Below are 72,089 nucleotides of genomic sequence, written 5' to 3' on the forward strand. Positions count from 1 at the left end.
CTAAAGATGCTCCCTTCCTTTATGTTAATAATGCCACCTTTTGTATTTGACTTAGCCTTCCAACCCATCCCCTATGTTTTTAGGTTTTCATGAGTGTTGCATCTATCATATATGGTTTCAAAGGTAAAATAATAGTGCTCATGAAAGTCACAATCCATATGCATGTCTTATAGTTTAAATGGATTTGACAGTGGTGTTTTTATATAATTAACTTTACGACAATAATGGCCATGGTAATGGGTTTATGAGGTTTAAGGCATCAAAAGGACCACTTAAAGAAAAATAAAGCTTGAGACCACCATTGCTTATCCATGTCATTTGAATTAAAACAAAGGTCCTATGAGCATGTTGTCTTTTGTGTGGATTCTACTTTCCCAACTAATAATTTGGTGACATAAGTTTATACTCTTTTATTTGTATGTTGCTCCTTAGTTTGAGATTGAGATTAAATGATCAATTCACTATTTTTTAATAGTTTAAATTTTAAGAACAATCATTTACTTATCATTGTATCAAAGCAGGAAGTTCTAAATTCAAACCCTACCTCTACAGCTCTACCTCACTTTCCATTTAATAAAATTTTCATGTGTTAAGCTCTACTTAATAAAGGTAGTTTAGACCCGTGAAGATCAATGTTAAATTAAATGATTAAATATTTTTTTGATAAATTTACTATAAAAAATATTTTTGGATAATGATTTTCATTTGTAAATGTGTCAATCTTTTGTTTGTTGTTATTCAGATTCAGAAATATTGAAGGAGCTACCCGAATGAAATTACTCCCTCTTAAGGAAGAATTAACTTACTATTTTGGGGTTAGATACACCCATTCAAAGAGTAGGTACTATTATGGTCATATCTAAACAAGACCTTCCACATAACTACAAGAAAAATGCCTATTAGCGACCAAGAATTTTTGACGGACCCAAAAAGGCCTCTCAAAAAATCTTATTTGTGATGGCAAAATAAAGGCAAAATAAAGTCCTTGCAAATATTTGATAAAATGTGAAATATTTGTGACCAACAAAAAAGCTGTCGCAATTATGTATTATAGCTGTTACAAATACTAATATTTTGGAGGGAATTTTCCCCTCCATATTATTTGCGAGGGACAATTAAAAATAGCTCACAAAAAGTGTATTATTTGTGACGGTTAAAAAAATGCCGTCACTAATACAAAATTATTTGCGAGAGCTAGGATCAACATTCAAAATAATCATTAAAATTAAAAATTTTGGAGCGAAATGTTCCCACCAAATTATTTCCAAGGGACAATGAAAATTCCTTGCAAAAAGTTTATTTTTTGTGTGAGTTAAAAATATACCTTCACTAATACTAAATTATTTGCGAGGCCACAATTGGCCTTCGTAAATAATCATGAAATTATTAGTTATTCTAAAATTCAAAGAAAAATAAAAAGAAATACATAAACATATAGTACTTTGTATTCTTTAGATGAACTTTTTGTTTACAGCCTAAAAAAATGTCTTTTATATACATCCTATATATGAAAGGCATGTCCTTATTTTCTAATAAATTTTACCCATAAAAAAATGATAGCAATTTCAATTTCAAAATGGTAGCCTGAAATTCAAAAAATAGCAACTTTTGTACTCTCTCTCTTTCTCAAAAGTGAATAAAATTTTCTTCCCATCAAAGAAAGCGAGCTTGTCCAATTGAAATATAAGCCAATCACAATATAAACATTATCAAATAAGTCAAGTCTCTCTTTTTTTTTTTTTTTATGAGCTAAAAAGGATAGAAATGCTTTATTAGAAACAAAGAAGAATTACATTAAATTGTCCTTTTAACACAGAAGCATGAAGAAATTTTTAGCAATTACAAACAAACAACCTGTATTTCCTTCCCATTTTGTGGTCATCCAAACCCTTTTAAAATGGGTTCTATTCCAAAACCCTATTATAACAATAGCTTCAAAATCCAAACCAAACCAACCAGTTATCTGAGAACCGATGCCCAGACTGATCCAATCCAAGAACTAAAACAAGGAAATTAAACTTATGTAAAGAACGAATCAAAACCAGTGAAATAGGTCAAATTGGTGATCCATAACCAACTTTGACCAGTCTTTTTATTAAATTTGTTTTTTTACTATTTCTATAATAAAAAAAACTAACAAACGGAGTAAATCATCCATTTAAGTTAAGAATATTAGACCCAATAAAAGTTAGCCAGTGCATTCAATAGTTCAAGGAATAAGTTTCTCAAAAAAATAAGTTCAAGGAATATGCTATTTACAGAGGAAAAAGTATAAGATCCTCCTTTATTTTTCTGACGTAGGACCCTGTGATACTTCTTGCAAAAACCTCTCCCTTATTTATAGAGCAAGAATAATATATAGCATCTACTTTCAATTTACTATGTGGTACTTGCAATACCTATTTTAAAAACATAATTTAATGAGTCTCGTAATTTTACACACATGGATGGCTTTATGAATGAAAGAGTTTACTTCTTAATTGGTTTGGAAGAAAATTCCTTCAACTAACTACATGGTGATTAATAAATTATTCACTTATACTTTTAATCATATGACGTATTTAATAAGGCATGCGCTTGTTTAAATAATTTAATGGGACATGTGATTTAATAATTGTTTATGGTTTTATGAATTGTCACCTAATGAGTTGGAGGAAATTTCTTCAATTGGATTTGTATGAAACTTTGTCTTTTTATAAATCGTCACATAATGAGTTGAAGGAAACGTTTGTCCTTCTTCATTGTGAGACTTGTACATTTTTTAATTATTTATACCCTATTATTTATTATGCCATCGTAGTTAAACTTCTAGATGAACTTCAGTTCAACCTTAAAAATCTTGAACATCCTTCCTTATTATTATTATTATTTTTAAATGGTTGGCTTTTAAACCATGATTATAACAACAAACGATTTTACTAGCAGAAACTTGGAATTAATTAATTGACTATCCCTCTTCTAAAAAAATTGGCTATTCCCACTTCTATGCACCTTGATCCAAGGAGGAATGAATTTGCATGTATTGCTTAGGCCCATCAAATGTGACACGGACTGCAGATCACATTGCTATATTGCATGCATGGGATGATAGGACCTTTTATTTGCAATGGGCCTCTTACCTAGAAATTGAGGAGTGAGACAAGATGGGGATTTCCTCTCATATATTATGGCCCAATAAATTATTAACATTGAATTAAAACTCTTTATTTTTGTGAGTTCCAATTAATTTAATTGGTAAAAATTTTTATTATTGAATTAGAAATTTGAGGTTTAAATTCTGTCTACATCAAAATAAATTGATGTCTTGCAATGATTGTAAAGAAAAATCATTATAAAGAAGACACTGTAAATTGAAATTTCATCATTTACATCGTAATAATAAAATGCCTATTATCTTTTAGAGAGCGAGACTTCTATGTTAAAATAATATAAAACACTTGAAATAATTTACGGCCCAATATGTGGGTCTCTAAAAGAGTAGTACCCCAGTAGTGAAAAGTAGACTTGCTCGCAAGTTATATGGACCGTAGATAATTTTGGGCTTGTTTGTAATAAGGACAGAGCATAGCTAAAAGCTTAGTCCATATTTGTTAAAAACTACTAGCAAATATTAAACTTAAAGAGAGAAAGAGAGGAAGCCCAATAATTATGAAAGAAATGGTGCTTGAATTTAAGTGGACTTTATAGCCCAATAATATTCTGGAGTGAGTTAGTACAGGCCCGTTCAAATGTGAGCTTGTGTAGCTGGGAATCGGGATGAATGGCTTGTCTTGATATTTATGGCCAGGAATGGGCCTATTGGAACTAAATGGTCTCGAATAAGTTTAATGAAACAACAAAATTATACTCTTTCTTTTTCTTTTCTTTTTTTAAAATTTTTTACACAAATTTTACAATTGTTGAAGTGGTCACTCTGAGGGGGAGAAAAAACAGTGATAGATCTATTAATTGTGTTGATCACTTTGGCACTTGTGAAATTTTTTAGAAATATTTTGTATTTGGAGCAGTACTTTTTTTTTATATTATATTTAATTATTGGGATAATAATTTGTTCTTGTTGTACAATAAAGTAAAAAAATGTGATTTTAGTGGTGTTCCAAAATGAAGGTTATTTGCACTAATTACAATTTATTATCTTAATAATTTCTAAAAAAAAATGTAAAATTTTTTGTATGTAGCATTGTTGAAATTATATTTAGGGAAGTAGTTATTAAGTTAAAAATGCAATTACGAAAAAAAAAAAAAAGAGTGAAAATAATTAACAAGCTCCATAACAAAAGTACTATTAAATCAAAATGGTGTGAAGTTGAGAATATAATGATTGATTAGCTTCTTGGCATGCATGAATTGTTCAAATGTATTAATGGTACGTGCACAGGGTATATTTGTAACATTATTTATATGGATAAAACTTACTTAAAGTTACTTATATATTGTCTAAGTTTCCAATTAACTTTATATATATATGATTGAATTGAATTAAATTTTCTATAAAAAAAATTGCATTTATATTGTATTGCTTAATGCAACTATGTGTTTAAATTTAATTGAGAACATAGGGTATAACACCTTAAAAAAATGGAATAATTTTTTTTTTATATAATTGTAATGTAAGCATCCCTTCTCCCCCCACCATTTAGATTTGCAATTGCAATGCATTGCTTCCCTTCTCTCTTCTCTCTTAGGACCAAAAAATAAAAGAAACGTGGTCAACTAAGACCCGGTTTGGATAGCACAGTTAGTTACTTAATTCAGCGTTCCACGTTTTGCACTGGGGGACCCACGCGCACTAGCTGGAGAGGAAACGCAGGTCTGAAAACGCAAGTTTTTTTTTTTTGTCGGTTTTGTTGACTTTTGAGAGAAAAAATCACTGTGCGTGTACTGTTCATGCACTGTTCATACACTGCTCAAGTAATATTTAATATTAAAAGTGGGTCCCACAATACTATTCACACATTTAAAAATTATTTTGCTACAGTATTTTCAACAACAATCAGTTTTTATCAACTTTCAGCAACAATAAGTGCTATCTAAACGGACCCTAAGTGTGAAGGATTCTTTGAGAGAGAGAGAGAGAGAGATTGATTGATTGATTGATTGATTTATAGTATTCTTGCATATCAATTTGTTTTGGACTCATATTTACAACATGCTTCCATGAATGAAACTTTATCTCCAAGCAATAAATTTAATAAATAGTAAAATTTATAAAATTTTATAGTTCTTTATTTCTAAATAAATATCCGTTGCCCCATTCAAAGAAAAGATATATAAATTAATTTAGCACTCGGGGGAAACTTATCATCTAAAAATGAACATGTACTCACTGCTAGACCTCATTGGACGAATTTACCGTTATGTGATTGCCACAGCAAAAGGAAAAACGCTAATTACACTTAAAGCAAAGCCTTTGCACACTCTAGAACTGTAATTTACAAAAAAATGGCAAGACGTTCATGTCAAAAATCATAATTCCACAGGAAGTTTTTCAAAAGATCATATATATATATAGTGTTACTTGTCATAGAAGGACACTTCCACTCTACTCTCATTTATATAGTAGGGCGTATTGTAGGTTCCATCAGTTGAGTAATGGTGGCATGGAATTGTTGTAGGAAAAATATTTTAAAAAAATTGTCCTAACTTCACGTATATGATTCATTCAAAATCCATGACTATGTAAATAATACAATTCCTTCTAAAAAAAATGTAAATAATACAATCCAGGTTTATTAAAAAAAAAAAAAAATTTAACAACATTGTCCATGTGCATTCATTTTCCTTAACATAGAAGGCATACCATTTTTAAAGATCATTAACTCTATCTTGTACTCACTCGTCTCTCACACACAATACCCACATTAACTACAATACTCACATTTTCTTTGCATATCTATGGCTAGTTTAATCATTACAATATTGAAAAATGCCTTAATCCCTCTCTACTTGGTGTGTATATATATATGGCCATAGGCACCAAGAAAGATACACACACAAAACCAAAACAACTTGTCACACAAATTTAATTCCCTCTCTCTCTCTTACATCTCTCTTTCAAGCTAGCAAAAATGTCTTCAGCTGGAAATAAGAGCCTTTACTGCCCCTCTTGCCAGCGTTATGTCACTATCGTACTTTGCGAATCTTCATGCTCTGCCCCTCATTGCTCTCTTTGCAACTGGTGCTTGTGCGAAAGCCATAGCCATAACCCTATTCCTAAAACCACTACCAAAGAAACGGAAACAAACAAGGCTGAAGGTACTTCCAAAAGCACCAAAAAGAAGAATCCCACTTCCAAGAATAATGTCAAGGAAAATGATAACCAGACAAGTGAGTCACGAGTGAACACTGGTGCAGTTGTGAGGTCACAAGAGAACCCTACCCCACAAGTCTACCATATTTCTTTGGAATCAGTGCTTGAAAGCTTTGGATTGTTATGTACACATGGTAATGATGGTGCAAGTACTAGCACTACTGGTCGAGGCTCGGAGGATGATTATGCTTTCACTGTGGTGTGGGAATATGATCCAAATTTAGGGCAACGAGGGTCTCATAATTCTAAGTCCAAGAAGTAAGGGAGGAAGCTATAGAAGATGGTAATTAATTACTTAATTAATTTGTTCGTAAGCATTTGGTTTGGATTGTTTTATGACATGAGTGTGTGTGTGTGTGTGTGTGTGTGTATATGTGTGTTTTAATTGCATATTAATTTATTCTATTTAGCTATAGGTTTGGGTTTTGATATGTTTTGTCTTTCTTTGCAATTACTAATGTATGCTTTGATTTCGGAGTTGATAGTGATATATTATTATACTGAAAATTATTCAGCTATAAAGGAAATGAAATTAAGTGATAAAGGGCACATCATGTGAATTTACAATGATTAAAAAAAATGTTGATGATAAGCTTTAGAAACATAAACCACAACCTCAATTAAAAATAAGAAATATTGATTTAGCTTGCACGGAATTTTTATTAGAGTATAATAATAAATTAAGGCTCTCTCTCTCTCTCTCTCTCTCTCTCTCTCTCTCTTTTATATATTTATCTAGTTTTTTGAATTAAATTTAGATTGATGTTGATTATAAGTTTTAGAAACATCCACAGCCTTAATTAAAAAAATTAGAAATACTGATTTAGTTTGCACGGAATTTTTATTATATAATAAAGTTCGCTCTCTTTATATATATATATATATATATAATTAATCTAGTTTTTGTGAATTAAAATTAGATTGATGTTGATCAAATATTGTATCAAATTAAGGTTGATAAAAAAAAAGAAAAAAAAAAAAGAAGGTTTCATGGTCTTAATTTTGTCACCTCCTGGACCTGCTTGCATGCATATATTATATTTTACAAATTTAGAGGCTGTGTGAATATATTATATGCATCTTTTACAAATTTTGAAGATACAAAAATTATTTATATTCAAGAAAAAATATCTAGCTGTAATAGATGTAATAAGGGAAGACATGGGTTATACAATGGGATTTTGATTTGGAGAAATGGAGGTGCAGGATTTTCCATTTTTACTTTTTTTTTTTTGGGAATAGAACATAGTTGCTTTAACATTAGACATAAAGCACTATTCTTCTACAAAAAACAAAAAAAAAAAAAACTATTCAAGAGAGAGAGAGAGAGAGAAGGGGAGAGAAAAGACNAGAGAGAGAGAGAGAGAGAGAGAGATAAAGTAAATAAAGGAGTATTAGGTAATGTATAATTGTGAATTGAAGTAATTGGGAAAGTGTAATGAGACTGGTATTCTATTTAGTTCATCATTTATGTAGTCATGCCATCTTATCATTTTTATTAATGAAAATTTTGTATGGCCAACTTAATTGTTTAATTCCTGATGTTGATACATACAAAAGGCAAGTTGATTTATTACGGTGTTCTGCATCATCATCATCATCTTCTTCTTCTTCTTTTGTTTTTAAATTTATTTATTTTAATACAAAAGCCATTTATGTCTGACATTTTAAAGTATGATATTATCTATGCAGCTCAAAATTATTGTAAGAAGATTATATATCATGAGAACTTCGGTGATGGAAGGCCTTAATTTTCAAAAAGTTGGAAACAAGAGGTTGCATTACCATGGATTCTATCTAATACATATTGAAGATTAGTGATCATATGATGGCAAATATTTAAGTTTTTGGTTTTAGTGCTAGCCTCTTTTCTTTTCTTTTCTTTTTTAGCAATTCTTATCGAGTATAAACATCTACTTATACTTTATAGTTTCCTTTATGGATGTTATGTTATTTCTTTTTATAATTAATATTGAATGGAGCATCTTCATTTATTTATACTATTACTGTGTGTGATCTTTCTTTCATTTTCTGTATTTTTTGAGCAAGTATATATGATTGATTGCAATAGAAAATGTGTAAGAACATATTATACAGGGCTATTGAAAATTGGTACCACCCTCCCTAACGAGTTATAAGGGCAAAGACCAAGACTAAAACGACAAATCCATTGTGCACATAAAAGGAACAAGAGGAAAACAACATTAAAATTATTATTTTTCCAGATAATTAAATGATCCTATTTTTTTTAATAATTACAGCTGGAGGGGTAATTTGAACTTTAGATATTTTTAAAACATCAAGAGGTGCCAACAATTTTGAATTACAAAGCTATTAGCCATAATTAAAGGATCCATAACTTCTAGCAAGATTTGCACATAGTGTGCACTAGTTCTTAGGCTTTTGATAGGAGTTATTGCTTTTTCTTTGTCGATCATTGTCAAATGGATTATTTTGAGAGACCCAATTACACGGAGAACAAATTAAATTCATGGCATCATTATCATGAATTAAAAAAATATATTTAAAAAGTTATATATAATTGAGTACGTTATTTGAAAATTGTGTACATTAAAACACATAATTATAATCATTCTTTAAAAAATTATGTACATTAAATATATAAAATTGGTTAAAATCTTTAAAAAATTATATACATTGAATATACAGAATATTATATGTTCTTTGAAAATTGTGCACTTTAAATTTACAGAATTGTGATATTTTTTGAAAAATTGTGTATATTGAATATGCATAATTAATTGTGTATGAATTATATTACTCTTTTATTAATTTTGAAGATATAAATAAATTTATATTTTCTTTTATAAAATTTTAAGATATAAACAAAATTATATTCAAGAGCGATATCAAGTTATTATTACATATCAAAGACGTTATACAAGGGGATTTTGGTTTGGATCGAAAAGGATGAGGCAGGTTTTATGTTTTATTTTATTTTATTTTATTTTATTTTTGAGCAAAAGGCAGGTTTTATGTTTTAGTTCTTGTGTAGGCACAGTTTTGTAATAGAAATGGACCGAAACGGATGAAGTGGTCCAAATCCGACCGAAATGGACTAAAATGGACCGAATGAATCTAACTGGACTGAATGAACTAAAGTAGACTGATCTTGACCGAAATGAACTAAATTAGACTAAATGGACCGAAGTAGACTTAAGCGGACTGAATGAACTGAACTGCACCGATATAGACCAAAGTGGACTGAATGGACTGAAAGGACCGAAAATACCAAAGTAGACCCAATTAGACCGAAGTGGACCAGAGTGAACCAAAATTATTCAGCAATAAAGGAAATGAAATTAAGTGATAGACATGCATGTGGATATACAATGATTAAAAAAATATTGACCATAATTTTTTAGAAACATAAACCACAACCTTAATTAAAAATAAGGAATATTGATTTAGCTTTCACGGAATTTTTATTATATAATAACGGTTCCTTTTTTTAAAAAAAAAAAAATTGTCTATATAAATTAATCTAGCTAGCTTTCGTGAATTAATTTAATTTAGATTGATGTTGATCAAATATTGTATCAAATTAAGCTTGATGAAAAAGTTCCACTGTCTCAATTTTGTCACCTCCTGGCGGACTTGCTTTAAGCATATTTTACAAATTTTAGAAGTTGAGCGAATATATATATATATATATATATTTTATGCGTCTTTTACAAATTTGAAGATATATGCAATTATTTATATTCAAGATAAATATCTAGCTATTTCTCAAAAAAAAAAAAAAAAAAAAANAGAAGATATCTTGCTACTAACAGAGGGCAATTGTGAAGAGAAGACAAAGTGTTCCAAAGAAAACAAAACAGTAAAAATATTGTACAATTCATAGTAAAACAAAAAACACAAATACGATATGAAATCAATGGTTCTTCTTTACAACCAAAATAAAATATTTGAAAGGAAAGCTAATGCCAACTAGGCAACCACAAAACAATATTATGAGTTAAGGTTTGCATCATCCGCCAACATGCTCTCAGTAATACATTCCTAGCTGTTACTCAGGGAGTCAGGGGTATTTCAAAAATAAAAATACACCTCTGAATGTTCAATGTGTCATATTCGTAGGGTGTCATCCCTTCATCCACAATAATTGTTCACTCGAGTACCATTTTCATTCATAACAACAATGCCCGCTTTCATAAATTGCATAGGAGAAATAACCATCCTCTAAAAGATAACCTTGACCTAAAGAACAAACTAAAAGCATTTGTACATTATAAGATGAAATTATTACAGCAATATAAACCACAAAGTAAAAGTTGTTAACTTAGCTTCTTGGTAGTTTTTTTAGGAGGTAAGTTAGGATTTTGGATTGAATACAACCTTCACCGCGTTAGAATGAAGGTAGTACTCAATGTGGGGAAAGTAAAAGAAACTATATTACAAAAAAAAAAAAAAAAAAAAAAAAAAAAAAAAAAAAAAAAAAGAAAAAGAAAAAAGAAAAGAAGAGACTAGTATTCTATTAGTTTAATGTGACTAGTGTTTTGTCATGACTCATTTTAGTCATGCCATCTTATCATTTCTTATCAATGGGGTTTTTTTTTTTTTTTGGCCTCCTTTGTTTAATTTAATGGATGATGGTACATATTAAAGGCAATTTGAGAAAGTTCAATAAAATATGATTTTTTAAGTTTTTTTTCCTAAATTTATAATTTGATCATAAAGGTAGCAGTTGCCAGTTGGTAATAGGTATTTGTTATTATTATTTTTTATATGAAATTATTTATTCTATCATTTAAATAAAATACGATATGACAATTGATGGGGTAATGAAAATGTACAAGTCCTCTTTCGTCCATATGGGTCGTTCGTCAGAGAAGAATTGAGAGATGGGACATGAGAAGCATGGTCGTCCCTAATAACCTCGTCCGTCCTTAATAAAGGACGGACGAATTCATTGGACCATGAGCATATTGATCTTTTGACAAGCATGATTTCCACCAAGCGTAAGAGACGAATTGCACCATAACAAGCCAAGTCCAACTAACCGTTATGGAACACCGGTACAAATGAAATAACTTTCGTGGCAGTTATGGAAGTTACCTCCGAATCTTCTGAATTCCTCGACAATAGGAATGGTTATTAAACAAATAACCGTTCCATGTGCACTATATAAGCATTCCCTTACGAAGAGGTAATTCATTCGGACACTTACACATAAATTGGAATTCCAAGAATACTGAATTTACCAACGGAGGATCCTTGGCCAGTCTTCCCCAGTCTTCTCTGATCTTGTGTTTATCTTTCAGGACATTCCAGTTAACTTTGAAATCAACGCCTAAGATATTCAGCTTACTGATTTCCTTGTGTTCATCAGTTGGCACCGTCTGTGGGGAAAATGAATTTGTTAGATTTCATCTTTGAAGTTCTTCAATTCTTTTCTCTGACAAAAGGCTATAATGGTTCGGACAAGATCAAGGGCTACTAGTCCAGGCCATCAAGAGAGTAGAGATGCCTCTAGTAATCCTCATCGTGATCGTCAATCTGCGCCCGTCATGCAACCATCCTTTGTTCAACATGTGCAATCCATGGTAGCCGCTATGGCAGAGTTAACTCGCCAAAACCAAGAATTGACTAGAGAGATCAATCTTAGGAGGCAGCGACATGAGGCCTATGGAGAAGAGTAAGGCCAAAGTCAAGGAGATGAAAGAAATACAGAGCCTGAAAGCCAATCAAGAGGTACTACATCAAGAAGGATGCCACACTTAGAAAGGGAAATAGACCAGATGAGGAAGGTTATGGATGAGATGAGGAAGAACATTAGAAGAGCAAATCCCGTAGAAGATCTAGTTCATCGAACAGATTTCCCCTTCATGGCTTCCATCAATGGTCACCCCTTACCTCCAAAATTCAAGATGCCTTCCTTGGATTCGTATGATGGAATGCGTGACCCGTTTGATCACATTGCTACTTTCAAGACTACAACTCACCTTTAAGGAGTCCCAGATGAAATTATGTGTAGAGTCTTCCCTACCACCCTTAAAGTTCCGACACGAGTCTGGTTCAGCAAAATACCCCTGAATTCAGTAAGTTCTTTTGAAGAGTTGAGCAAGTTGTTTGTTAATAACTTCATTGGGGGACAGAGATACAAGTGTTCCTCATCCAGCCTGCTAACTATAGAGTAAGGAGAGAATGAAAGCCTGCGGTCCTTCATCACTCGTTTCAACAGGGAAGCCCTGACCGTAGACGAGGTAGATGATAAGCTACTATTGGTGGCCTTCCATAATAGGGTTAATTCTGACTTATTCATACACAAGCTTTATGAGAAAGGCCTCAGTCCATGGCTGAACTCGTCCATTTGGCTTAAAACTTTATGAACATAGAAGATGCTATCATAGCTAAGAAGAGGAAAAGAGCTGAGAGAATAGAAGCAAACTCCACTTGCCACTCCAAGCAAGGTCCTCATCCAAAGAAGGGACGAACGGAAGAAAAGAGGGACCGAGATAATAAGAAGCTAGGCTCTTCAACGCGTAATCAACAATACACCCCCTTGAACGTGCCACTTGAGCAGGTTTTTATGCAAATCAAGGATGATCCTTCCCTGAAATGGCCAGAGAAAATGAAGGGAGACCCTAATAAGTGCAATAGAAATAAGTATTGTCGCTTAGCTTCTTTAAACCTTGCCATTTGTCTACTAGGCCTCTATGATCCTCCTTTTTTCTCTTCCACACAAGTTATTTCGTTAAAGTCTCCTATGACCACCCGCAGAAGTTGGCAGCCATTGCTTATTGACTGAAGAGCACGCCATGATTTTGTCCTCATCAAAGTGATCAGATTTCCATAAAACTCGGTCAAGTGCCACAGCCCCTCTAACCCACCACCTTCAACCCAAGCATCAATATATGTTAAGTTTGCATTTTTCACATGAACAATAACCTTTAACTTCCAAAATAAAGCTAAACCTCCATTGAGTCCATTACTAGGGACAACAAAACTCTTTTAAAATCCACATCTGTCCTGAACACTACGCATCTAGTCTACATTTGATTTCGTTTCCATCAAGAACACAAAAGTGGGATCTTCTATCCTAACTACCTTCTTTAAGGCATTAACTGTCTGGGAGGTCCCAAGCCCTCGACAATTCCAACTTAGGATACTCATTGGGCCGACGTGGTTGCTTAGCCTAGGGGTCTAGGGTCTGGCGATTCCTATTCCTTAATCTGTAGTATCAGTGTCTCTCTCTTCATTGAAGGGAGAAGGTAGGTCCCTATAGTCTTGTACTAGTAGGGTGTTGTTTTTGATTGTGTTTGTGGGGAAGGATGGAGGAAATCACAAGTAGATGTGAGAAACTTTCCCTGACGGCGAGAGAGGGTAGAAAGGTGAGACTGTCGAACTAGCAACGTGCCTTGGAGCATGTTCTAGTAGCGAAATTCCTGACAAGGAGGGCGTTGAACATGGAGGCAGTGGCATGGACTTTCCGGCCACTGTGGAAGACAAAGGAGAATTTTAACATCACAAATGCAGGGAATAATGTTTTGTTATTTGCTTTAGAACTAGAAGTGGATGTAGAGAAAGTGTTACTGAGGGAACCATGGTCTTTTGACTGTCACTTGGTGCTGTTCCAGAGATTTGATGGGAGTAAACCTTCAAAAGATTTAGACTTCAAGTTATGTTCTTTTTGGGTCCAAATCCACGATCTTCCTTATCAGTTCTTGACTCCTAAAGCTGCAGTAGAAATAACGGAGACAATTGGTCCAGTTACTGTCTCTAGAGACACGGCAGAGATGAAGGGAGGTACGTTTATGCGTGTCAGAGTGGTTATTGATATATCGAGGCCGCTGTGTGGAGGGAGGAAAATCATGTACGATGAGGATTCGGAGAGATGGGCATCGTTCCAATATGAACGGCTGCCCAATATTTGTTTTTGGCGCGGTATGCTATCTTGTTGAACATGGAGGCAGTGGCATGGACTTTCCGGCCACTGTGGAAGACAAAGGAGAATTTTAACATCACAAATGCAGGGAATAATGTTTTGTTATTTGCTTTAGAACTAGAAGTGGATGTAGAGAAAGTGTTACTGAGGGAACCATGGTCTTTTGACTGTCACTTGGTGCTGTTCCAGAGATTTGATGGGAGTAAACCTTCAAAAGATTTAGACTTCAAGTTATGTTCTTTTTGGGTCCAAATCCACGATCTTCCTTATCAGTTCTTGACTCCTAAAGCTGCAGTAGAAATAACGGAGACAATTGGTCCAGTTACTGTCTCTAGAGACACGGCAGAGATGAAGGGAGGTACGTTTATGCGTGTCAGAGTGGTTATTGATATATCGAGGCCGCTGTGTGGAGGGAGGAAAATCATGTACGATGAGGATTCGGAGAGATGGGCATCGTTCCAATATGAACGGCTGCCCAATATTTGTTTTTGGCGCGGTATGCTATCTCATGATGATAAGGAGTGTGAACTATGGCTAAGAAGTAAAGGCACGTTATCAGTGGAGAGTCAACAGTTTGGGCACTGGATTTGAGCATCGCAGTTTAGTCCAAGCAGGAAACAAACTCTGGAAGTTAAGGGTTTTGGGGGAAACAATTACCCACAGTCCACACTGTTAAGGGTGACAACGACACCCAATCAAAATCATAGTAGGGAGATTACACTACCTCAAACATGGGTTCAGGATGAAGGGAAAGCAGTGGGTGAGGAGTTTTCCTGATCAGCAACGACAGCGATGGAGAGTAACGTACAGGATTTGGAGGAGACAAATTTGGAAAGTCTGAGATTTGGTGTGACGTCAAATATGTTGGAATCAGGAGCGGATTTTGAGGCGTTGTTGAAGGATATTGACAACGAAATTTTGGGGAACAGGCAATGCACAAACACGGTTGTCAAGGAGATTGCTAGTCATCCAAATGGGGAAGATACGGATATTGCCATGGACTCTCAAGAGAAGATCAAGGAAGATTCAAAAATAGGGGTTGGTGGTGACTTAGAGAAGGGTACGGAATTTAATGGTTTTCAAATGGGGTGGTCAGAGAAAAAAGGCAGGCAATAAAGAAGTAAAAACAGGAAAGAAAGTAGGCCCGAAGAAACATTTGGTTTTAAAGGATAGTATAAGTGGGCCTATTAATAAGCCCAATGGTCCACAAAAGATAACTAAAGGGAGTTGGACTAGGCTTCCTTATAAACCAGTGGAGAGTATGGAAGTGGAGGCCCAAGGATGTGGGATTGGCATGAAACGTAAGACAGAGGACGCAGAGGGCTCTGAGGAAGGGAGAGTGGAGAATGAGAAAAAACAGAAGCTGGGGGAGGAGGCCTTGCACCTCTTGAACTGTATTTTACAAACAAAATGTTAAGAAGTTAGAGTGTTAGACATCAAAAATCATTACTTCATATGTACCCAAAAAGAAAATATAAAATTTCTTTAAAATATCGTAAGTTTTACAACGTGAATAATGGTGGTATGAGATTGTTGCTGTTGCAAAAATATTTTTCATAATTTGTATATGATTAATTATTTCAAAATCATTGACCATGTAAAATTGTAAATAGTACAATCCATGTGACATGTGAGGGAGTTTATTTTTTATTTTTTCATTTACATTGTACTTGGGTTTTTATTTTCCTTAACATGGAAGTCATACCATTTTTAGAGATCATTAATTTTATTGTACCCGTATCTCACACACATGCATTCACACACAAAATCCACATTAATTACAATGATCCTGGATGGTGTAGGATATGTTACCACATTTTCTTTGCACATAGCACAATGTACATTCCGTGTGTGCCTAGAAGTGTTAATCATTACAATGTTGAAAATTGGCTTAATCCCTCTCTACTTGGTGTGTGTATATATATATGGGCATAGGCACCAAGAAAGAAACACACAAAGCCAAAACTACTTATCACACAAATTTAATTCTGTGTGTGTGTGTGTGTCTCTCTCTCTCTCTCTCTCTTACATCTCTTGAAGCTAGCAAAAATGTCTTCTGCTGGAAATAAGAGCTCGTACTGCCCCTCTTGCAAGCGTACTGTCACTATCGCACTTTGTGAATCTTCACACCCTCATTGCTCTCTTTGCAACCTGATATTGTGTACCTGTGAATGCCATAGCCATAACCCTATTCCTAAAACCACTGCCAAAGAAACTGAAACAAACAAGGCTGAAGGTACTTCCAAAAGCACAAAAAAGAAGAGTCCCACTTCCAAGAATAATGTCAAGGAAAATGATAACCAAACAAGCGGGGCACAGGTGAACACTGGTGCAACAGTGAGGTCACAGGAGAACCCTACTCCACAAGTCTACCATATTTCTTTGGAATCAGTTCTTGAAAGCTTTGGATTGTTATGTACGCACGGTCATGATGGTGCAAGTACTAGTTCTAGCGGTCGAGGCTCGGAGGATGATTATGCTTTCACTGTGGTGTGGGAGTATGATCCTAATTTGGGACAACGTGGCTCTAATAATTCTAAGTCCAAGAAGTAGGCAAGGCAAGAAGGTTTGGATAGAAGATGGTAATTACTTAATCAATTTGGTCATAAGCATTTGGTTTGGCTTATTTTTAATTTTCTAAACATTAGTTTTACTTATTGTTTTGTGACATGCGTTTGTTCTATTTGCATATTAGTCTCTTTAGCCACAGGTTTGGGTTTGAAATGTTTTCTGTTGACAGTGTTATCAATTAATATAATATATACTTTCTTTACAAATAAACCACAAAATAATAAAGAATGATGATATAGCATGTACACGAAAATTTTAAAATATTATGAGGAGGCTTCCTCACCTCTCTCTTTCTATCTAAATAACTTAATCTAGTTCTAGACTTTTAGTCAATACATTGATGTTCATCAAAAGTACTATCAAGTGACGTCGAAACCAAAGCTCCATTGGGCTCAATTTTGTCACCTTCGGGGTCCTGCTTGTTCACATATGTTACAAATTTTGAAGTTGTGAATATATTATATTCATCTTTTAGAAAATTTTGAAGATATAAAAAATTATATTCAAGAGAGATATCAAGTTATTATTAGAAAGGGATGAGGCAGGATCTTCAGTTTTAGTCCTAGTGTAGTGTAGGCACAATATCAAAATAAAATATGCTTGCTTTAACAAGAGAGATAAAGTGAGTAAAGGAGTTTTAGGTGATGTATAATTAAAAAAAAAAAATTGTTGCTAGATGTATATTTAATTGAGTTGAAGTAATTGGGAAAGTTTAGTGAAATTGGTTTCTTCTATTCTATTAGTTCCCTTGTTATATCATCCATGCATGTTAGTCAGGCCATCTTATCATTTCTTATTAATGGATTTTTTGGCCAGCTTTGTTTGATTTCATGGATGGTGGTACACGCTAAAGGCAAATTGATTTATTGGGATGTCTGTTTTTTCTTCAATACAAAAGTCATTGAGGTCTCACATTTCAAAATATGCCATTATTTGTGCAGCTAAAAATTTATAAATGATGAAGATAAGAGAAGATTATATACTATGGAACTTCGGTGATGGAAGGTCTTTTCAGAAAGTTGGAAAAGAAGGGGTTGCATTACCATGAATTCCAATATATATATTGAAGATTAGTGATATGATTACAATTAATATTGTATTTGGTTTTAGTACGCTTCTTATTTTTGTTTTTTCAGACCTTATCTACATATATTATATAGTCTCCATTATGAATGTTATATTATTTCCCTATAATCATATATACTATTTCAAAGTTTGATCTTTCTTTGCCCTTTCTATATTTTTTTAAAGTAAGTACGATAAAAATTTCTAACAATAATATTAATTACACAGTGCAATTGAAAACTGGTATAGCAAGGGACCTTTAACTAGACATAAGGGCGAAGCCCAAGGCTAAAACGGCATATTTAGTGTGCAAAAAAGAAAAGAAAAGTGGAACAAGAGGAAAGCAACACTACAATTTTCTGTTGGCTTATAAAAGCAAAAAACCATTACCTGTGGTCGTGTAACAAAATTGGTACATTTTAGGCTCTTGATGATAGGAGGTTTTTTTTTTTTTTTTTTTTTTTTGGGGGTGGCATAGGAGCTATTTGAACTCATTATTTCAAGGATACCAATTGCACTTAGAAAGAATTCATTAGGCTCTTGATGATAGGAGGTTTTTTTTTTTTTTTTTTTTTTTTGGGGGTGGCATAGGAGCTATTTGAACTCATTATTTCAAGGATACCAATTGCACTTAGAAAGAATTCATCATATCATTCAACATGAATTAAAAATTATGTTAACAAAATTATTCATATTAAAATAAGAATACATTAGTTTTCAAATGTGATCACGTGAAAAGTTCGGAGGTGTGTCTGGTTTGAATTTTAAGGCTAGAAACAGGCCTATTAGAACGAAATGGAAAATTTACAGTAGTCCCACTATTTATTTTCTACCTATTTCTTGCTTGTACTTTTGTTTGTTTTAGTCCTTTTAATATTGGTTGGTTCAATTTTAGTCTCATAGATATGATATTGGTTCAATTTTTGATCCTTTAAATATTGGAGTGAATCAGTTTTCTGTTAATCGCGTAATGAAAAGATAGACAAAGGGACTAAATTGTTATATTTAAAAATATTGAAGGACCAAGTAGAACATTTTAAAATTGAGGAAATAAAATCGAACTCTCATATTTATGAGACAAAAAGTGTACTTCATCTTAAATCTATAACAAATATAAAACTGAAATAAGATTGGTAAGTACTGAGGTGTGTAAAAAGAGTGGTGTGTAAAGTCTTGCGTTACACATTCAAGAGTTAAGCCCTTGAGTGTATACTGTATTGTAAAATTTCATATTTAAACAAAAAAAAGAGACAAAAAATAAACAAGAAAAAGAAATCCATATTTTGTTAAGTTAAAGAGAATTGCTATGTCAACATTTTTCACAATACTTTTACAACAAATTTTAGGTAATAATAAATTATTATTGTATTGGTCCTAATTTGAATTATGCCATTGAAATTACTTGTCCAAGTGTAGGTTGTGATTAGTGGAAGATAGAAAGTAATATCACTACAAGATCCATATGAACACAATTGTCCACCACTCACAACATGTTATGGAAAAAAAAAATTTGGGGGTATAAATTGTGTCCGCAACAAACTTGTAAAAATAAGACTCGTTGAAATGCATCAATGGTCTGTACACATGGTATGTTGAACAATATGGCGTTATATATATCATTATACTGTAAGCATCGTCCCCCATCGTGCATCTAAATTTGCAATGCATTGGATCATTAGTGCCCTTCCCTTTTGCCCTTTTGTAGTCTCATCCATCAAACAATAACAATTTTTTTTTTTGTTTTTTAGAATACTAAGTATTTTTAATATACACATAGAAAGAGGGAAGAAATGTGATTCTTCTCTCTTAAGACCAACAAAAGTAACGTGGCCATCCAGGTGTGATCATGTCTGTCTAAGAGAGAGAGAGAGAGAGAGAGAGAGATTTTTACAATGGAAACAAAAATCATTTTTCAAAAAACATTTTTTTAAAAACTACATTATTTTCTTATGCTTGATAGATGGTAGTTGGTAGGGCTTTAAAATGAGTTAGAAAAAAAAATCTATTGACTTTCCTTATTTAGCTTCATATGAAAAATAATTGTTTTCTTTATCTACTTTTGTCGGAGATAAGGTTGTTATCCATAAATTTTAGCGAAAAATAAGTTTATCTCAAGCCAAGCTAAATAAAGGAAATTAAAAGATAGCTTACATCAAACACAAAAAAAAAAAAAAAAAATGCAAAAAATTGTTTTCACATAAGGTTTTTCATTAAAACAAACATGAGGTTCTACAGACAATAAATTTTATAACTTTTTTCATAACAAGTGCACCTTGTGGGTTATACCCTTTTTTTAGGCTCACCTGATTTTGCGAGAAATTATTAAGTCCAATAAAAAGGACAATTGAAATAGTCCTCTCAAGTCTCAACCAATGAAACTCTATCACCTATGCAGGTATGTGAATTAGCTTCCAATCCAGCATTAGGAAAAAAACTATAAAAAACCACCATGTGATGTTATACTTACATACGTGTCAAAGTTTTATTGGTTGACAGACCAAAAAAATCACTTCAGCAGTCATTTTAGTGAATCAACTCAGCAATCCTCCTAATAGACAGTACTTTCGATGAACCTAATAATTTCTGGTGGTTCAGATTCAAAGTCGGTGCAAATCCATTGACATGCAAGTGTATTTAAAGAGAAGATAAGAAAAGAGTTAGTCACCTTGTTATAGGTCCAAGAATCATTTGTTGACTCCATGAAGAAGGTCTACACAGCTAAAGTCCAGAGTTAAGGAGAAAAGGTTAGACACCCTAAACGGTCCCAATCAGCTTTCTTTTTTTCTTTGTTTTTTTAATAGATACACATGAAGATTTTATTTGTCCAAAAAAAAAAAAAAGATTTTATTTGTCAAAAAAAAAAAAAAAAAAAAAAATGTCCAAAAAAAAAAAAAAGATTTTATTTGTAAAAAAAAAAAAAAAAAAAAAAAAGACAAACTTTGATTTGATTTGATTTTTTTCTTTTTCTTTTTTTCTTTTTTTTTGAGTTTTAAGAATTTTCCCAAGTAACGTCTAACGGTCCCACAAACCATGATATAGAGTCCCAGCGTGTCTGTAACATCAATAGTCAACCTCCAAATTCTCAGCAATGGCGAGGAATCGAAGCTCAAGAAACAGAACCACTTTCTTCTTCTGCACCTTCTTCGCTATCATTGCCTTGTGTGCCTTCGTCCCTGTCTTTGCTCCTCTACCTTCTCTTTCCTCTCACTTACCCCATGACCATTCTCACTCTCGACACAAGAAAGTAAGTCTCTTTCTCTCTCTCTCTTTTTGTGCTCATTTGTCTTAGTAAATGCAATTATATGTTATATTATTTCTGGGTTTTTGATTTATGGATTAGTTTGATTAATTTCATATCAAATGTTTGAGTATGCAGTGTGTTTTGCTTTGATGAGAAAGTGTAGGAAAGTAAACGAATTTAGATCTTGGATGTTGATAATATTGTCTTTGTATACGCAATTATATGTGATATTGCTTCTGGATTAGTTTGACTCATATCGTATGGAGCTTTGAGTTTGATGCTGAACAAGTAGCACAGTGTGGTTGGTTGATGGGAAAGTGTAGGAAACTAAAAGAATTTAGATTTTGGGTGTTGATAAGGTTTGTCTTTGTAAATGTTATACTGGGTTGTATTGTTTCTGGGGTTTTGAGTTCTGGGTTAGTTTGTTTCGTTGGAAGGAATTATTAGTACTTAGGTCAAGAGGAGCGTTTGAAATGAAAAACAACTTCAAGTTTTGGATATTAATGAGAAGTGTGTCAAAATTTAACTAATCTAGAAAACAATACTGTAGTCAAAATTAAAGCTTAATAATTTACTTTATCTGTTGCTTTTCTTTCTTCCTTAGCTAACAACTTGATCATGCTAAAATATTCTAGCTTGATGATTTGCACTTAAATCTTGGAACTGTACTGCCTGTTTTTTGCTGAGGAATTGGGTGGAATGATCTTTTGGCTGTCAATCATAGACTTATAGCTGATTTTCATGCTATATGCATTCAATTGTTGTATTGATTTTGACAATTATTCTCTTGATTTTGAAAGAGCCTGTGAGTTTAAGGGGTGAGGCTTTTATTCTCTTGTTTTCAGGTCACTGCTCAAAAATTCGAGATTGCCAATGACATGTTTTGGAAAGATGGACAACCATTCCAAATTATTGGTGGCGACTTGCATTATTTCCGGGTTCTTCCAGAGGTGTTCTTATAGTAAACTTTTCAGAAATTAGTACCTTATCAATTTATTTGTAAGAGAAGGGTACCTCTAGTAGTCAATGCTACCTAATAAGATGCAAAAGATTTATAAAAATGCATTAATATTGACCAACAGAGACAACAATAAGATATTGCTGATTTGTTGAAAAACAAAATTATAATTTAATATGATATGACAGAGAAAGATAAACTTTAATGAGCTTTTGTAATCTTTTACTTGACATTGAAAATATATAGATATCCAATATTTAACATGCGGATTAAAAACCTGTGGAGCTCCTCAAGCTTCACATATGTGCAACTATTCCCTTAATATGCTTTACTAAACTGATTATGCTTTGTGTAGTTTTTGTCTCATGGAAGTCTTCGTGGAACACAAATATTTCTCTGTTTAAGTTAACTCTTGCTTGTTGTGATGTGCTGTTTGTCTTTCATCACTGCAGTATTGGGAAGATAGACTGTTGAAAGCAAAGGCTTTGGGCTTGAATACTATCCAAACTTATGTTCCTTGGAATTTGCATGAACCAAAACCTGGAAAGCTAGTTTTTGAGCGGATTGCAGATATAGTATCTTTTCTCAAACTCTGCCACAAACTTGATTTCCTTGTTATGCTTCGGCCTGGGCCTTATATATGTGCAGGTCAGGCATTACTGTCAAATCTAGGTGCTTTATAATTTGTTATTGGACATTTTGAAATTTACTGCACATGACTAGGTTACTAGATATACATATTCATATTTAATTTCTGATATTAGTGCATACTGAAGCTGGATAATTGCTTTATGATCTATGGTGCACCATTATATGGTTGATTTAAAAAAAAAAAAAAAAGTAGAAAAATAAATTCTTTAAATAAAATAAATATAGGCTGTATTATTCTTGGTGAGAGACTGTGAGTATCAAATAATTTTTTTTTTTAATATTTCCATTTGTGGAAAATGATTTTACTTATTTAATTTTCCAGTAAACGAACAAACAAAACCTTAGTCGCTTCCTGCAAATGATGATTCATATAATTTTTAGGGATCTTTAGGAAATTCTAATTACATAATGATACCAAGTAATTTTCCCAATCCTTGGTCTTTTTTTTTTTTTTTTTTTAAGTTTTACCCAGTGCATAAAACTCCCACTCTTTGCGGGGTTTGGGAGAGATCAAGGTAGGCTTTCTTACCCCCAATTTTGAGAGATTAATTCTCAAACTATAAAACTTGTGATTTGTAAACATGTTTCTTGCTGAGTAAACATTTTCCTGCAAGTCATTGCTGGTTGATTTATAGAAAAGGGTGAAATGGCTTGTATTTCTTGTTTAATGAGTTTCCTCACTTACCTATGGTATTATAATTTAGTTAGCATATAATATATCAAATCCTCATAGATGATTGATAAATGCATAAATTTGTTTCCTATGAGGTGCTGTCATTCTTTTGACCCAAAAAAGTTGGAGGTGCTCCTATTCCATCTATCAATATTGGCTGTTCTTCCAACAAGTCATTTTTGTATTTCTCTTGTTGTTGTTGAACTTGATGATGAGATAATATGTTGTTGACATGACAATTACTGTTCTTCATTTCTATCTCAGAGTGGGATTTGGGGGGTTTCCCTGCTTGGTTACTTGCCATAGAGCCAGCTGTCAGACTAAGATCATCAGATCCTGCTTTCCTCCACTTAGTATGTTTTCTTTTTCATAGCTGTTTTATAAGTTACAAATATCAACACAATCAATTGGTTTTCTTTTTTGGCACATTTTCTTGCTTAGTAACTAGGTCCCATGGATGTCATTTTCATTTAAATTGACGGTAACAGTTTATTCTAAACGAGGAAGCAACCTAGCAATAGTTTCTTAGGTTTCTTTTCTTTCTTTCTCTCTCTCCTTTTGTTGTTGTTGTGAATGGTAATCACCCACATGCCTAATGGTTTTTGAACGCCTGACCTTTCCCTCCACCCATTCTTACGTGGGAGGTAACCTTTGAGCTAAATCTCATAGCCTTTACTAGGTTTCTTCTTAAGTTCTTTATTCAGCTAGATAAGAAAGTAAAGTAATGACTGTATGCCCTTCATATATATATATATATATATAAGTAAGAAAAAATATATTAAAGACACTACAATTTGCAGGAAAAGCACATATTAGTCAAACTGTATGCCTTTCATATTATGTTATGTCTTTTATCGCTCACCTGATTGTTTTATTTTTCTCTTCAGATTTTAAAAGATTGAATATTTAATTCATTGGACTTCCACTACTTGACATTAGTAGTGCTTAAAAAGGACATTTCAATTAAGGGAGTAACAGAGGCTATAACTTTAGATAGAATAGAATAGAGGAAAAGTATACATCTGGTTGATGCTAACTAATCTTGTTGAGGATCGCTGACCCCAAAAAAATTTGGACCAAGGCTTTGTTGTTGTCCATTGCTTGACATATGATAGATCTCTTGAAAAATATAGGGAAAAAAGGTTGAAGCAATTTTTTCTATCTTCATCTGTTTTATTTTACAAGTTAATTGTACCATAACTTTATGTTGTACCCAAAAAAAAATTATATTGCAAATGCTGGGTGTAATATTTTTGTTCTGTCATGAAGGTATAGCCTTATTAGTCCATCTAGAAGGTCCTAAAATGTTTGGGTTCATAATGAGGCTCTCTTTTGCTGACCTAATAATGTTTTGTAGATTCTGTGAAATTAAAATGATTTTAATTTTGATCGAACTATCTTTCCCATTGTAAATCAATTAATTGTGTCTTTATATTCTTTTTTACTATTCAATGTTTACTATGGAATCATATCTATTGTGAACTATTCAAGGTTGAAGGATGGTGGGCAATCCTGCTTCAGAAAGTAGCTCCTCTTCTTTACGAAAATGGAGGCCCTGTTATAATGGTTCAAGTATGTGGATTTATTACTCTTTAACTAGAACTTGTTTTGATGACATTTAACTGATAAAGGATGTAAAAAATTAATTAGAACATAAATAGGGTTAGATTTCCTGTTTGCAAAAATTAAGCACCATCTCATGTTAGAGACTTTAAATTAAAGATAGAAGGTGCTAGTCATTAAGTCTTGAGAATTATGTAAAATAAATTGAAATTCTGGGCTTCGAATGTTATACATAATGAGTGGGAAAACTCTTAAGGATTATAATTGAACAATTAGATTTAAGATGTAGTTATTTTGTCATTTTTTCCCCCTTCAAAAAATGGTATCATGGATCATAAGTAGTTCCTCCTCTATCAACTTTTGGTAATATTCTCTTCATCTTTCAACCATATGACCAAGGGAAACAAATACCATAAAAGGGCTAATAAGAACTTACAAATACCTATGTAGACAATTGGGTTAAAAATATGGACCCATGTATTGTCTTTAAAATGGAAAGGGAATGATAATTACATTCCCCTTCTATATGCTTCCTCTAGGGAATCCAAATAAATCAATTAAAAGGGATAACTGAAAATTTATGATTGCATCTTAATCATTGTTCAGATTTTTTAGGTTGTCAAAGTTGTTAACTTCAAGTTCCACTGAAGTGGGATTGTTTTAGATTTCAATATCAGTAAGATTCCAATAATGTGAGATTAATTTGTCAGATTGAAAATGAATATGGTTCATATGGAAATGACAAAGCTTATCTTCATCAACTTGTCACCTTCGCTCGTAGTCACCTTGGGGATGATATAATTTTGTAAGATGTTTTTTTCTGTCTTTAGACTGATCATCTTGGTTCTATGTAGAAATATATCATGTTAATCTCATATGTTTATGACTACATTTTGTAAAGTTTCATCCTTTACTTAATTTATTGTATAAAACCTTCCATAGAGGTTATTTTTTTTATTTATTATTGTTATTGTTATTGTTTTAATGTGCTGTCTAAAATGGGATTCGAACTAATGTTTCAGGTTATATTATATTGAGTCATTGATTTCTTCTTTAATCATTCATCCTTTCTTGATTGGATTTTAATGGTTTTTAGGTATACTACAGATGGAGGTACTAGGGAAACTCTTGAGAGAGGAACAATATCTGGAGATGCAGTATTTTCAGGTAAATTTCAACATCAAAGTTTAATCTTTTATACTACATTTTCTAAGTTATGAATACTAATCTTTCTCATTTATTTATTTATTTATTTATTTCAGTTATCAATAACTATTTAATTCATTTTTGTATGTTGTGGGCATGTTTTTCTCTGTGTGTATCTGCATATGAATATATGTACATTGACTTTCATCCAAGTAACTCATAACCTACTCTTTAACTAACTCTGGTATGTAGCTGTTGACTTTACTACTGGTGATGAGCCTTGGCCAATATTTCAGTTACAAAAGAAGTTCAACGCCCCTGGAAAGTCACCACCACTTTCAGCGTAAGTGTCTTGCTAGTAATTCATATTTATATAATGGTCAGTGGTTCAATTCTCATGATGCTTGTTGCTTCAGGGAGTTTTACACAGGCTGGCTTACACATTGGGGAGAGAAGCTTGCAGCGACTGATGCTGATTTTACAGCAGCTGCCCTGGAAAAGATTTTGGCTCGAAATGGTTCTGCTGTGCTTTATGTATGCACTCAAATGCCAGTACTTGTTTCTGTTAACTGATCCCTTTCATGGTAATACTTTGATCTTGGCTTTCTAATTTCTAGATGGCACATGGTGGTACAAACTTTGGATTCTATAATGGAGCGAATACTGGTGGAAATGAGTCTGATTACAAGCCTGACCTCACTTCTTATGATTATGTGAGGAAATATTAACTTGTTTGTTGTAACTTCTATATTGACTTCTGGTGCATGATAAACTCACTGAACTGATGCCTCTTTTTCCAGGATGCACCAATTAGGGAAACTGGTGATGTGAACAATGCAAAATTCAAGGGTATATTTAGTACACTTGGAGCCAACTTAAATTAACTCAAATTTTATGTTGCAAGTTATGATCATGAAAAAAGATGTTCTATTTATGAAATTTCTACTGCTTTCAGCAATTCGAAGTGTTATAAAGAAATACAGCGCAAAACCTCTTCCTTCAGTTCCGCCAAATAAGGAAAAGGCAGGATATGGACCTATTGACTTACAGAAAAAAGAATTTTTGTTTGATATACTTAATAGGATAAACTCCATTGGTATTGTTAAATCTGAAAACCCAATTTCAATGGAGTCTGTGGGCCAGGTGAGTAAGCATCATTTCTTGTAGCTTATACATTCCCTTGGATATCAAAAAATGCTGCATGCTCTATGTTGTTGAAATTGAATGTTCTTCATGATCAGATGTTTGGGTTTTTATTATATGTATCCGAATATGCTGCAAAGGCCGATGGAAGCGTTCTATCAATACCAAAGGTGCAGCCTACCCTTAAGTTTATATTTAAGCTGATTAATTTGATGTTTGCTTTGTTGCTATTAATCATTCTGTTTTATTATCCGACGAAAGCAATACTATCATTCTTGGATCTTAGGGATTAGGATCTAAGAAAATTTGGAAAAGAATTTAACTTCTTTAAAATTATTGCAGGTTCATGACAGAGCTCAAGTTTTTATATCATGCTCTTCTGAAGATAATGGTGGCAGACCAATATTTGTTGGTACAATGGAAAGATGGTCAAATCAAACACTTGGCCTTCCTAAAATTAAATGCATCTCCAACATCAGCTTATTTGTTTTGGTGCTTAACTACCCTGTTTTTGTTTTTACTATTATAATTATCATTTGACTTAGGGCTTTAAGCTTATTATATGAGAATGTTGTTATATTTCCTGGCTTGGAGTAATTAGTAAAGCCGTGCTACATAAGAATTTCAATATGCAATGAATTCTTTTGTTACTAGGTTAGTGCTAGGGGGTTCTCTGCAACATATATCTACATATTCTACATATGTATTATTTGTACCCAGAATCACATAAAAAGTGAATATTCTGTATTGATGCTATAAATTATACATTTTTTACTTTAGTCTTTTCTTTTCTTGTAGGTTGAAAATATGGGTCGTGTAAATTACGGGTCATACATATTTGACAGGAAGGTAAAGTATCTTGCAAAATAGAGAATTATATATGTGTGTGTGTGTGTGCATGTGTGTGTGTATGTATGTATGCATGTATTCTCTAAATTATGATTTCTGAGTCATGAAGAATGGAATCTTTTACTTTGTTATCCAAAAGACTGCATTCTGGAGAATTTTTTGACTGAGTTCTAATCCTTCGTACTCAACATATTACTGAAGGTTATAAGAAGAAACCTTGATTCATTATAAGTCCTCTATGTTAAAAAACAATTAACTGAGTTCGTGTGTTCTGTTATTAGTAGTTAAATCCTTCAGAATGTTATTTGTAACTGTGCAGCATGGTTATCTATTCATTCATTGTTTTCTGTAAAGTTGACACTAACTGTATAAGAAAGCAGCTATCAATTTAATAAGTAATGTTAAAAACCTCAAGTTGTTAAAAAATTGGCAGGATATGCAACAAGAAAGAACCTTAATGGCTAATACCAATACTAATGCCAAACAACAAAATATGGAGTCTTTTTTGTCTTTCTTATTTTATTGTTACCACCTATAGTTAATTGTTTTAGTAATTGGTAGAACTGACATTGATTGTTTAAATCAAATTGCGGAATGATTAAAGAATCATAGTCCAGATAGTAAGTAATATGATTTTTGTTCTCATCATCTTTGTTATTATTACTGCGCATTCGTTTACAATTATTAAACAAGGAATTTCCATCAAGTAAGTATCGCATACAATTAATAAAAATCCAGTGATGTAAGGTATATATACACTTGATTTAGTCTCTGTATTATATCTTTCCTATACTTCGTAATTGAAATTTCAATGTTGCACTTTTTTCTCCTCCTGACATCTTTAAAAGACAGTGCTTCCTAGTAACAGATAATATCAACTGGTCTTTCTTTCTTTCTTGTTTTTTTTTTTTTTGGCAGGGTATTTTGTCTTCTGTTTATCTGGACGGGAGAATTCTGCAAGGATGGAAAATGCTCTCATTTCCTTTTAACAATCTGAATGAGGTCCCAAAAACCAATCCTGTCATTGCATATTCTGGTTCCATAGAAAAATCAGCCCGCAGAAAAGCCAAAGGTAAGTCTAGTCCTTTCTCAGATAATGATGAAAACCAAGCATAATGTTCTATTCTACTCTTTGTATTATTTTTCTCTATTAATATCTCTGATCATTCTTTGTTTGATCAAGCACAACTCTTAACCATGTTCCAAACATCAATTAGTGAGGTTATGAATAATGGAGAGAAGAACATTAATGGACAGCCATTGACTTTCATATGCAGAGAATGTTTCAAAAGAACCATCATTCTATGCCGGCCATTTCTCTATTGACAAAGAAAATGATATTAAAGACACCTTCATATCATTCAATGGTTGGGGTAAAGGCATTGCATTTGTCAATGAATTTAATATAGGAAGATATTGGCCTGTAAGCTTCCTGTTTTCCTATTTTACATGGTTCCTTTGTGGTTTGATATTACTTTTATAGTTGTACTCATTTTCTGTGAGAATTGATAAATGGTGCATTTTGCAGATGAGGGGACCACAATGCAGCCTTTATGTCCCTGCTCCAGTTCTTAAGCAAGGTGAAAATGTTGTGGTAGGAAATGTCAAAAGCTATATTTTCATCTTCTAGTTATCAAATTTTCATGTTTGTTTTGGGATTCTTTTAATGTTGTAGTAGGCTAAATTACCGTCTAGATTCATAATTATAGGTTTCTCTGGTGTCCTTCATTTTAACATGTATATTTTATCTCCCATCTTTCAGATTATGATATATTAATGTGGTGTTTTTCCTACTCTTCACTCAATTTTTATGCTTGAACTTTTCAATGGTTTTAATGACAGGTTGTACTTGAGTTAGAATCTCCAAGCCCTAAACTTGTGATACACTCAGTTGATCAGCCAGACTTCACATGTCAGTTGATCAGCCAGACTACAAATGAAGATCAAGTAAATTGAATATGCATTGGCTATAAGATACCGTGTAATACAGAACACCCTGGTTCTTGTTTGTAAACATGGAAAAGGTAGAGCTTAATTGTTGACCTCCTGAAGATCTTTCCCATGCTTCGTTGTTTATAGCAAAGGAGAATGTGTAATTTTTTTGTATCCTCTAGAGGACATATTTAAGTGTAATGGAGAATAGGCAGATGATGGAAAAGGCTTTTGTCGGAACAACAGAGAGTCCGGTAGGGGTGAGACAGGGCAAGTGCAAGTGCAACCCCCACCCCGAAAAGCTTCCTGGAAGAATCTGCCCTCACTGTTGATTGATGTCTTTAACTTTGTGGTTTGCTTTTGTTTTCCCTTTCTTTGGTTGTAACTTGTAAATACCCCTCAAACCAAAGGCAAAGCTAAACATGCCCCAAATTTGTGATTTTTTCTTTTGGCGTGTATAACTTAACTGTAATGTTTAAGATTTTGATCCACAGGCATCCCTTTTCTTGGTGACACATTTGGTTTTGTTATGAATCATCCTTTGCTATTAGTATTGAATAACAAGTCATATTGACGCATTGCTTGAAATTATTATTTAACTAGTAGTCATGCAATGCATCAATAAAGTAGGAAAAAATTTATAATATTAAAATGATACCATAAACTAAGATTGAGCCTTGTTTTAAATTGATCAAGCATATGAATTGCTTGACATGACCAATCGTTATAAATTTGAACAACATTAGTACTCTTTGTTCAATGTAAATCAAAAACGTCTTCTCTTTTATTTTAGTTTGTATTTCAACTTCCTGTCAATCTTAGAATTAAATTTTTTTAAATATTGACATATCAATCTTTCATTTCATATGGTTTGTATATTGTCTTATATAAGGTTTGAAATCCAAAGTAATAACAAGGGTATTACAAAACATTGATATGTTAAACTTAATTTATTTTTTAATAATTCGATAGATTGGGAGGGAGATTTAAACTTTTAACATTTTCATTAACGGGAATTTCAATCAAGTTACAAGCTTCTTAGAATTAGTACGTCAACTTCTAAATACAAAACAAATAAGAAAATGATAAATTTTAGCTACAATATTAGTTATAACTCAATCCTACAACTTCACTCAATAAAATAAATATTACTACATATTTTGAAAATCTAACAATTAAATTGCATATTCTTTACACTTTTAATACACATGTCAAATTTTGTGTCAATCGAATATTATTCACTATATAATCTATAAGCTTATATTTTATGTTTAATTTTAAACTACAAAAACTTGCAATTTAAGAATTTGTTTGGATGAAGAGAGTTTTGAGGAATATCACTCAGTTTTCTGTTTTCATCATCCAAAACATGTGGATCCCACCTGTTTTCAAAACACAGCTCTTGTTTGGATTAATTTTCAGTCACAGTTTTCATCACTCAAAAACTCAATAAAATGAACGTGAGTTTTCAAAGTCAGTAAATTAGATGAAGTTGTGCGTCCCTTCGCCAGTGCATTGTCACGTCCGGAACAGGCTTTGAGTTATTACCGTTGGAGCTCTGTTCCATTTCAGTTCTCCCCAAATTTTTTCCTGAAAATTTTCCCTCACTTCCCTCTCTCAGCCTTCACACATTATTAGTGCCAAACTGCAGCCTGCACTTTGTCTGGTATGCCTCTCTTCCAACAAGAAACCCATAAAGCATAAGCCCTTGAAAAGATTTACAGTAAGTCAGAGGACAAAAATCCAATGCAGAAAGAAATTTGCTGGATCAAAACAATAGCACTAATTAAATAATTCATTAATGAACTTGGAAAAGTTGAATTTTCTTCAAACTTCATAAACAACTCAACCCTTGGCTTAGCAAAAAATCAACTCAAGAAAATTTTTTGTAGCTGTCATTGTGATTAATATTTACAAAATCCCACAAAAGCAAATATCTGCATCACTAAATACAAGTAAATATACGCCATTATTTCACTAGAAAAAGAATAATATCTTCGTCTTTAGCCAAAACAGAACCAAAAAATTGGGAATTAGCAACTATCTATATCTGTATTAGACTGACTACTAACGATAACAATGTGCCTCCTAAAAATTACAACTGAGCACATCGAATCAATTATAACTACACATAGTCACATAATTCTCAAAAACCCTCCCAGCAAAACAGCCAACAAATGTATACAACGGCAATGAAATTTATCAAGAACCTGCAGCTCCTCACTCAATCACTCACCGAAGAACATTCTTTGCTAGCAAGTTGCAATCCCACATATAGTGAAACTTGAAATCTCTTTTACCATTCACAAGTACAGATTACAATGCTTAAGAGTTCAGTAAAGTGAAGGTTTTTGTCGAGTGGAGTCCTATATGATGTAAGCAAAAATATAAAACAGAAAATAAAAAGAAAAAAAAAATCCAAACCTTTTAAAACTGTCATTCCTTTTTCTTTTCCTACGTTTTCTCAACAACCAAACAAAACCCAGATTCCAAAACAAATGGAAGCCCCAGAATCTTCCACATTTAGAAGGATTTCACACAAAATGGTACAGTTAATAGGAACCCAAAACCACATTAAAAAAACAAAACAAAAATAAGACACCCATTTAGAAAAACAGAACAAAAAATGAAGAAAATACGACATACCCAGGTCAGCATTCAGTTCAAAAACCAATAAAATGGAGAAGATTTGAGAAAAGAAATGAGGCACTCACACACAAAAAAAAAGTGAAGCAACTAAGAGAGAAAACGGAGCAAGGGGCAGGGGCAAAATGGGGGAAAAGAGGGAACTTTAGAGGCAACAGAGCATTAGATAAGAAAAAGTCACAAACCTGAAGGTGGAGAAGGAGAAACAGACTTCAGTAGCTTCTGAAATGGTGACGGTACTAACGAGGCGAGGGAGCTTCTGAAATTTTTAATGGGTTCGCGTTTGGGTTTTGGGAGAGGCACTCTGTTGAAGGGGCGAAGGGGAAATGAGAAATGAGAAGGGAAGGAAATGAATAGTGGGTTCTGCGGGTAGACTAACAGAAGGTCTGGCTTGGTGATCAGTAATGCGTCCTACCAAAAGTTGAAATATTTGAGTAATGTGTAGTGAAAACGTTGTCCAAACGGTGGGCAGTGAAAATTGAGATATTTTGAGTGATGATTGATAAATGACGAAGGATGAAAATTAAGTGATGAAAATAATCTAACCAAATAAGCTCTGAATAATTTACTAATAACATAGTTATTGATCTTTAGGCTTCATTTGAATTCATAAAGGAAGGAAATAGAATGATCATAACAGAATGAAATGTACTTAAGTAAGGGAAATGAATGGAAAAAAAAGGAATAGAATGAAATTAAGTTACCTTGTTTAAATGTTTCAAAATAAAGGAATTGAAATAAATGGAATATAAGTAACTTTGTTTAGGAGTAACATAAAGGGAAAAGAATAGAATCATTTTATGACAATATTACTATTAGACTCCTATTTTAAAATAAATGGTTGAATATATAGGAGTATTTTCGGAGTTTTAGTAAAAATTTCTTTAAATCTAATTTCATTCCTTCCAATTCTTCCCAATTTTGAGAGGAATGAAAATTTGAGATTTTAAGATAATAGAGAGGAATGAGTGTTCTCTCCTACCTATTCATTTCTCTCTCACTTAAACTCTCAAATAAGGGAATTAACTTTCCATTCCTTTCATTAAAACTCCCAAATAAGAGAAATGAAGAATATTTTAAAATTATTATTTTCATTCCATTATACTCCCTTCTTCCAAACGAATGCCAACTTTTTCAAAATTTTGCAAGCATAGAGAATATAAAAAGAAGATATAATCCAATAGTGAATTTGTCAAAATTCACCTGCAATAAAAATATATTGAGTAAGATTGTAGCCTAAGGTTACAACCAATTTTGTAGTTAAACTTTGTCCTAATATGTAATTATGTTAATTTTTTTAGTAAGGGTTGTAACCATTGGCTATAAGCGAGTTTGTAGTCAAACTTTGTCCTTTTTACTATATTTATTTTAAAAATTTATGAATATTATGCAATTTTTCTCTTTAGTTAAATATGGATGATAGAAAACATTCTAGTGAACTTGAAGATGAAGACATACTTTGGTTTATAGTGGCCGATTGTTTCAACAATTACATGTTGGTTCACACACATTTATAAAAGAAAATTGACTTATGTAGGTGTGTAACCAATGTATATTGAAGACTAGATTATATAATAGATTGAAGCATATGATTATCAAAGGCGATTGCAAGTATTCTAAACTAAATTATTGTTACTTTTTTTTTTTTTTGCTTTATAATTTATATGTATAATTTTTTTTTTTTGGGATGAATAAACGATTCATTAAAAACAACTAAGAAGGAACAACCAGGATAGAGCACAGCCTGTTACAAAACACCCCATTACAATCATCCTCAAACACACTTAAAATGTTCACAGGCGGACTGCTAAGAAAACTAAAGTCTACTTCTAGGTAGCAGCTCATCCTTGCAAGACTATCCGCACACCCATTCACTTGGCAATAGCAATGCTTGAACTGGATCCGAGGGATGCCAGTAACCAGCAACCTACAATCATCCAAAATAGGTGAAACAACATTATTCACATAATCAGGATTCCCTAAAGCATCCACAATACATTTAGCATCAAGTTCGACAATAAGAGAAGAGATATTACGGCTGCAGGCTAGCTAAAATATCACTTTTACTTTTATGTGTATAAATATAACCAACCCATCTTAGAATTTTTATATTATTATTTTTACTTTTACTTTGTTTTTCTTATTTATTGGATTTTCCTTCATCAAGATTGAACTTGCTTTATGTAAGCTTTTCTAGGTTTAGGAATATTTTTGATATTGGCTAATGATATTTATGATTTGTTTAGTCGATGAAAAAATTATGAGATCAAGCGCAATGTTCAAAGGCATGGTTGTTGACAACTTTGGACCTACAAGATTTAGAGATGAAGCATGAAATCATTAAGCAAGGAATAAAGTATTTGAAATATTTTAATAAGTGGAACTTTTTTTTTTAATTAATTATTATTTTTGAACTAGTGCATTTCTTTATTTCTATTAACTATGTATTGTTGTATTATGAGCAAGTCCAGGTCCAAGTCCAAGGACGAGGCTTTAGGCTTTTTTTTTTTTTTGGAGTAACGTTTGAATTTCATAATTATTTTTTTTTATTTTTTATTTTTTTTAATGCTAAGCAAAAAAGCGAAGTTACTAGTCAGCTTTTCTGTTTGTTTATATAAATTGATAGTTATGTTTGATTGAACTTGGATCATTTGAAGGTTTTTTTTTTTTTTTTTGAAAATTTTCTTTACTGGGTATGTGTTACAATTCAAATGAAAAAATGTTTAGACTCAAATTTCTTAATTAAATTTGCTGTGAAAAAATTGTTTTTTTTTAACCATATATTGATGTTGATTTGACTTAATTTAGATTCAATTTATTTTCCATTTTTATAATTATACAATCTTTGCTATGAAGTGTCATAGTATTTGGGTTTTTTTCCCTATTAATTTACATCTAAAGGGTTTTCTGTGGCTTGAGCCACATTGTCTAAGGAAGTTAAACACTTTAGTGAGAGTTCTGTTTTTGTTTTTGTGTCTTAGTATGTTTAATTCTTTGTTTGATTTATTAATTATTTCCCTTGATGTGCGATATCATAATAGATTGTTGGTTGTTGCATCTTCATCAAGATTAGATGGTGAAGATAGAAATCACCTTTATCAATACCTGCTATGTCTTCGTCATTATCACAAGATGTAGATAGACTTCTCTTTTTTTGGCAAACCTCATCTCGCTTGACAAACTTTATATTTATTTATTTGTACCACATATATTTATCTTACATTTTAAATCAATTCTATAATTCATTATAACATTTGTATATGTCTATTGATTTTTTATGTATATAATTTTTATGTTGAGTTGTTTTATACTGCTATTTTAGAATTGTTATGAAATATTGTTTCTGTAATTAAAGTTTAATGTTGGTTTATTTTAACAATCAATTAAATTATACAACATGCCCCAAAAGAATTTTAATGTATTTTATTATCTTCTAATAAGTAAAATGACCCCGTGCATTTACGTAGGTTAAATGCTAGTATATATAAAAGCAGAGACCTTATGTTAGAAAATATGAGATTGTGTCATGTGGCACATTCCTTGAAGTTCTCTTTATTTAGGGTTCTAAATTAACAAAGTTTGCATCTATATCAAAGTATTAGTTCATTAAATTAGCTAATAGAGTAAATGCATATATTAATTATCTATAGTTGTGCATTAATTATTTATATCAAATGAATTTATATGATTATTTTTATAAACTCTATATAAGAGATAATTTTTAGTTTGAATAATAATAATAAATTTAGAATATGACATTTTTTCTCATGTTTAGTTGCTTTGACAAAAATTGACACAAAAACCATAAAAAATAAAAAATAAATATTTGTGAATTCACTGAAGTAAATCTTAGTTCTTTAAATTTCCTAACTCCTTTCAGCCACATGCGTAATATAATAAATATATTTATTTTGTTATAGTCTAATGAAATTTTAATATAATTTTTCTAAGATTTATATGAGAAACAATTTTTTTTTTTTAATGTAAGAAACAATTGAAATACTATATCATGCAACAATTGAAGCAATGTCCAATTAAAAAGGGGGAAAAAAATTAGTAACACAAAATCAAGAATGTTAAAAAAAATAATTGAGGGATATATGCACAATTTTTTAGTAGGTTTGAAACATGCTTATCTATATTAACCATTATATCATGCAATTTTCAATTTGTGAACACATATATATACTGTGATTTCTATTTTGTCTATAAAATAAAAAAAGATTACATGTTTTTACAAAGAATTTTTTTCAAATAGTTTTCTATACATCGATAGTTGGGTCATCTAAATCATAAATGTCTCTATTGAAAATTGAGGTGTTAACCAATTAAATTTATTGAAATATTGGAGAAAACTAATAATAAGTTGCATTGCACATCGTGCGGGAGTTTAGCTAGTTTCCATAATATGCCACATTCTCTCTCTCTTTACTCCCTCTCTCCATCCAAAAATGACACCCTCACCCTTAGACTCCATCTTTTTATTCTGATATGCTATTAGTCATAATCACCGAAATTCTTTTACAGTTGCATGTAGAAACCCTTATTTGTTTTCTCAATGTTTCACTTTAGTGGCATAACTGGATATCAGGTTAATATTTTATCAAGATGCAACTCTATCATGCCATCCAAAGCAAAACACACTTCGAGATTCTAATTCATCACAAAGACAACGGACATTCATTACTACCATGGATCTGTCTTTCTAGTGATTGGAATGAGAGAACTCAATTCATTATTTGGAACCCATTTATACGAAGATACATAATTTTGCTTGAAGAATTTATATCCAACCCTTTTGAGTTGGAGTCGAAACCAAATTTACGTTTGGTTATGACGTTGTAAACGATGACTACAAGGTGCTGAGAGTGGTAGAGTTTCAAAAGAAAAGGCCTAATGTAAAAATGTGTAGTCTCAATATGCACTCTTGGAAATTGATTTTAAGAAGTTTGGCCATACACAAATCTTGGAGTAAATTGGAGTCGTTCTGTCTGTGTAAACGAATTCTTGCATTGGTTGCTTTTAGAATAAAAAAAGTACTTCGTTGTTTGCTTTGATCTGGCCATAGAAAAGTTCAAGTAGTATAAGATGCCGGCTCAATTGGACGCTAACAGGTACAGAATGTGTAGTGTAGAGATTATTGAAGAAAAACTCTGCTTCACCACCATTTTCAAAGATGAGGACAAAACGTTTAATGAAGCTTGGGTGATGAATGACTATGAGATAGACAGTTCTTGGATAAGATTCTACAAAATCGAGCACCCATTAGAGCCAATATTTTTAAAATACTTGAAGCCTATTTATTTGTACAATAATGAAAACAAAATGTTGTTAGAGGTGCTAATCCCCTAGCGAGCTAATTTTGTATGATATAGAGAAGGAAACAGAGAAGAGGGTTACAAACCCAACTTTTTCGGAACAACTATATGCAATAGAAATATGCCTGAGTAGCCTTCTTTTACTGGATGATGTTGATCTAATATAGGTAGAAAATGTATGAGTTTTAGTGTTTTTTTCTTTTTTCTATGCTTCATTGGTAATATTATTTGATTGAGCTATATGGTTTAGATTCTATTTTCCCTGTTAGGAATGAAATTTTGTATGGTAATATTTGATATGTAGTTTTTTTTTTTTTTAGTAATGAATAGCTCGAACCATTTTTATTTATTAAGTATACATGGGTAAATTGAGAATGAAAAGAATGGCCAGGAGAAGCAGCCATTCAATCTATTAAAGATTAATGAACTCATGTAGTTCTTTAATCGTGTTCAAGTCTTTCAAATGTCCATCTATTGTGTTACCTTTAAATAGTATACCAGAGGAATATAGGGGGTAACATACTAACTCATCACTGCACCCCAAAGATGTTTTATTTTTATTTTTTTATTTTTATTTTTTATAATATTATATACTCAAATTGGTGATCAAAGTTGTTTACTTGAATTGGTGATCGACTGATTTGCCAATTGTCCCTTGAGATATTCCACATGAAAACTGACATTAGGAAGTCCTTCCCTCTTTTGTATGACCTTAGCCCATGTCTTGACCCCTTCCCTTGGCAAAAACCTCAAACAAGTCAGTGCAGAAAAAAACTTGACCGTCCCATTCATTTAGATACTTCCGAAAAAACTTTCAAGGCTAGTGCAGCAAGAAAGAACCTTAAAGGCTAATACCAATACAAATGCCAAACAACAAAATATGGAGTCTTTTTTTGTCTGTCTTTCTGATTATATTGTTAATTGTTACCACCTATAGTTAATTGTTTTAGTAATTGGTAGAACCGACGTTGATTGTTTAAATCAAATTGCGGAATGAGTAAAGAATCACAGTCCAGATTGTAAGTAATAGGATTTTTGTTCTCATCATCTTTGTTATTATTAATTTATTACTGTGCATTCGGTTACAATTATTAAACAAGGAATTTCCATCAAGTAAATATCACATACAATTAATAAAAATCCAGCTATGTAAGGTATATATACACTTGATTTAGTCTCTGTATTATATCTTTCCTATACTTCGTAACTAAAATTTCAATATTGCACTTTTTTCTCCTCCTGACATCTTTAAAAGACAGTGCTTCCTAGTATAACAGATAATTTCAACTGATCTTCTTTTGTTTTCGATTTTTTTTGGCAGGGTATTTTGTCTTCTGTTTATTGGAACGGGAGAATTCTGTAAGGATGGAAAATGCTCTCATTTCCTTTGAACAATCTGAATGAAGTCCCAAAAACCAATCCTGTTATTGCATATTCTGAATCTATAGAAAAATCAGCCCGCAGAAAAGCCAGAGGTAAGTCTAGTCTTTTCTCAGAAAATGATGAAAATCAAGCATAATGTTCTATTCTACTCTTTGTATTATTTTTCTCTGTTAACTATCTCTGATCACTCATTTTTTGATCAAGCACAACTCTTATCCATGTTCCAAGAATCAATTAGTGAGGTTATAAATAATGATGGAGAGAAGAACATTAATGGATAGCCATTGACTTTCATATGCAGAGAATGTTTCAAAAGAACCATCATTCTATGCCGGCCATTTCTCTATTGACAAAGAAAATGATATTAAAGACATTCATATCATTCAATGGTTGGGGTAAATGCATTGCATTGTCAATGAATTTAATATCGGAAGATATTGGCTGGTAAGCTTCCCGTTTCCCTATTTTACATGGTTCCTTCCTGGTTTGATATTACTTTTGTAGTTGCACTCATTTTCTGTGAGAATTAATAAATGGTGCATTTTGCAGATGAGGACAATGCAGCCTTTATGTCCCTGCTTCAGTTCTTAAGCAAGGGGGAAATGTTGTGGTTAGAAATGTCAAAAGCTATAGTTTTCATCTTCTAGTTATCAAATATTGATGTTTGTTTTGTGATTCTTTTAATGTTATATTAGGCTAAGTTACCGTCTAGATTCATAATTATAGGTTACTCTGGTGTCATTCAATTTAATATGTATATTTTATCTCCCATCTTTTAGATTATCAATCTCAATTTTTATGCTTGAACTTTTCAATGGTTTTAATTACAGGTTGTACTTGAGTTAGAATCTCCAAGCCCTAAACTTGTGATACACTCAGTTGATTAGCCAGACTTCACATGTCAGTTGATCAGCCAGACTTCAAATGAAGATCAAGTAAATTGAATATGCATTGGCTATAAGATACCATGTAATACAGAACACCCTGGTTCTTGCTTGTAAACATGGAAAAGGTAGAGCCTAATTGTTGACCTCCTGAAGATCTTTCACATGCTTCGTCGTTTATAGCAAAGGAGAATGTGTCATTTTTTTGTATCCTCTAGAGGACATATTTAAGTGTAATGGAGAATAGGCAAATGATAGAAAAGGCTTCTGTCGGAACAACAGAGAGTCCGGTAGGGGTGAGACAGTGCAAGTGCAAGTGCAACCCCCACCCCAAAAAGCTTCCTGGAAGAATCTGCCCTCACCGTTGATTGATGTCTTTAACTTTGTGGTTTGCTTTTGTTTTCCTTTTCTTTGATTGTAACTTGTAAATACCCCTCAAACCAAAGGCAAAGCTAAACATGCCCCAAATTTGTGATTTTTTCTTTTGGCGTGTATAACTTAACTGTAATGTTTAAGATTTTGATCCACAGGCATCCCTTGTCTTGGTGACACATTTGGTTTTGTTATGTATCATCTGTTGCAATTAGTATTGAATAACCAGTCATATTGACACATTACTTGAAATTATTATTGAACTAGTAGTCATGCAATGCATCAATAAAATTAGTAAAAATGAATAATATTAAAAATGATACCATAAACTAAGATTGAGCCTTGTTTTAAATTGATCACGCATATGAATTGCTTGACATGACCAATCGTTATAAACTCGAACAACATTAGTACTCTTTGTTCAATGTAAATCAACAATTTCTTCTCTTTTTATTTTGGTTTGTATTTCAACTTTCTGTCAATCTTACAATTCAAAATTTTTAAATATTGCCAAGCTATTCAATGTAATGACAATAATGTCAATCTTTTATTTCATATGTTTTTTATTTATTTTTTTTAATTTTTTTTTTATATTGTCTTATATAAAGTTTGCAATCCAAAAACCTCAAAGAGTGATGATAAGGGTATTACAAAACATAGATATATCAACTTCATTTTTTTTTTTTTAATAATTCAATAATTGGAGAAGGAGATTTAAACTTTTAAAGTCTTTGTTAACTTCGTTAATGAGACTTGCAATCAAGCTAAGTACAAGCTTCTTTGAAAAAATAAAAAGTTTGGGTAGTGTTTATTGCACTCAGTGTGAACTGTCCAAATACACTAAAAATGTAACTTTTACTCTGTAAGTCACGTGGTCAAAGTTGAAAAAGTCATGTTTTCAGTGTATTTTTGCAGTGCTGTGTGCACTAGTTTTTTCCTTATTAGGTTTAGTATAAACTATTTACAAAATGATATAACATTGATTGTGATTAGTTTTATATTAGGTTGCGTTTGTTTCAGTTGTAAAGGAAATTGGGAAAACATTTTACACCGTGCTTGCTGTTTGGGATGCTCAGAAAATTCGGTCAAATCGAAAATCTCATTCATTAACCTTAAAATGTGGGCCTTGAGTGTAAAATAGATTACACTTCTATTTTACTTTCAAACTATTTCCAGTCAAGAGAGAGAAAGAGAGAAAGATTGAATCGAGTCTGATCATTGCCGCCACCCTCTAGATCGCCTCATCCTCCTCTCGATGTCATTAACACCGCCCTCTAGGTCAGATAATCTCCTCTCGATCTTGTTGCCGCCACTCGCCAATCTGCCTTCTCTTTCTTTCCCTCCGACCAAGCAAGGCTAGATCAGACACTGCATGTCATTGATCTAGTGCTCTTCTCTCTCTCATCTTACTTTTTCTCTCTAACTCAAACCAAGCCCCCAACTTATTTTTGTGTCCAATTTTTATTTTTATTTTTATTTTTATTTTTATCTTTGATTTTGTTGTTGTTGTGGTGGTGTTTTGGTGGTTTTTATGTGGTGTGGCTGGTGATGGCAACAGAGAAGTGGTGACGTATTTTCTCTCTTCTTGATCTGGATTTTGTATGGGTGGTGGTGGGTTGTGCTTTTTCTTGGTGGTGGTGGCTTGCTTGGGCTTATATTTATAGAAAATAGGAGCCTGTTTGGTAATGTTGTTTTATTTACGTTATTTGTAGTTTTTGAACATACGCGTGAGTGAAAAAGTGTGTGAAAATACATAAGATATTGTTTAAAAATTGAAAAAATTTGCTTAAAATGCCATACCAAACGACCCCTAGATTTTTTACATTCACGTCTAAACACAAGAAATAATTTTCCAGTGCAATTTCCACAACACAGTTAAACAGTATAAAACATTTTTCTTTATGTAAAATATTTTCAACTGAAATAATAAATTATTTTTTAATGCACTAATAATATAGTAAAATATGTGGTATTACGTTAAAAAATATTAAACAAAAGATTATCATTTCCACCAAAAAAAAAAAAAAATCTCTTTCAGCAACAGCCAACGGTCCCACGGGCCACGAGACGTCTGGCTTACTGCTGACTGAGCATTGAGAAAGAGGCGAAAAGCTAAAAAGAGACAACCACCTTGATAAAACAAAGACACGCGAGTTCCACTGTAACATCCTTCGTCAAACTCCAAATTTCTCAGCAATAATAATGGCGAGGAATCGAAACACAAGAACCACAACCACCTTCTTCTTCACCCTCTTCACTATCACAGCTTTCTGTTACTTCACCCCTGTCTTTGGCTTTGCTTCTTCCCCTTCACTTCCCTCTCACTCCCACCATGATCACTCTCAACACAATCAAGTAAGTGTCTTTCCCTTCTAGCTCTTTGGTCTTTATAATTTTTCTTTGTAAAATGCAATTCTATGTGATTTTGTTTCTGGGTTTTATGTTTCCGGGTTAGTTTGACTCAGTTTCAAAGGTTGATGGTTTTGTCTTCGTAAATGCAATTCTGGGTTGTATTGTTTCTGGATTTTTGACTTCTGGTTTGCTTGATTCAATTTCATTGGGAGTAATTATTAGTAGTACTTGCCTCAGGTGGAGTGTGTGAAATGAAAGCAACTTTTGATTTTGTGAAATTAGTGTGGAAGGCAAGCGTCAAGAGAGGAGAATATTTTTTGACACATTCATTTTTGGATAGGTTTTTGGTTCATTCAAGTCAAGTTTTCACAATTTGGAAATCAATACTGTGTTTTAAAGTTATTCTTAATTTTATGCTTTTATTTGTTCTTCAGCTAACAACTTGATTCTTAGTAAGAAAGTGACTTTCTTTCTGTGGACAACTGCTTATGAAGAGGAATATACAGTTGGTTAATTGGTGTTGCATGTGTAAGAGAAGTGGTGAATTTGTGGGCGATCTATTATACCATCATTCAGTTACTTATGATTTGTGGTCCTTTGGTTTTTCTACTTTTGAAGTGCTTTGAGTAATGCCACAGAGGATGTTAGATGTCTAGTTTGCTGGAAAGGGTTGTATAGGAAGCATAGTAATAGCATCAAGTGGTTTGTATTATGCGGGTGATTTGTAAGGGGCAGAACAATCAAACTTTGGAAGGCGTGGAGAGTTTTATCATAGAGCCTAAGTTTAGTCTTTTTTGCGTCTTTTATTTGAACTTTGCATGGGTTGGGGTTTACTGTAACTCTTTAGTTGATTTCATTGATAATTTGAACTTAAGTATGCAATTCTTTAGGAAGCTCTCCCATATAAGTTTTCCTTTCATTAAATAAAATTTTTATAGTGAAAAAGAAGAAGAAGAGATTCTTAGTTAAATGTTATAGCTTGATGGTTTGCAATCAAAACTTGACATTGTACTGCCCAGGTTTTGCTGATAATTGAATGGATAGTCTTTTAGCTGTCAATCATAGACGTGTAGCATACTTTCATGCTTGCTATACTCAACTGTTTTATTGACTTTGCAATTATTCTCCTGATTTTGAAAGATGCTGTGAGTTTAACTGGGTGAAATTTTTATTCGCTTGTTCTCAGGTTACTGCTCGAAAGTTTGAGATTGCCAATGACATGTTTTGGAAAGATGGACAGCCATTACAGATTATTGGTGGTGACTTGCATTATTTCCGGGTTCTCCCAGAGGTGTTCTTATAGCAAAATTGTCAGCAATTAGCAACTTATTGTTTTATTTTAGTGAAATGGCTGTATGCATCTGTTTTAGCTTGTGCTAGAAGGGAACCTCTACTAGTGAATGATATATAATAAGATCTAGAAGATTTATAATTCAACTGAACTTAATCAATGGGGATCAACAATAAGATACTAAAAATATCTATAGGATATGACAAAGAAAGTTGAATTTTATTGAGCTTCTGTAAAATCTTCACTTTACATAGTAAATGTATAGTTTCAAGTTTCACCATGATAATGGAACCTGTGGAGTTCCTCAAGTTGCACATACAAGCAAATATTCCCTTAATATCTATACTGAACTGACAAGGTTTTGTAATTAGTATTTGTCCCATGGAATGTCTTTGTTCAACACAAAATACCTCAATCAGTTAGAGTAAACTTTTTCTTCTTGTGATGTGGTTTTATCTTATATCATTGCAGTACTGGGAAGATCGATTATTGAGAGCAAAGGCTTTGGGTTTGAATACTATCCAAACTTATGTTCCTTGGAATTTACATGAACCAGAACCTGGAAAGCTAGTTTTTGAGGGGATTGCAGATATAGAATCATTTCTCAAGCTCTGCCACAAACTTGGCTTTCTTGTCATGCTTCGAGCTGGGCCTTATATATGTGCAGGTCAGCCATAACTGTTGGATCTAGGAGCTTTCTAATATGTATTGGGCTTTCTGAAATTATATATGCATGACTAGGTTACTAGGAAACATATTTGAACATAATTTCTGACATGTATCTGCACTCAGTGCATAATGAAGCCGAACATTTATTTTATGTGATCAATATGATCACCATTATGTAATTTTTTTTTTTAACTAGAAATAATACATTTAATGATATAAGCATAGGCTGTATTATTTCTAGTGACACTGTGAGAGTATCCACGAACATGAGATTTAGAGTTCGTTTAAGGGTAAGTCAGATAATCTTTATATTAATACTTTAGGAAATTACAAACCACCCGGCTTTACTTTTAAATATGGAACTCCCCTGAATTCTGAAATGTGACACATTACCCCCTGAATTATGAAGTGTGAAACATTACCCCCTTTGGTGCAGATTAAAATTATATTATTATGTTCAAGTGGTAAAGCCTGTATTCACACAACTCAACCTTCTTTTTAGCAATGCCCTACAGTAAGCCTCTATCCAGCAAGTGGCACACTACCAATTCAAAACCCTAACTTACCATTTGAGTTTGTCATTCACTAGACTTGCAACTGTAAACCACTATGAAAATCTCCACCCACCCTAAATCAGGTTAGAGAGGATGGAAAAAATGAAGGAAGGAGATAGTCGCAAATTCAATTTAATCCACATCACAAGGAGGTTATATGTCACACTTCACAATTCAATGTGGTTTTGTAATTTACGGGTAAACCATAGGTGACTTTTTCCCCCTAATACTTTTCTTTTCATTAAGACTTTCTCCTGCAGTTCATGGTACATATTTTTTTGGGCTCATTGTAAAGTACTTATCAACTGATGATACCTAGTACTGCTTCTGATCCCTAATCTTCATACAGATTAAGACATGATTTGCAAACATGTCATTTCTTACTTGGTGAACATTTTCATGCTCATGGTTGGGTTTATAGAAAAGGGTGACATGACTTGTATTTCTTCTTTCAAGGTCACTTAGACACAGCATTATAACTTTGCTAGTATCTCCATTTCAATTTCCCTTGGATGATTGATGATGGACATTTTTTTTATTTATTGGTACCTGCATCCATGGGTCATGAACCCATGATCTCACCTTCCACCTTGCTTGTAAAAGGGGAGAAGGTGCCTTTTGAGCCAGAGGTCATAGCCCATAAATTAATTTTCTTGGAGGTACTCCTATTCTATCCATCAAACTTGATTGTTCTTCCAAAAAGTTTCTCATCCTATTAGAGTTGCAAATTCCCCATTTTTGTATTACATTTATGAGTATTTGCACAAAGAGGCTTTTCATTTGGGCCTGGTACGAAGTGTGAATGTAAAAGTCCTACTTTTTTACTTATGTTGTTTGTTTGTTTTTGTTTTTTTTTTTTTGGGGGGGGGGGTGTTGAAATTGATCGTGAGATGATATTTTGTTGATATGACAATTAACATTGAGAAAATTTCTCCTTGTTTCAGAATGGGATTTGGGGGGTTTCCCTGCCTGGTTACTTGCCATAGAGCCAGCTCTCAGACTAAGAACATCAGATCCTGCTTTCCTCCACTTAGTATGTTTTCTTTTTGTATGGATGTTTTATAAGTTACAAATATCATCACATTAAATTGGTCTCTTTTGAACATTTTGCATGCTTAGTAAATAGGCCTCATGGATGTCATTTTTATTTGAGTAGAAGATAACAAGTTACTTATCAAGACACACACGCATAGAGAGAGAGGTAAAATTTTGATCAATGTGGTGGAAACCCTAGCAGTAAGTGAGTGGGTTTTTTCTTATGAAAGTGGTGACCTTATGTGACAACCAAAATCTATATAATATGAATTTAACAATCTAGCAATTGACAAATAAAGTTACCAAACCTCAAATTATAATTGAATTCCAAATAAGTAACTAAAAATCTATAAAGGTCATAATCCAAGCAATGTAAAAACAATTAAGACCTATGATTAAAACTAATCACAAATAGAATAAATATCATAGAAGCCTTAATTTCATCAAAATTTTCAAATGTTCTATTTTCTAGCACTACTAAGTACTCTGAGGCTTCAACTTTCAATTAAAAGAGAATAATCAGTGAAAGAATGAGTTACACACTTCAATAAGCCTTGGCTTATATATGACACATGATGGAATAGGGCCAAGCTAAGCATGAATATTTGGAATTTCATACTAACATAGCAGTCTCAAATATAGCTTAAAACTAAGCAAACCATTTAAATACGTTCATTCAAATTGTTGCACATTCATTCAAAGGCACATACGGAAATTTGACTAGTATACAATGTTACATTTACAGGTATCACATAATCTCATATACTGCCTATGAGTGGGTTACCACCATCCCCCTTGATGGTGATAAAACTTGTGTGCGGGTTTACACATATATTGATTAGAGTTAAAAAAACATATTATGGTTCACATATAGCATATTTCATAATATAGTGATGTTTATAGGAAATACAAATAATTTTCTAAAAATCATAAGAATCAATCCAAAACTTGATCTTATATGAAAGATCACAATTTGATAGGAATTGATCATAAAGATGTAGGATGCTTAGCCCTCCTAAGAGCACATAAGGACTAAAGAGTTTATGAAATATTTTAAGATTTTTAAAGTATGAAACCCCAATTTAACAAAAGAAACATTCAGTATTGGTTCTCAAGTGTGGAATACAAATATAAATCACTTTAGACTAAAGCAGCTTAATGAATAACCTGCTTTTGTTGAAAAACTTAGTTAAAAACTCAAACGTTAATTAAAGTGGCTTAGTTGAGAAAATCATCTTTAAAAAGAGATAATGACTTTGTTTGAAATAATGATATTCAAAACTTTCATATTCAATACTGTTAGAATAAAAGTAAAATGATCAAAGTCACCCTTTCGTAATAGTCTGAGCTTTTGGAACAAGTGATAATTTATCACGATATTATAGTAGGGATCCTGAGTTTGTATTCAGTCTCCACTTTACTTCCCATTAAAAAGTTAAAATCCCACATGTTGGGCCCCACTTATTAGGGGGGGTTCTAGACACACTTGAGGGGGAGTGTTAGAATAATGGTTAAATGATCAAATTCAATATTTTTTAATAGTTTAAGCTTTTAGGACAAGGGGTAATTTACTAGATACTATAAAAATTATTTTAAATAATGTTCAAATCATAAATTTTAAGACTTTTTTTAGCAATAAGTTTTGGCCTCAAGGGGAGGGGAATGCAGATTCAAATTAGTGACCTTAGCTTCACGAGGCATTGTCCCACCCAATTGTGCTACCCCTTAGGGTTATCATAGATTTTAAAAATACTTAATCTGAAAAATCTAATTAGCAAAACTCATGCATAATCACTTATATTTCAGACCTCCATAAAATGTAGAGAGTTCAGCACTCTTGTCTGTAGTCTCAAGTTGAAAGCTAATCATGTCTGACTTCAGTCTCTGGAGAAAATCATGCTTTTCATAGTCTCTAAGGGTGCCAACTTCTAGGTAGAAGTTGACTGTAGTGCAGTTACTGTCTGTGCTAAGTGCACTTTGCTGAGTCCTTCAGTAGCACAGACTTAAAAACTGAATTTGGGAATGAATTTTACTTTCACACTGGAAATCTCAATATTTTAAACTCATTACCTAAGAAGTTAAACTATTCACAAATTGGAGCAAGTATCGTAGCTCGAATTTTTGTTTTTGTTTAGGGACTGTTTTAGTTAATTTATTTAGCTATCTTTTGGGCGGATTTTGGGACTGAACAAAGATGTTTTAAGGTAATTTGAAGGCTTCAAAAGTGGTTACTAGTTGTTAGTGGCTAAACAAATTGGGGGAATTTCAGGTTTTGGGACTTGTAGTGTATTTTTTGTTTGATATAGTTATTAGATAGTGTTAATGCATGTGTTCAAGTTAAACATACAAACTTAATATATCCTCAATTTCTAACTTTTGTTATAAAGAGTACAAAATGGAAAGGTCCTTCCATTTCTTTCCATGTAACAGATCTTACTAAAAATAATGGAAAGATAAGTTGAAACAATTTTTTCAACGTGTGTGTGTGTGTGTGTGTGTGTGTGTGTGTGTGTATTACAAGCTAACCTTTGCTCTGTAAATTTATGGTGTATTGAAAGAAATTATATTGCAAAATGTTGCATTTAATCTGTGTGTGCTATTGTAAGATACTAATTTATAAGGCCATATGGAAGGTTCTAAAATGAGAATGAAGCGAATGCTTTTAGCTGACAATTCTATTTTGTAGCTTCTGCTAAGTTTCAATGATTTTTTAGTTTACTCTTTTGAATTATAAAATTATTGTGTTTCTTTTGATTGTTCTTAACTATTCAATGTTTACTATTAAAATATAAATATTTTGAACTGTTTAAGGTGGAAAGATGGTGGGAAATCCTACTTCCAAAGGTAGTTCCTCTTCTCTATGAAAATGGAGGCCCCATTATAATGGTTCAGGTATGTGGATGTGTTACTTTCTGACTATAATTTTTCCAGTATTATGTATAATGAATGGGAAAATTTCAAAGGATTTTAATTGAAATATCAGTTCCAAAAAAAAAAAAAAAAAAAAAATCATTGCAAAAGAATACACTTGATAGAATGCACTTATTTTTCCTCCCTTTCTTTTGGAAACATGGTTTGGTGATTACTTCTCTTCTGTCAACATTTTTGGTAATAAACCTCTTCATCTTCCAGTTATATGACTGAGGAAAATACCATAAAAAGGAAATGGAAGAACTTGCAGATGTCTATATAGAAAGTAGGGTTAAAAAAATATGAAAACTTCCCTTCACTATCTTTAACATTTGGAAATAGAATGATACTCTTAAAAAAGTGTGCACATTATATACAATGGAATTCCCCTAAATCAAAGAACAGAAAATTTATGAACATGATCTTGAAGGCATCATAATCATAGTTCAAATTTTTGAATTTTTCTTAAAAAAAAAAAAAAAATACAATTTTTTTTTTGGTATAAAAAAAAATACATTTTTTGATTTTAATGATAGTACGATACCACTAAAGTGAGGTTATTTCAACAGATTGAAAATGAATTTGGTTCATATGGAAATGACAAAGCTTATCTTCATCACCTTGCCACCTTGGCCCGGGGTCATCTTGGAGATGATACAATTTTGTAAGAGGCTTGCTCTATCTTCGGATTAATCTTCTTTGTTCTACATAGAAAGATATCAATGTTAATCTCATAGAATTATGAATGCATTTGCAAAGTTTCATTCTTTTCAGTGCTTGATTTATTGCACAGTACCTTCCATAATTTTTTTGAAACTTTAGCATGGGCTAATGAACTTACACCTTTGTCTAATTTAAGCATGTTTTCCTCTATATTAACAAAAGGGGATCCAAGTAATGTTTCGGGAATGCACATTGAATCATTGAGTTATTGTTTGACCATTTATCTTTTTTCTTAATTTGATCTTAATTGTTTCAGGTATACTATAAATGGAGGGACAAGGGAGAAACTTGATAGAGGAACAATTCGTGAAGATAATGTCTTTTCAGGTAAAGTTAAACATCAATGTACTCTAAATTTTCCAAGTTGTGAACATTGATCTTTCTCACATTTTTCTTTATTTGTTACCATGTGTTTATTTATTCAGTTATTAAAATAACATATTTGACGTATATTTTTTGTTTGTATGTGAATTTACTTCTGTTTGTGCGTGTGTGTGTGGGTATGTATCTGTATATGAATGCAAATTACAATCATCTAAGTACTTTGCTCATAACTTACTTTTTCTCTCTGATGTGTAGCGGTTGACTTCCCTACTGCTTCTGATCCTTGGCCCAGATTTGAGTTACAAAAGGAGTTCAATGCCCCTGGAAAGTCACCACCACTTTCAGCGTAAGTGTCTTGCTAATAGTTATTATTTTTAGATTGATCACTGGTTCAATCTCATTATGCTTGTTGCTTCAGGGAGTTTTACACAGGTTGGCTTACACATTGGGGAGAAAAGATTGCAGAGACTGATGCTGATTTTACAGCATCTGTCCTGGAAAAGATTCTGGCAAGAAATGGTTCTGCAGTGCTATATGTATGCTCTAAAATTCTAGCATCTTTTTCCATTAAGTAATCACTTATATGGTAATACTTTGATCTAGGCTTTGTAATTTCCAGATGGTACATGGTGGTACAAATTTTGGATTCTATAATGGGGCGAATAGGGAAGATGAGTCTGTTTACATGGCTGATATCACTTCCTATGATTATGTGAGGAAAATATTAACTTGTTTCTTATAGCTTTTATATTGAATTCCTGTTTTGCACTATACACAAACTAATTCATGGTTTTCTAGGATGCACCAATTAGGGAATCTGGTGATGTAGACAATGCAAAATTCAAAGGTTGGTATCTAGTAGTTTCCCCTTTGAGCCAGCATGAATCAACTCAATTTTATGTTGCAAGTCATGATCATGGAAAAAGATGGTCTAATTATGAAATTTCTACTGCTTTCAGCACTTCGAAGGGTTATAAAGGCATACAGTGCAGTGCCTCTTCCTTCAGTTCCTTTCAATAATGAAAAGACAGGATATGGGCGTATTCACTTACAGAAAAAAGAATTTTTGTTGGATATAGTTGATAGGATAAGTTCAACTGATGTGGTTGAATCTGGAAACCCAATGTCAATGGAGTCTGTGGGACAGGTGGGTAAGAATCATATCCAGCGGATTCCTTTGAATATAGCTTCTTCATAGAGATCCAAAACTGCTGAATGCTAAATGTTGTTGAAGTTGAATGTTCTTTGTGTTCAGATGTTTGGGTTTTTGTTATATGTCTCTGAATATGCTGCAAAGGATGATGGGAACATTCTGTACATACCAGAGGTGCTGCCTTCCCTTTAGTATTTTTATGCTGACTAATTCAATGTTTGCTTTCTTGTTATGAAATCAGAATAATAGACATTTCTTTCTATTATCCAAAAAAGAAATGCTATTATTGTTGCATGTTAGAAATTAGAATCTAAGAAATTTCACAGAAGAAACTGCTCTAAAATATATTATCTGCAGGTGCATGACAGAGCTCAAGTTTTTATATCATGCTCTTCTGAAGATGATGGTGGAAGACCTATATATGTTGGCACAATTGAAAGATGGTCAAATCTAACACTTGGCCTTCCTAAAACTGAATGTGTCTCCAACATCAGCTTATATCTACTGGTGCTTAACTACTCAACTACTCTCCTTTTGTTGTTACTACTATAATAATCAAGCAATTTGACTTAGGGTTTTAAGATTGTTCTATTTACTGGCTTGGATTAATTAATAAAGCTAATACTAATTAAGAGAATCAATATCCTGTGAATTCTTTGATTCTATTATTTGATGCTATAAATTAATCATATTTTCCATTCTAAATCTTTTGTATTCTTGTAGGTTGAAAATATGGGTCGCATAAACCATGGCAACTACATTTTTGACAGGAAGGTAAGGCAACTTGTAAAATAGAAAGTCGTATTTTTGTTTTTTTAAATATGATCTGAGTCAAGAAGTTATTGATGTTTGTAAATGCTATTAATCCAAATATCTTTATATATTCCTTGATTGTGGATAGAAGAGTTTCAGTCACACATATGTCATTGTACATTGTGTATCCAAAAGAGTGCATTTTGGAGAACTACTTCACTGAATTATAATCCTTTGTATTCAAAGCATATTAATGTAGATTAGAAGAGAATTCTGATGGTTTGAACTCATTAATGTTAAAAACAAAGAAACAAATTCGTTCATGTGTTGGGTGATACAGAAGACAAATCCTTTGAATCTCAGACGTAACTGTGAAGCATATGTTGCCAAGATCATTGTAGTTCAATTGGAACTTTCAAGTGTTTCTAATAGAGACATCTAAGGCTCAAATCCCCTCACCACCAACTATCAAATTATATGTAAATCCTTATATGTCTTGTTTACTTATTAAAAAAAAAAAAAACTGTGAAGCGTGTTTATCTATACAATTTTTTTGAATAGTTTCTGTGAAGTTGACATTAACAATAAAAGAAAGTAGCTATCAATTTAATGTGTTACGTTACAAAACTTAAGTTGTAAAAAAAAAAAAGTTAGAAGACTAAAATATGAAACATTAAAAGGATCTTATAAGGTAATACCAATACAAGTCCAAACTACACAATAAGGATTCATTTCTTCTTGCAAATCTTATAAGGTATCTCATCTTTTTAGAAATTTCTAGATCTGACACTGATTCTTTAAATCACATTGCTGAATAGTAACAAATCATAGTCCAGGATGGTAAGGATTCATTTTCACTTCAATGAACTCTGGCTCAAATCTACTTCCTTCTCTCAGAAGAATGGGCGAGGGGTGAGGTTTTGGGTTCAAAATCCATTTGGTGTAGGTATAATGTACCAATATAATAAAAAATCATCATCACCCTCACCATCACCTTTGTCATCATCGTTATTTCTTTTCTGAACAATTGGTTATAATTATGTATGTATGTATGTATGTATGTATTTATGAATGTACAGTTGTATACACACTGACACACAAGTGAGATAGTCTCTGTTCTATAATTCTTTCCTGTACTTCCTAACTGAAATTTCAATATTTCACTTGTTTCTCATTCTATTGACATCTTTAAAATGACAGTTCCTCCTGCTTCAACAAAAAATATTTAACTTGTCTTTTTTGCTATTTTGGCAGGGTATTTTGTCTTCTGTTTATCTGGATGAGAGAATTCTAAACCAATGGAAAATGATCCCAATTCCTTTGAACAACCTGAATGAGGTCCCAAAAACCAATCCCATCATTCAGGTTGCATATTCTGAGTTCACAGATGTATCAGCTCACAGAGGAGCCAAAGGTAAAATCTAGTCTGTTCTCAGATAATGATTTTAAAAAAATTGATTCACTATTCTACTCATTACTTTGTTTTTTCGAGTTACCATCCCTGGTCATTTTTTGTTTAGTCAAATAACAAGTCCAATACATGTTCCAAGTATGCATTAGTTGTTGACATTATGAATAATTGAGAGAAGACCATTGATGAATAGCCATTAATGTTCCATATGCAGAGAATGTTACAAAAGAACCAGCATTCTATGTCGGCCGTTTCTCTATTGACAAAGTAAACCTTGTTAATGACACATCCATATCATTCAGAGGTTGGGGTAGAGGGATTGCATTTGTCAATGGATTTAATATAGGAAGATATTGGCCGGTAAACTTCCATTTCCCTATTTTATTTTGTTCCTTTTTGTGTTTTTCTTGCATGGTTTGATAGTTTGTTTTGTAGTTACTCATTTTCTTTGACAATTGGTACCTTTTTGCAGTTGAAGGGACCACAATGCAACCTTTATGTCCCTGCTCCAGTTCTTCGGCACGGGGAAAATGTTGTGGTATGAGATATCCGAAGCTATTGTTTTCACCCTTTATTTATCACATATTGATGTTCTCTTTGTGATAGTTTTCCTGTCAAATTTTATTTTATTTATAAAGTCCTGTCAAATTATTTAGCCTTTAAATTATTTTCTAGCTTAGTGATCATAGCTGGTGCTGGCTTTATGTATAATAAAGTATAATTTATAGATTATAAAATTGGCGAATTGCAAACATGTCACAAGCTGGTATTATTTGGATGATTTTTGTATTGCAAGGGAAGGCCCTAACCTTTTGTCTTTTTTAGCCATGTTGGTATAAGAGTATCATGCTTAGTCCCTTAAGCAAAAGAGGAGAAGTATACTACATTTCTCTCTCTGGCATATAACATTTATTATTATTAGGAAAAAAAAAAATGCTCCTTGCCTCCTGAGATGTGTTGGTAACTCATATTATCTTCCCCTTTCAGATTTTGATACACTAATGTTGTGTTTTTCCAAGTCTTAATGAATTTTTTGACGGTCTTGTTTACAGGTTGTACTTGAGTTAGAATCTCCAAATGCTGAGCTTGTGATAGACTCAGTTGATCAGCCAGACTTCACATGCGCATCAAGTAAATCGAACTTGCATCGGCTGGAACAAACCACGTACACCATGTAATACAGATTACTTTGGTCCTTTCGCTTGAAAACACGGAAAAGGTGGAGCTTTTGATCTCAATTTGGTCCTCTGGACCTCTCGAAGATCTCTTCCATGCGCGGTTGTCTATAGCAGAGAAGAATGTACCATTTCTTGTAATACTCCTCAAACCAAAGGCAAAGCAAAAGATATACTGTGTATTTTTGTGTATAACTTGACTGTACAATGTAACGTTTAAGATTTGTATTGTATGTCCATTACAATTAGTATTGAATACACAATCATAAGCACGCATTACTTAAAAATAAGAATTTAACTAATAATGGTGCAATGCATCTAAAAAATTAGTAAAATGAATATTACTATAAATTTTTCTTTAAAAAGAAAAAAAGAAAAAAAGAAAAAACACTACCAAGGGGTAAAATCAATAAAATTAGTTTTTTCATAAATAAAATAATTTTCTTTTAATGAGGAGCTACCTTAAATACAGTGTGCATTGGATCACTGCTAAATAATTACAATATGAGGGAAAACTCGATAAAATTAGAAAAATATTACTATAAAGGATAAAAATAAACCATATGATCCCCATGGGCTGGCAAACAACACTAACAAAATTAATAGGTCATTATGAAGTATGATCAATTGTTATAAACTTGAACAACATTTACACTCTTCATTCAATGTAAATCAAACAATGTCTATGCTTGAACAACATCTGCACTATTCATTCAATGTAAATCAATCAATGTCTATTCATTTTATTTCAAATGGTTCGCTCATCAGCTTCCAGTCAATCTTACAATTCAAAATTTTCATATATAGCCGAGTTGTTGAACGTAAATCCACAAAATGTCATCTCTTTTATTTCATACGGTTTATTCATGGTCTTACATCAAGTTTACAATTCAAAAACTTCAAATATAGCCAACTTATATTCCACACGCTCAATGGAACGTGGCTCTACTACATAATTACTAGGTAACACAACTACAAAAGGTCATTTTGAAGGCTGCTTAGACTCATCCTTTTGTTCCTTCTTTGTTGACACAGCTGCAGTTGCTGCTGCTGTCATGGCGGCAGCTGCTGCACCTATCTTTGCACCACCTGCAGCCTTCATTACACCAGCTATTTTTGCAAATGCTGCTAGTCCTCCTACAAGTATAGCCCTCAGGGCAACTGTTGGTTTTACTTCCATATGTACTACCTGCAATTGCTAACACCATTAAATTTGGATGGTTGTACCTACCATAATGAACTATGGATAAATGTTAGGTGAACCATAAAACAGACAAGATACTTTTTATTTTTCTTTTTGGTCTGAAGAGAAGTTTTTAATGGAAGTTTTTTTAATCGAAAAATTCCTTTAGACTACATAGCTAGTAATAGAAGCACTTCCTCCCCCAAGAAAAAAAAGAAGAGAAATATGTCATCAACTACATAATCTAGGATGTCATGATCACCCTAGAATTTGAGTTGGGAACAGGGCTGGTACCTAGGTCTTATTCTGGACCGAAAAAAGACAACAAATCTCAAGATCTATGTTAGACCTGATTTTCATCCTAGAATATGTCAAAGTTGTCAAAACAGGTGTGTCCAAGGTTTACAAGAGGTTCAAATTAAAGATAAGAATATTAAAATTGATTTTGCCTTTCTCTTACCTGTCTTCTAATATTGATGAATCGAAGTATAAGATATAATCTCCAACAAAACTGATGCAGGGAACATGGTCACAATTAATACTGGTGGATGGTATTTGGTTTGGATTTTATTTTGATTTTATTTTTGGACTTATTGTAATTGATTACATTATTTTTATTTCTATTTGTTGTAACCTTGGAAGCCGTTACTTAAACACTCCTGAAAAACACTGGCACATTGAATGGGATAAATAAAATTTGAATTGATAATCATCCTAGCTTGGTGGTTATTCCAAGCAACTATAGGTTCACCTAGGGCTGAAGAAGGTTCTAAGGGTTGAAGTCTAGGGTTTTTCCTGCTCTTCTTGTTTATTTTATACACGTGTTCCCTTTGCAAACCTTAGTACATTCTGTTTTCTGCAGGAAACCACACAGGTCATAGAGCTATTAAATAGTGAATTTGTAGTAGGCTTGGCCTCCAGCTCCACTTCAATTCCCCCTTTACATGTAACCAAATCAGCCGATATGGCATATTCCCACCAATTTGTTGTGTTATAGAAATTATTCTGCATGTCTTGGTAGATACCAAACTGATTTAAGGTATTTAACCAACAACTTAATCTTGGAGTTCCGTATCAAATCCAGCACACTTTTCCATGCAACCAAATTCAGCCTTGTTGGCAACAGTGTCAAAATATATGATATTCAAAAATGACTGCAGACTAGCATCCCACACCACCACCCACACTGTTATGAAGTCTCCATAATTGGGTATCCTGAAAAACCACAAACTATACTAGCTAAATCTGATGGCATCTCAACAGCATTTATTTTCTTGAGATAAAAGATATATATATATATATATATTTCAGAAGACTATTGGTTTTTCAAGGCATTCCTGCATCATAATTACAATTGGAGAATAACTTCATATCTGGCAAATCACATCTACTCATGGCAATCAGCTGGGAGTAGTGCATTCAAGAACCTAATGACATAGGATAATCATCACCAACAAAGACTACAAAGAAATAGCATAGCTTTGCAAAACTTGGCTCTTCCAGAAAAGGTCTATGTTTTCTAAGTTATCCAACAAGATTCACTCCCCTTCCACCTTGGTCTTTAAAAGTGATGTGAACCTGATCAATATATTTGGTGCTGACTGTTAAGGACAGATCGACAACATTATTCTCACATGTTTTCTAGTTCATTGTTTCAGTGGATTGCAGCACCTTGGCGTGCTTGCAATAGCAACATTGTTTTCGCTCCACCAATCTCAGCAGCCCCTTAATATCAACAAAGTGTTTCAATACTAATAGATTATACCCACAAGCATAACATCATATGTTCAGAAAGAACAACCCCCATCCCGGTAGAATTTAAAAATATGCTGATTAATGACATCCTAATCGTGGCAATACTAAGGTTGTTAAGAGAGCAACTACTGGAACGCACCTTGCCCTGCCCTCTCTATTTTTCTTCCAGAAAACAGAATAATCTAAGATATAGCATTCTGGAAGAAAAAAAAAATGCTGATTCTTGCTTAAGAAGAAGCAGGAAAAAAGTACTTTGTACTAACCAAACATCACCTAAGTTTCCAGCCACTGATTTTGATTATTCAAACTGCATACAAATTATAAGAGACCCTACAAAAGGGCCAAAAATGAGGAAGAATACAAGCACATAAATCTGATCTGATATATGTTTTAAAATGAGTAACTCATGGGAAATAGCAACATTTACATCACATAGAACATAGGCATAGGCACTCAGACTCGCTGACACTACAAGAGGACATGCATAGCTCTGCTATTTGCTCACATCTATGGAACCAAGCCTGGAAAAAGTAGCCAGAAGAGACAACGTTGACAAAAAATAGACTTTCTGTTCCTCCACATGACATTGATTTCCCCAAAAATAAAACACATTCATTTATTCTTATTAGATTCTTTCTTGACTGCAAAATTTGTTGGTTCCCACAAATCAAGCAAATTGAACAAAACCCAGATGATATTTCCATTCATATATCAAGTTTCATTCGTCAAGAATCAAAATTTAGCACCAAATTTCACAACCCAAATACCATATACAGGAAAATGTAAAGAGTTTTAGGGAGTGAAAAACCAACCTAAAGAACTGGATCGTCTTTGATACAAAAGTTGAAGCTGTTAGAAAGAGCTGTACGGATTTCAAAGATTGTACAGTGTTTTCCTCGTACCTCGGAGCAGGTGTGATTCTTCAAGCACTCTAGCTTCTCATGGTAGAGCGAGGTTTGCAATTGTAGCAACCTAAACGACGACGTTAAATAAGGGGCGCCGCATTTTAAAGGCTTTAAAAAATGAGGGCAATATGACTTTTTTTAATAATAATAATAATAATAACTTTTATAGAAAACTAAATTGTAAAAAGTTTTTGGTTATTTTATTTTTTCAAATAAATTTTAAATTATTATTATTTTTTGGTAGAAAAAAATTATTAAGTATGCTTGGTGCTAAAGTATTAAGTATTAACACTATATTTAAGATTTTATAAAAGAGTGGAATAGTAATAAATTTACTAGATTAGAAATGAATGGAAATGAATTATGTATTTATTGTTTTGATTTTGAAAGGAAAAGAATGGAATAGAAACTAACATTGTTGGAGAGTTGAATGGAAATGAATGAAAAGAAATCATTTTTATATGACATTACTATTATGCCATTTGTTTAATAAATAATTAAATATAGAAATATAAGTTAAGATATAGGTATTTAATAATATCTAATATTACATTTCTACAAAATAAATTTTTACATGATTAATCTTTTCTTTTAATAATTATTGAACCTTTTATATTGTTTTGATTTTTATTCATATCATACACCACATGCTATCCCAACCAAACCCAACATCCTTCTCAAAAAAAAAAAAAAAATCCAACAACAACAACAACAACTACAACATTTTTTTAATCTTATTTTAATTGATTTTTTTTCCTTTTATTTTATTTCTTCCACACTTTTATCTCCCAATTCTCTCTCTTCTTTTGCTGGCTCTCAAATTTATTTGGTCTTCCTGCTCACATGTTTTTAGTCCATCTTAGATCTAAAAAAGTCAAAAACATTTCTTAACAGTTACAAATCTGACTGTCTCTCTTCTTTGATCTAATTTCAAACTCAAAAACTGCAATTACAGATCTCTGTCAAAGTTTCCTCATCAACCACTCGCAACCATATCATCAATTGATAAAGGTTTTTTTTTTTTTTTTTTTGGGGGGGGGGGGGTGGGTTGAGAAGAAAGCCATGAAGGCCTAATCAATTGATAAAGTTAGAACTGATATCAATAGATAAAGATCTCTCTCAAGCGCGGTGAAGGAAGTTATTTATGGGTGATGCATAGTGTATAGTTACTGCTATAGTATCGGACTAGAATTTGTTTAATTATAACTAAACGGATTTGGTATGGACTAGTATTTAAATTTTTTTTGAGAAAGTTTCAATCTATTATTATCAGAACAAGACACTAATTGGTTTTTGGTGTAGGCGGGAGAATAAGTCCCAGATTTCTTATTCAACAATCAGATACTTTACTAGTTGAGCTAACCGAAACCCATAACTAGTATTTAAATTGATATGTGAAAAACTACACTTTTTTTACTAGCATAGATGCCAACATGACAAATACTAGTGGTATTAACTGGTACAGTACAAAATTAACTTAGCTATCCAAATCTAAAATATAGAAATTCAAAGGGTAAACTACGAAACCCTTGTGTTCTCGATGTTCCTATTCTATGTTTTCTTTTCTGCATCCACTCTAGCATATATAACATAGTGTCAGAGCCAAACTTTGTTCTTGGCATCAAACAAACATCTCTACACAGTAAAGAAGATTCATACATGCATAGCACAAATTCACAGTGCCCCTTGTTTAACTTCAGATCTAGGCTTTACGGCATCACGCAGCCACCATGGCTCACTACTGTGTCAAGATTCTCCAGGCCAAGCAATCTGTGCCTCTCCCTATCAGACTTGTGCAAATCGAGGCTTCACCTGATGAAACCAACCATACAGACGTGCTCCACGGCCTCTTACGACCAAAACCCAGGAAGCTGGTCTCCACAGGAATTCGCACGCGTCTCCACATGCTAACCAAGATTCTAGCATTCACTCCATGCCCTGCCATATATTCTTGACTCCTAGATCGTCTTCTGGGCACATGTGTCGCCATGAAGGCCTTGTTGTCCGCCGATCTGCGTAGCTCGAGAATCTAACCCTTATACGACCTAAAATGTGCCTCCTAGGTTTCTGTCTCGCTACCATGTGTTGGTGGACTTTGTCACATGCCTTCCACATGCTAAAAATTCTTGATGATGGCATGCTAATGTCATTCTGTCCACGTCAGCGACACATAAGCATGCCACATCATCAGTCACGCAAGCCTTAATCCTAGTTAGCGCCACGTCGTAGGATGATGTCAGTGTCTTTGTAGCCCCATTTGTGACTCGACCCGAAAACCGGAACCGACCCGGACCATGTAGCCGTTGACTTTGACCATGTAGTCGTTGACTTTGACTTTCATTGACTATGACTTTTGTATTGACCTTTGACCAAAAAATAAAATTTTCGAAAGGGCTTATCTTGCTCAGTTTTTCGCATAGATTTCGATTTTGGACTCCGTTTTTTCATTTGAAGCTCCAAAATTGGTCAATTGGCACATTCTTCATTATGGTTTCTTCAAAGGCATTCTTCAAGACATCTTCAAAGGATCTTTTCATGTTTATCCAAACTCAAGCCTTCATCGAGCTTCCGCCTTGAGTTTGAGGGAGGGTGTTAGAGATATATTAGATATATTAGCCCAATATAATAGGTCCAAGCCTACTTCTACTTATATTAGTAGTTTTGGGTTTAGTCGCCTATATATACTCATGTTAGGATTCATTGTAACACAGGTTATTGTACTACACTCTTACATAATAAAGATGTAACCCTTAAGGGATTCCTCTGTGGACGTAGGCCAACAAGACTGAACAACGTAACCCTTGTGTTCTCGGTGTTTCTATTCTATACTTCTCGTTTTGCATCCACTCTAGCATATACAATATGGTATAATATATCGCGTTGCTAATATATTTAACAATCAAAATGACCCCAAGACCAAGAGCCTATGCATGAGCTACAACACTTTGGAGACTATGTTGCAAAACCTTGACTAATGAGGATGCAAGGTAGGAACCAACTTCTAGAAAAGAAAGAGTTTTAGAAGGAAGAAATTTGGTAAGAAGTTAGAAGAGAGAGAGAGAGCTTTAGAAGGAAGAAATAGAAGAGTTTGTGTGCGTCACTTCAACCGTATCTCGTATCTTTTTTACTAATATAACTTTTCACCATAACTTTTACACTTTTAGTTTTAAACTTTTTTTTTTTTGAGATAATTATAATATGATACTAATTCTACAACTTAAATTCTTTCTCCCTAAACGCCAAGCATTTTGTGCATAGAGAGATGCCAATAAGTTAATTTAGTTTTAACTTTATTTAAATTTACGTATAGTATATTAAATTCCCACCACTGCACACCCTTGGTGCGATAGTCACTTTATAAGTATAAGTGCTTGTGGGGTGTGGGGGGTAGGAGCTGGGGTTCAAGTCTCTAGGAGGGAGATTCACTCACATATACATTTAGATTAGTCTAGAGTAAAATTTTTATCTTGTATATATATATATATATATAAATCCCCAATTAAATAATTGATAATGATAATACTGTGTGTTTTATTGGCCATGATAAACAAGTGTTTTAGTTTAATTAGAAAACTTAATGTAATACACTTATAAAGGAACCATATTTAAGTTTTTCCCTTTCTCAAAACTACTCTACAAATGATAATAGACTCTTCTCATCACCAATGCGTTCTCTCTGATTTCTCTTTATTAATTCTTTCTTATGATGCTCTCACATAGTCACATTTTCATTAGCTCCTCACTCTTCCTTAAGTGAATCTTGAGAAGAACAAACTCTTCTTCTTTTTCATTGCCATTTTAGTTCATTTTCTATTTATTTATCTTATGACTTTCTCCTAAAATTCAAGTTCTATTTTGTTGAGAGGTACAAAAGTGATTTTGAATTTATTTTTTTACTATAGTAGTCTAATATGGCTGAATTTAAATTCTATTTAATTTATAGTTGCTTATAGTGGATTTTGTTATATTTAATTTCTATGAAAATGTTATCTTGTAAATGTCGCCTAGTTTTTTATATACTTATATTTAATTTCTATAAATGTTATAGACTTATGACTATTCAAAAGAATAGGAGAAACTCAAGGGAAAATATTTTGAGTTCTAAATGCTTACCAAATGCTTGCAAACGAGGCCCTCAATCTGTCTCCCTCTTCATCTGTTGGGATGTCAAAGAAGTTCTGGAATGATATTTGGAAGATAAAAGCTCCTCCAAAAATTAAACATTTTATTTGGAGAGCGGTCATGGACTCCTTGCCATCAAGACAAAACTTAGTTCGGCGGCAGATTAAGGTTGATGAGATATGTTCCCTATGTAATGAGCACCAAGAAACAACTTTGCATATTTTGTGGCTGTGCGACCATGCTAAGGCAGTGTGGCAATCGGTGCTCTGTTTTGCGAAGCTGTACCAGAGGAATTTCAGGTCTTTCCTGGACGTGGTTGAGGCTGTAATGGAGCAAAGGCCAGCGTTCACAGTGGCGTTTTTCTCCACCATTGCATGGAGTTTATGGGAGAGAAGAAATAGAATTAGAGAAAGCCAACCATCGTGGCCTCTCCATGAGATCGGGAACAGAGCAAAGGCGTTGGTGGTGGAGTTCTTCGATGCTCATGAACAGGTCTCATGCTCATTGCCACGGAATCCTCGGGCTCGATGGGCACCACCTCCAGCGGGTATGTACAAAGCAAACTTCGATGCGGCCTTGTTCGAGGAGAGAAATTTTGGAGGGATAGGAGTGGTTATTAGGGACTGCATGGGTGAGATTATTGGTGCTCTAAGTCAGAAGATTTTGCTGCCACAGTCCGTCGAACATGCAGAAGCTTTAGCAGCGAGCCGAGCAGTGCAGTTAGCTTGCTATGTTTGGGCATATTGTTGAGGAGGTCCGTGGTCGTAGTTTGTCTTTAGCGAGATGTCAATTTAAGCATATTCGTAGGGAGGGCAATTCCTTGGCTCATGCTTTGGCTAGAAGAGCAGTTCTAACTGCAGATACTGATATTTGGGTAGAAGAGCTACCTATTGACTTGGATGATGTATTCCAATGTGACTTGATTCAATAAAAATTTGCTTACCTCTTCCTCAAAAAAAAAAAAGAATTAAACTAATAAAATTTTCCTAACAATAATCTTGCGGTATTTTATATATATGTTATGACTTAGTTTGGCTTTAGGATTTTTTTTTATATATAAAAAAAGAATTTAAAAGAAATTAATGCACAAAAACATTTATGCATACTTTGGGTTTACTTACAATTCATTTTTTATTTTTAGAAACAAACTAACTGTTAAACACACATACACTTTAATTACACTCTCTCACTAAACTCAAATACATTACTTAACCTAAAGTACTATTACAAAAGGGTATAATTCTTGTAGTTGTAGAGCGTGGCTTTAAGCAATGGGATATTGTGAATTACAATTTACAAATCTATATGATAGTTTTATTTTAGCTTCGCCTTCTTTATTTTTACTTTTTTACGAAGAATATTCCTTGGGTTTTAGTATGATTTTTCTTCTTATCCAATAATTATCTTAAGTTAAAAATCTCTTCATTTATGAAAGGTGGTCACTAAAAACTATAATAAACTTTTATCTTATTGAATTTTAATTTCCTCCAATATTTTATGTGAAATTTTATATGGATAAAAGTCTTTGTATGCTTTAATCACCTATAAAATTTATGAGTGGTGAAAGAGTGGTGAAATTCATAACAAATTTATATGTACATGCAAATATACTTTTTGTGAGTGAAGAGGAGACTTATATTTTTTGGGGTGGTTTGGGGTGTGGTTGGAGGGAAAACCCAACTTTTTTTTTTTGGGTAGTCACTTAATTAGAGTCCTTAGCCGTTAAACCTATGGGCTACAAGTAGTGGTCATCCTGGAAAAAAAAAAAAAAAAAAAATCTAAACTTTGATCATGGTGGCGAGAGTTAATGTTGTTAAGATGGAAATATTGACATAAAACCTTCTGATAATGAAATAAAATAAAAGAGGTTTAGGTGTAACAGAATTGGTTCAACTGATAGCGATTATAATTGTGTTTAATGTTGTTAGCTCAATTGGTAATGTTTTTGGTCATCAAACCTTAGAACAAGAGATCTAAGGTTTGACGACAAAAGGCATAATCGATAGATAACAAGTGAATATTCTTGTACTGCCCCTTATTGGTCTTGAGGGATAGAGGAGGCTAGGTTAGCCGAAAGATGGTTATCACTTATCAATTCAAGGATGCAAGGTTCCCCTGCCTTTTCAAGGTAAAAAGGGTAAAGAAAATGCCTTGAGCCAATGCTCAAGTACCAAGCACTAAAACGCTAAAGTAACTGATGCCATACTTCCAAAAAAAGCTTGAACAACCATCAACAAGAGGGTACATGTACTTGAAATCGACACAAGTGGGTAGGTAGAGAATACCTAGGAGTGCGAGACAACTTTCTACCCAAAAAAATGTATTCGTAAAGTCCTAAGACCGTATACGAGGTTTATAGAAATAAAATAAAAATGAAAAAACAAAAAAATGAAAGTGTTATTATATAGTTTATATGAGATCGAAAAGAAAGTTTTAAGGTGATAGCCTTTTGTAGTCTTGACTCCACATAGACTTAAGTGACAATGGGTCGTTAATGGGCTGGGCTAGGTCGGGTAGGCCTGACCCATTTTTATTTGTCCTATGTGCATAATGGGTTAGGTATATTGGACTATTAACTAGATAACGGGCCAGGTTAAGCTAGGTTGAAAGAGAAAAACCCAACCTATGACCCTACCCATAGGCAATGCCCATTTTGTCTTTAGCAGGTTGGGCTACCCATGCTCTTGTATTAGCATCTTATTTTATCATCTATATATATATATATATATAGGTAAAATTTAGAGAAAGTTCAACTAGAATTTGAAATTAAAATCCAATTTTACGCCATGTGTCTAAATTTATGTAGGGACCACATCATAACTATTCACTTAAGTTTGTGCCATGTGTCTACTTAAATTTTATAATCTTTGTGCCAAGTGAGTTAATGAGTGCAAAATACTAAGAATTTAATATTAATGAACTATAAAATAAAATAAAAAAACCAATCACACATACTCAATAAAAATCACCATACAATAAATATCATCACACGTTCTATTTTATTAAAAATTAGAAAAAAATGATTTTAAGTAGTATTAAATTTAGGTAAGAATTTTAATATATGACTAATTATGTTTACTTTAAAATTTTTTTTGACTAATTATTTGTATTTTTAGGATAAAAATTGTGTTTAATTTTAAATAGATCTATATGAATGCATGTGTTACATGCTATTTTTATTTAATAATTTGACTAATTATTTATAATTTTTATAATAAAAATTGTGTTTAATTTTAATTGCATTTGCATGGGTTACATTCTAGTTTTTATACGAAAAGAATCAATTTTTTTTTATAAGGGAATAATCAATCTAATTTTTTTTTTAATGAAAGAATCAAAGAATTTAATACTTAATTAAACCTTTTTTTTATGGTCAAATCTATTTAATTTTGTTTATTAAGGCTTTAAATGGTTTTTTGTTTGTTTTGTTTTTTTATCTTTAATAAAAAAATGTCAAATGGTTAATTCGAAGTTGCTAAACTACTAGGAAAGGAAAATATCTATTTAGTAAACTAAATTAACACAATCACTTTAAGTATCTTAGTGGTTTGGGAAGTTCTCTTAAGAAATTCCTTTATAATATTTCAAGATTAATCCTTCATACTCCTCCTATATATTTTTGTTATGAATTCTGAGTTATTGTGTTGGACAATAGGTTGGGTTATTGGGCTAGCCCACCGGGTGACATAAGCATAAAAACTAGCCCATGGCTTGACTCACTAGGCTAGTGGGCTACCTATGGGCCTCAATAACGAGCCGAGTTGCCCATTAGCCAAGTGCAGGCTTCTAGGTCGGGTTGTGAGCTATGAGCTATTTGGTGACCCTTGTGACATAAATAAAGCCATCATTATAAGAAAAGGTGATACTATGTGGCTTAATCAAAACGATATCTGTATTGATCTAGTGTTTTATATGCATTGCTGATTGAAAGTTGTTATGTGCATCAAAATGCCCAAGTTAGTTTAAGATGGCGTTGCATCAAAATACGAAAGAAAAGAAAGAACCAATGTTGTTTGTGGTGGCGGCGGCGGTGGCAATAAGCGAAGCAAGCTGGGCATGGAGTTAGAAAGAGATTTGAGAGAGATAGAGGGGTGGGGGGGGAGGGGGGAGGTTTGAGAATGTTTTAGAAGGTAGGGGAACCAGTTTAATAAGGAAGGTAGGGGAATCGGTTTGTGAATGAGAATTTTTTGAGTTTGGTTGCCAAGAAAATACATGAAAAGAAAAGAAAAGAAAGAAAAAGAAAAGGCAAGAAATAAGGATTAATTTGCTAAGAATATGAGTCATATTTTGGGGAAGAACACAAGGAACGTGATGATGTTCTTCCAAAAAAATTAATGAAAGGAATAAAAAAATTAATTTAATTATCATATTTTATTTTTAAAAAAAGTAGAAATTTTTTAAAAAAATTAGAAATTGAGAATTTTAAAAAAAATTTTATGTGTTTATTTATTTATTTATTTAAATGCTAACATGGACTTTTTAAATTTTAATTAAAAATTATTATTATTTTTTAATGGCCACGTAAGCGTTCTATGTGCCAAAAGAGTACTTTGTTTGCCACGTAGGATATTTCCGTTAGTGAGATGATGATAGGGACCGAAACAGAATGTGTTTTTTCAATTTAAGGACTAAATGCTGTAAAATAAAAAAGTAGGCATTAAAATGGGAGTAAGGTCAAAATGTAAGGATAGGTATTTCAGCCTTAAAGCTTTAGAATTAAAAGAAATCATTTTTATATTAAATTCCATTAAATATTCAGAGATTTGACTAATGTCAACTAGGTCCAAAACTTTTTAAAACTAATCAATTGTTTTCCTTAAAACCAATTTAGTCCCTAAAACAGTTAAGAAATAATAACTCATTGTTTAGGGACTAAGTTGGCTTTTGGGACCAAATTGACTAGTTTTGAAAAGTTTTAGAGTTGGTTGACATTTGCCCAAATCTCAGAGTATGTTGGTGGAATTACCATTTTTATATCATTCCTATTATGCCATTTGTTTAATAAATATTAAGATATAGGTACAGTATAGGTATTTAATAATATCTATTTTTTAGATCTATACAAAATAATTTTTTACAAGATTAATCTTTTCCTTTGATAATTATTGAACCAATTAGATAGTTTTGGTTTTTTATTCATATCATATACAACATACTTTTTTTGTTGTTGATAAAATCATACACAATATACTACTGCAAGTAAACTCAGCATTTTTTTTAATCTTAGTTAATTTGATTTTTTTTCCTTTTATTTTATTTCTTCCACACAGTTATGCTAGGTTAACAACCTGGCATAAAATTCTCCACCTCACTTCTTTTCCTAAGATGACACATTGGGAGACTCCATCGGTAGTTAATATAACATTTACATAGAGACACATTTAACTCAAAAGGTTTAAACCCAATAGGTATGAACTCAAATATGTTATATTAAGTATTAACTATAAGTGCTTGTGGGGTGTGGGAGACAAGAGCCGATGTTCAAGTCTCCAAGAAAAAGATTCATACACATATACACTTAAATTAGTCCCCCCCCCCCCCCCAATCAGCCAAATTTGGCGCCCTAAAATCCTTACTTTTCACCATTTGTCTTTTTCCATTCCTCCTCTCAACACTTCAGCCATATCTCATTTACTTGTTACTAAATTTTCACCATAACTTTTAGACTTTTAATTTTAACTTCATTTAGAAGATTCATACAATTTTTCTAAAATGATTTGTGGGGGGGTAAAAGTTCAGACATACCTATTGGGTTGGGGGTCCTGTTTTGAGGATTATTGTATGTCCGAAGAGGAATAACGGGTCGGGGTAGAGTTCATCTGAACGCAACCAACCCAGAAATGGAGGAAGAGTATCATCCGAAGAGGTCACCTTTTGTCCGAAGAGGTCACCTCGGATACGAATAGTCTTGATCAAGCAAACAAATGGAAGGTCCGAATGACCTTCCTGGCAATCCCAACGACAAAGATAAGCTCTAGGCATACCTGGGGATGATAAGGACGAGGAAATATCTCAAGGAAAAGCTGCTACCACCACATTAATGTGGAGAAGACCCCTGAACAGTGTAATCTCAGCTACCACCACTCACAGAGAGTTAAAGAGGATACTTGATGGGACATGCACTCAAGTGGATGCTTAGATGAAGAACAAGTGGACGATGAAGATGATGGGAGAGGGTGTTATATAAGGAGAAGAGGTCTCTGATAAAAAGGGATGGAGAGAAAAAGGGAGAGAAGAGGGAAATAATTTTACTATAGCTCCAAGAGTTGTAATCACCTTTTCATTCAGTAATACACCTCTTCAGACATACACTTGTCCAGTTAGTCAAGCATGATTTTGTGCTAATGCATCCTTAAATACCATAATTAATCACTGTTTAATTTGCAACTAGCCCAGCTCTTTCGCCCACTCTCTACAAATTCATTGTCTTGGGTTCATTGGGCTCATAATCCATCTCTCTTGGGCTTGAGCTGTTAGGTTCTAAAGGTTTAGGAATTTATGTATTTAGAACTCTAATTTGTAATATTGGCAAACCATGATCAAAATAATATGTTTAGTCTTGTTATAGTGTGCTCAAAGTTGTTTAATTATTGTAAAGTTGGAATCGAGAGACTGTAGATGCATTGGGGCATTTCGGTCTGGCTCGATCGATCGAAGAATAGATTCGATCGATCGAAAGTCGACCAGATTGCGTTTTCTGCAGAATTTCCAACTCAGCCCTAACTCATTAAACGTTTAGGGTTTTATGTTTTTGCCCTAGGTATATAAGGTAAAACCCTAGCTACGTTTTTAGAGTAGCTCCAGTTGTATTGTTGCTCATACATTGCTGTTTTGTGTAAATCTCTTGTGAGATCTAGAGGAGCTTTCCTTTACACAAAGCTTAGGGTTTTCAAGTTAGAGATAGTATCAATATCTTGATGATCAACTTGGTTGCTACCATTGAAGCTTAAAGAATATCAAGCGTGGGTGCTTGTAGCTGATTGAAGAATTCAAGAAAGAAGGAGTCCATGGATTTGGAGCTTGTACGTGGTCGTGTCAGCAAGTTTTACTGGTGGGTAGCATTAGGAAGTCAAGCAGGGAACTTGTAGTCCTTCTGTATGAACTACGATTCTTTCATAGTGGATTCAGGTTTGTCTTGAGGATCGGTGGGTCAAATCCTCCCCAAGTTTTTACCGTGTGGTTTCTTGAGTGATCATATCATTGTGTCGTTTATTATTTTGCTGCTTTATTATTTTGATATGATTATTTGATTGCTTTAACCTAGAATTGCATAATTTGACTAAGTAACAACTTGGCTAATTAATCTAGGCTAACCAATTTGGTTGTTCTAAGGGGTCTAAAACCGTTCATGGGCTACAAAAACTGACCCTACATGATTAAACTTACATATAGTATACTAAATTCCCTAATTATCTCATTTGTATTAATTTTAATCATTCTTGATAATGATAATTCTGTGTGTTTTATTGGTCATGATAATTAGACTGATGCTCTCTCTTCAATTTCTCTTTATTAATTCTTCCTTATGATGCTCTCACCTAGTCACATTTTATTAGCTCCTCACTCTTCTGTAAGAATTTCTATTTTGTTGAGAGGTAAAAAAGTGATTTTGAATTTATTTTTTTTACTATATTAGTCTAATTTGATTGAATTTAAATTATATTTATTGAATGCTTTCTTATAGTGATTTTATTTATTTATTTAATTTCTATGAAAATTATTTCTTGTAAATGTTGCCTAGCTATTTTTGTTATATACTTATAGTTAATTTCTATAAAAGTTATTGACTTATGATTGTCAAAAGAATAGGAGAAACTCAATGGTAAAAATAACCTTAAGATACTCAATTGGTCGTCTAGCTTGTTAATTTTTTGAGTGCTAATAAGAATTACACTAATAAAATTTTCCTAACAATAATCTTGTGGTATTACATATATATATATATATATAAAAGTTATGACTTACTTTGGATTTAAGAATTATTTATTTTTTTAAAATTAATCGATAAGAACTAGCTAGTTCTTCTTAAGATATGAACAATTTGGTAGTTTCTTTGAGAGAAACTGGACCTCTAGAGATTAAGAGAATGAGAAGAAGAACGAGAAGAATAAAATGTGTTATTACTTTCCAAAAATGATTATACAATACAATTATAGTTCCTTATATACATTCTTCCAATCACATTTTGTTATTAGCCATAACTAATTACTAATTATCTCTTCCGTCTGGCTCAACACTTCAATTTAGTATATATTGAACTCCAGGTCAGCAACTAACTTCAATTTAGTACCTAACTCTCTTATACACTATGCTATTCATCCAACTAAACCAACTAGCTAGTCCCAATAAGCTTCTATCAGTAATGCACAAAGACATTTATGTATACATATATGTCATACTTTGAATATACTTAGAATTACAATTTACAAATCAATACGATAGTTTCACCTTGCCTCCGCCTTCTTTCTTCTTACCAAGAATATTCCAATGGTTTTTATATTTTTCTTCTTATCCAATAATTATGTTTAGTCACAAATATCTCCAAATCTCTTCACTATAATAAAATTTTATGTTATTGAATTTTAATTTCCTCCAATATTTTATGTAAAATTTTATATGGATAAAAGATTGGTCTTAATTTATATATATGCTTTAATCAAGTGAAATTTATGAGTGATACAAATTCATAACAAATGCATGTGTGCATATAAATATATTTTTTGTGCATGAAAAGAGATTTAGATTTTTGGTGGTGGGTGTTGGAGGAAAAACTAACTTTTTTTTTTTGGTAGTCACTTAAAGACTCGTTAGTCATTAAACGGACCTATGGGCTACAAGTAGTGTCGTCATCTTGGAAAAAAAATTTAAACTTTAATCATGGTGGTGAGAGTTAATGTTGTTAAGATGGAAACATCTACATAAAACCTTTTGATAATGAAACAATACAAAAGAGGTTTAGCTGTAACAAAATTGGTTCAGCTAGTAGCGATTATAATCATGTTGATGAGAGTTAATATTGTTAGCTCAACTGGTAATCTTTTTTTGGTTGAAACCTTAGAATAAGAGATTTAAGGTTTGACGACAAAAGGTGTAGTCGATGAACAACAAGTGAATATTCCTATACTGCCCCTTGTTGGTCTCATGAGATAGAATAGGT

The 72,089-nt window shown here is 32.8% G+C and overlaps 5 protein-coding genes and 1 long non-coding RNA gene across 9 annotated transcripts; 4 read left to right on the plus strand and 2 right to left on the minus strand.

The window, feature by feature from the left end:
- The first annotated feature begins 13,743 nt into the window (after positions 1 to 13,743).
- LOC136066979 (uncharacterized) lies at positions 13,744 to 14,238 on the plus strand. The gene has a single exon (XM_065772114.1). The coding sequence runs from the start codon at positions 13,744 to 13,746 to the stop codon at positions 14,236 to 14,238; it is 495 nt and encodes a 164-aa protein (XP_065628186.1).
- A 2-nt stretch (positions 14,239 to 14,240) lies between these two features.
- On the plus strand, positions 14,241 to 14,813 carry LOC111995142 (uncharacterized). The gene has a single exon (XM_024027048.1). The coding sequence runs from the start codon at positions 14,241 to 14,243 to the stop codon at positions 14,811 to 14,813; it is 573 nt and encodes a 190-aa protein (XP_023882816.1).
- A 5,620-nt stretch (positions 14,814 to 20,433) lies between these two features.
- On the plus strand, positions 20,434 to 40,798 carry LOC111995106 (beta-galactosidase 17). Of its 3 annotated transcripts, none has more exons than XM_065772083.1 (20): positions 20,434 to 20,602; positions 20,898 to 21,102; positions 21,945 to 22,049; positions 22,510 to 22,705; positions 23,646 to 23,734; positions 24,873 to 24,953; positions 25,655 to 25,749; positions 26,041 to 26,111; positions 26,343 to 26,433; positions 26,507 to 26,624; positions 26,708 to 26,803; positions 26,891 to 26,939; positions 27,046 to 27,233; positions 27,332 to 27,403; positions 27,576 to 27,725; positions 28,032 to 28,082; positions 29,001 to 29,154; positions 29,360 to 29,505; positions 29,611 to 29,662; positions 40,192 to 40,798. In XM_065772083.1, exons 2-20 carry the CDS (start codon positions 20,947 to 20,949, stop codon positions 40,200 to 40,202), a joined length of 1,971 nt encoding a protein of 656 aa, XP_065628155.1. In that variant the 5' UTR covers positions 20,434 to 20,602; positions 20,898 to 20,946; the 3' UTR covers positions 40,203 to 40,798. The 3 variants fall into 3 exon arrangements, with proteins under 3 accessions (XP_065628155.1, XP_065628154.1, XP_023882780.1); XM_065772082.1 differs by lacking the exon at positions 40,192 to 40,798 and adding an exon at positions 29,925 to 30,042; XM_024027012.2 differs by lacking the exon at positions 40,192 to 40,798 and adding an exon at positions 29,925 to 30,592 and having other exon boundaries at positions 20,435 to 20,602; positions 29,611 to 29,676.
- On the minus strand, positions 31,167 to 33,066 carry LOC111995107 (uncharacterized). Its single transcript, XR_002881126.2, has 2 exons — positions 32,846 to 33,066; positions 31,167 to 31,721 (listed from the first exon to the last, which is right to left on the minus strand). It is a non-coding gene; the product is annotated as an uncharacterized LOC111995107 (long non-coding RNA).
- Positions 40,799 to 42,729: 1,931 nt separating the features above from the next.
- On the plus strand, positions 42,730 to 55,215 carry LOC111995108 (beta-galactosidase 17). Its single transcript, XM_024027013.2, has 19 exons — positions 42,730 to 42,972; positions 44,156 to 44,260; positions 44,732 to 44,927; positions 46,428 to 46,516; positions 49,330 to 49,410; positions 49,998 to 50,092; positions 50,408 to 50,478; positions 50,731 to 50,821; positions 50,894 to 51,011; positions 51,095 to 51,187; positions 51,274 to 51,322; positions 51,435 to 51,622; positions 51,731 to 51,802; positions 51,986 to 52,135; positions 52,352 to 52,402; positions 53,636 to 53,795; positions 54,007 to 54,152; positions 54,265 to 54,330; positions 54,845 to 55,215. Exons 1-19 carry the CDS (start codon positions 42,820 to 42,822, stop codon positions 54,968 to 54,970), a joined length of 2,100 nt encoding a protein of 699 aa, XP_023882781.1. The 5' UTR covers positions 42,730 to 42,819; the 3' UTR covers positions 54,971 to 55,215.
- Positions 55,216 to 55,789: 574 nt separating this feature from the next.
- LOC111995124 (uncharacterized) lies at positions 55,790 to 58,898 on the minus strand. 2 transcript variants are annotated; one of them, XM_065772085.1, is made up of 3 exons: positions 58,718 to 58,898; positions 56,611 to 57,365; positions 55,790 to 56,156 (listed from the first exon to the last, which is right to left on the minus strand). In XM_065772085.1, exon 3 carries the CDS (start codon positions 56,145 to 56,147, stop codon positions 55,950 to 55,952), a length of 198 nt encoding a protein of 65 aa, XP_065628157.1. In that variant the 5' UTR covers positions 56,148 to 56,156; positions 56,611 to 57,365; positions 58,718 to 58,898; the 3' UTR covers positions 55,790 to 55,949. The 2 variants fall into 2 exon arrangements, with proteins under 2 accessions (XP_065628157.1, XP_023882801.1); XM_024027033.2 differs by lacking the exon at positions 56,611 to 57,365 and having other exon boundaries at positions 58,718 to 58,895.
- Positions 58,899 to 72,089: the final 13,191 nt, after the last annotated feature.

This window comes from Quercus suber, unplaced genomic scaffold (genome assembly GCF_002906115.3).
Source record: "Quercus suber isolate HL8 unplaced genomic scaffold, Cork oak 2.0 scaffold_53, whole genome shotgun sequence".
Taxonomy (NCBI): Eukaryota; Viridiplantae; Streptophyta; class Magnoliopsida; order Fagales; family Fagaceae; genus Quercus; species Quercus suber.

What these genes read in the sequence shown, in the direction of transcription:
- LOC136066979 (XM_065772114.1), top strand. Translation starts at nt 13,744, where the DNA reads ATGGAGGCAGTGGCATGGACTTTCCGGCCACTGTGGAAGACAAAGGAG.
- LOC111995142 (XM_024027048.1), top strand. Translation starts at nt 14,241, where the DNA reads ATGGAGGCAGTGGCATGGACTTTCCGGCCACTGTGGAAGACAAAGGAG.
- LOC111995106 (XM_024027012.2), top strand. Translation starts at nt 20,947, where the DNA reads ATGGCGAGGAATCGAAGCTCAAGAAACAGAACCACTTTCTTCTTCTGC. An exon ending in ATCCTGCTTTCCTCCACTTA is followed by an intron (nt 23,735 to 24,872) that starts GTATGTTTTCTT and finishes GAACTATTCAAG; the next exon opens with GTTGAAGGATGGTGGGCAAT. An exon ending in GCGTTCTATCAATACCAAAG is followed by an intron (nt 27,404 to 27,575) that starts GTGCAGCCTACC and finishes AAATTATTGCAG; the next exon opens with GTTCATGACAGAGCTCAAGT.
- LOC111995108 (XM_024027013.2), top strand. Translation starts at nt 42,820, where the DNA reads ATGGCGAGGAATCGAAACACAAGAACCACAACCACCTTCTTCTTCACC. An exon ending in CTTGGAGATGATACAATTTT is followed by an intron (nt 50,093 to 50,407) that starts GTAAGAGGCTTG and finishes TAATTGTTTCAG; the next exon opens with GTATACTATAAATGGAGGGA. An exon ending in AGCTCACAGAGGAGCCAAAG is followed by an intron (nt 53,796 to 54,006) that starts GTAAAATCTAGT and finishes TTCCATATGCAG; the next exon opens with AGAATGTTACAAAAGAACCA.
- LOC111995124 (XM_065772085.1), bottom strand. Translation starts at nt 56,147, where the DNA reads ATGGAAGTAAAACCAACAGTTGCCCTGAGGGCTATACTTGTAGGAGGA.